Here is a 72,089-nt window from a genome sequence, read left to right on the forward strand (position 1 = left end):
CACAGCACTGCTCAAGGACACTGAGGCAGGGTGGATGTCGTCCAGCAGGATGTCCCAGTTCGACCACAAGGACACCCTGTGGCTCCACAGATCTTCACTGATAAGAGACCTTAAAGACCGCGTGAGCTTCTCCATCATCAGCGTTATCATCATCGATTATCATCATCATCAACACTCACGCTTGCCTCCCTCCAGCAGTGGCTGGCTGTCAAAACATCAAAGTTTGCTCCGGCACTACAGCCTGTAATTGCTCTGCTTCCTCGCTCCCCTCTTTGTTTCCTCTTCTTCCATCTCCTCAAACTGCTTTCTTCATCTCCTCATCCTTTTGTCCTCCCTTCCTCCTCCTCCTCCTCCTCCTCCTCCTCCTCCTCTCCCTCCAGAAAATTTCACTCGCATCATCTGCGAGGGAGGAGGGGAGTTTCATCATCATCATCATCAACATCAACACAGTAATCGCAGCCATCACGGTCGTAGTATTTACTTCTCTCCCTCCAGCAGAGACCCGTGCATCAAACACTCAGTTCATTACAGTAGCCACTCCATTATATCTCCAACAGTAAATCATGCAGTCGACCATACATAACGACGTTTGGCTGTACATCAAAGTTAATGGTGGCTGGTGGGATAGAACGTTACGGGCTGTACATCATGTCACATGTGCACACGTAATGCTCGTGCACTCACACATGCTCACGGTAGATCATGTTGTTTGGAACAGATCGCCGGTTTTCTGTAAAGGTCAGTGTTTCAGCAGCTGCCATAAAGCATTTTTACAACCCCTCTGTTTGACACACATAAACACATACAGCCTGAATAGATGAGGAATATCGCGTGGCAGCTTAAACATGCTGGAAATAGCTCTCCTGCATCGAGCATGTTCCACCAACGAGAACAGCCGAGAGCGCCTGTTGCATTGTTTTTTGATACAGTCGTGGGTTTGTGCTTATTGTTTTAGATGATGCCAAGAAAGGAGGTCATTACAGACCGGAGAGCGTTAACATTGTCAGTCAGCTGTGGTATCTCTGTTGTGGAAAGCCTGTCTCTGCAATTAGTTTTCACTTCCATTTGAATTCGCTGACAGTGTCGAGCCTGGACAATGTTTGTTGTGTTCGCAACACTTTTGAAGTTTGAATTCTAAAAACAAAAACATTCAGATGCGGGCCAATTAAATGTCAGATACACAGACACACAAACCAGCTTCATCCTGGCCCTGTCTGCTCAGATTACTGTCCTGAACTGCTGCTCAACTTTCGCGCCTGTTCACCTTATGTTGCCTAAAAATAACCACACCATATTTAATATTTTGGGAAACATGCTTATTAGCTTTCTTTTTGAGAGTTGAATGAGAGGAGGGGTATCATCCTCTGGTCTGTGCTGTAAAGGTCCAATGTGGAGGATTTAGGGCGATCTGTCGCCAGAAATTAAATGTAATATTCATAATTATGTTTCCATTAGTGTATTACAACCTGAAACAAAGAATCATTGTGTTTTTGTTTCCTTGAATGAAACAGAGGGAGCGGGTCCTCTTCCATGGAGTTGACGATGATGCACCTCCATGTTTCTACAGTAGCCCAGAGGTCAGTGGCTCGATATAAGTTTTATGCATTTTTAGCGGCCACCATTGGGCAACCCAATTGTTTGCCATGTACATTTTTGCGAACCATGGATATGTTGAGTTCAGGTTTAATTTTCTATCTTCTGCTGAGACAGCGCTGTGCTTATGGACTGGTTAGGTTTAGGATCAAAAAACACCTGATTGGGGTCAGGAAAACATTACGTGTTGACTTAAAAATAAAATGTTTTGGTCGCCACCAACACAGCAAGAGATGTCCCAACTTCTTGTCAAAAATATTAGTTTTTTGTTGGCCAGCAAAATCATCCAGGTCTCCTAGAAAATATCCAGTAGTGGCAAGCTTTCTTGTTGAAATGCAGCAGTCCCTGGTCGAAATTGATTCTGGTGACATTCGGTTCACCAGCTATCAGCTATCCGTTTACCACAAGTGGCTTCCTTTAACTTTCTACATAGGTAAGAAATTACACTCATAGCCAGAGTTTCACCGCTAACTAAAGAATAAAAATGTTGTGTATTTCACAGCTGATCAATAACTGAAATTACTCAAATGGTGAAATACCCCTTTAAACTTTCCTAACAAGCTCTCCTCTTCGAGAGCACGTCCTATGTGTATTTTAATCCCCAGCGGTGTCACCGTGAGAAGACGGGAGGAGATAATTGGAGACCTACAATCACTGTTTGTTGTCAGTGGAAGTGTGGGAAGAAAAGACACTGAAAATCTATTTATATTCATAAAAACGAGGGCAGAGTCTCTGTGGCCGCTCAGTGGCCATATTAGTGTTGTGTTGGGCTGAGGTTTTGTTGAAACCACAGCCGACCTCTGTGGTAAAGCCATCACGTACGATTACGATCTACAGTCCACCGTAGCGTGCACTGTTTGCCCTCTTGTGCCTTTTATTATTTCCTCAAAATTAAAGCTAACATTGTTTGCAGTGGCTTGAGGTGCCCGGGGCTACATGACCAGGGAACTAAACGAAATGTACACAGCTAAATGTTAAAAAGTTGAAACAGGTGGAAAGTTTCCACGGATGTAAGGTTTCTGCAGAAGTCCACTTCTTAATTCTCTAACTTTCCTAACCAACCAGTCCAAGAAAAAAGCTCTGTGAATCTATAAACCCAACTATCTGTTTCTCTTTCTGGCTCATCTATCTTCTGATCTCACCTGCAACGACAGATTGCTGTGGCGAAGCAGCAATTACACACACATTACAAGTCTATTACATTAGGAAGCACAGAAAATGTGTGTGATGGAGAGAGAGAGAGAGTCTGTGTCAGGTTTGTCAATGAATGAGGCTTTCAGAGAGCGGGGCCGGAGGTGTTTACGCTGCTGTTAGTGCCAAATGGATTCATGTGTGTGTGTGTATGTGCGTGCACTATATGTCTTACGTGTCTTACACAGTGCAGAGGAGTGAATGTATTTGCATGCGTGGCTTTATGCTTATTAATATCATAAATGTCAGCTCAGCAGAGGCAGATTTTGGTGTGTGTAGGTATTAGTGTGAGATTATACTGTATGTGTGTGCGTGTTTCCAGCAGCAATCGGCCAAATTGTTACCGTGTGAGATGGGCTCCAGGGGATGAAATGTTGTCGCTGGGGAACTTTCACTACACACACACACACACACACACACACACACACACACACACAGGCACACACACACACACGCAGTAACACTAAGTGCTTCTAAGCCGCTTTCAATCTCTGCATGTCTGTCCTTGTATCTAAATGTAGATGTCACTCTGATCCCTGAGACCGGCAGGTGAGTTGTGCTACACCAGACCATGTAGTGTTTTTTGTGTATTTGTGTCTTTAGTGTGGTACAGTTTCTGTGGTTTTAAGTACGTGTCGTGTTGTGTACCATATGGTGAAAATTACCCCACACAGGGGGCAGCACTTCAGGCAGGGAACAGGGCATGTACACATACACACATCGATATGCACAATGTGCACACATAATCTAAAACCACCAAGCTTAAAGCAGAAATAGACAACTTTTCTACTTTCGCCGTGGTGTTATTGTTAGCAATATGACTAACGCTAGCAGCCTGGCGACTGTCCAAAGAAAAAGACAACCATAAGAATCCTGATTTGACCTAGAAACCCTGATCTCAGTGCAATGAAAAGGCAAAATGAAACACTTGGTTATATTAATGAGTAGGCACGTTCTGTTATTTACTGATCTAGTAGGAAGATTGCCAGTTTTGTCCAGGGAAACACATATCAGTGGGGAAACAGAACAGACTTGACACAACACCTGCAGTCTCCACTTAGTGAATGCCTGTTCATTTTTGTTTGACCTCAATTTCTATCACTCTCCCTCTTCACCATCTTTCCAATGTTGCTGGATAGCAACCAGGCTTTTCACACCCCTCTTCCTGTTTCGGTTGCGCAATGGCACATTGCTTTCAGAGTGGAGGAGGAACCACTGCTCAGCCGCTTAGAGCTGAGTAAAGGGTCAGGTGCAGAGCCTGATTCTCTGGAGACTGAACACCTGGAGTCTGCTCTGATCCGGAACCATTTACCGACGGGAGGAGAGCTCGGAGATTATTTTAAACTTTTGGGATTAAAAATTGGATTTATCTTCACTCCCATTCATTAGCCTGACTGCAGCAGCGATCTGCAGAGGTGACGTCTGCTGTCGGGTGTTTATGTTTTGTAATGTGCTGACAGGAGCTGGAGGGGAAATGTACTTTGTGAGCGTAATGCTACAGAGAGGACAGGGGAGGGGAAAAGAAGAGAAAGAAGCACAGTCTCTGGTGAGTGCTGAATTGCGTAGTGTTGTTACTCGCTAACATTAGCTCAGGCTAGTAATCTGACTGCATGGGGTGGATAAACACTACGTGAGAATAAACACAAATGACACAACTCAACAAAACAACAACAACGGTCTAGTTTGCTTTGGACATTTTAATGCTGAATTCCTACATATTAAAGCAAAAAAGTTGTCAATTGCATGTTTGAACAACATGCACAAGCACACACACACACACACACCAAACACTTTCAGTCATTGCTACAGAGGTGCACACATACGAACACACTTGTGCACATTTACAGTCACAAACCTACACACTACCCCCCGCAAGCTTTAACATCCAGGCTCTCTTTGGTGGCAGGAAGTGTTTAGTGAGGTGTGGTTTGATGAACAACAGATAGCTGAATAACTAGGCTAATGGGACAATTGTAGCCTATCACAAACACACACACACACACACACACACACACACACACACACACACACACACACACACACACACAGGGACTATGCTTACCCTCTCCTCCTGTCCTGCTTCTTAAACTGACAGGATCTGGCTCCGACACTCTCATCTGTTTTTCAGTTTAGCACTCGAGAGGAACAGCCTTCGGGCTTTTCGTTGCCGAGGCGTGCTTTTGATTCAGGGGTGAAAAAGAAGAACACGTGCGGCAAAAGCTGAATTACTCCCGGTTAGTGGGACGTGTCAGGAGCGGTGCGTGTAATTTAGCAGAATTACAGGTTTTCAAAGAGAGACTCACTCCCGCATCTGACACCTCGACCTACATACACACACACACAAACACACTGCGGATGTCAGGTAACATGTAGATCTGGTTCACTGAAAACTACATGTATGGCCTGCATATGTTCACTCATCCGACTTAATGGTTGCAAAACCACTAAGTAGGACGCAAAAGTTCCCAGGGTTTGCATTTTATTCTTCTGTTTTGAGGTAAATAACTCACTTACTTCAGTCTGACATAGATTATGTCAAGAAATACCACATGGTTTGGTGGAACTCTCTCAGGATCACTGAGTGTGGTCATTTTCTGTTTTTTAGGTGCTTTAGGCACAAGTTTAAACACGAACGGCAAAATACCTGTTTTTTTTATACTAAGTAGCAATAACCAAAGCTGTAATTAGTTTAAATCCAGTTGTTTAAACTGGATTTAAACTAAATCCATATGGCTTTCCATGAAAATGTGGCAGAGCAAGAAAGAGAGAAGAAAAGAGGAATAATTCACTGGGCAGCTACGCCACCTTAGGAATTTCACCCCAGGAAATACTTACAGTAATGCTCGGAAATGTGTGACACTAATTATTATTAAGGAAACCCTGTTAACACTGACGGCACACAAGCTCACTTAAGGAGGATAGAATGGATTTTAATTATAGAAATTAAACAAAGAGGAGGAAGTGGAGGTAGCTGCAGGGGAGAAAAAAGGGAACTGATTACCATTTCAAAGAAATCTAATCTGAGAATCTATTGGTCTGTTCTAGTAGGAAGATAAACAAATTCGTTATCACAAAGAAACAAGCTTTTTAATATTACCTCAACAAAGAGAGTGTGCCTCCAAAGCAGGCCAACAAATTCAAATAAATCAACACAGCAGGAAATAAAACACTAACAAAAGAAAACATGGCAAAAACATCTAATTCCCGAGGAAATAAAAGAAAATTTTGTGCAAAAAATATGTAAATACAGCTGATCCATTTCAAAGCTTTTACAACTACAGGACCATATCCTCTATAACTCATCCTGACAGGGGTCTGGGCTGGTGAAGAGCAGAGGGACGGGACACGGAGCAGGAATGAATAATGGAAAAACCGCTGTGATGGTCAGCGAAGGAGGGAGGGGGGATGTGTTATGGAACGAATGATAGTGGGAATAGAGGACGGAGAGTGGAGGCATACTGATGGGAGAAGTGCTTGAGGTGTGACCAACATGATACAGACTGGCTGATGACAAATTGAACATTTTTTTTTCCTCATAGGAGAGAAAGCGAGAGAGCAAAAATATTCTTGGAGAAGGAGCCAAGCCTCTGTGATGCTCTTTCATGTATTGACAGCGAGATGAACAGGTGGTGGAACGGAGAAAAACACTCGTACTGTAATGATCGGGGTAGAAGATAGGAGGAGACGGGCTGAAGCACGGAGGAGAGAAAGAAAATAATTGCGAGACGCTGATCAAAACGTTAAGGGTCTCACTCTAGAGGTGGCGGATAAAAAGTCGAAACAAAAAAGTACCAAGGCAGCAGGAAGAAGAGATGCTTTTGAAGAGACTGACTGAAAAAAGTTTCTCACTCTGAAAGCAGAGGGAAGCTGTAGTGATCCTGTCCAACACGAAGAGAAACAGAGAGGAGAGAGGATCAGGAAGCAAGAGGCAGAGGCAGGTCATACAACTAAAATAAAAACAGGAGAAACAGGATAAACCACTGATTTGTTCACATTTGTACGTGTCATAGTTTATATACAGTATCATATCGACATTTCTACAAAACGTCACATCGCGTTCACGTCACATGTTTATAACCTGACTTTCATATGAGGACGATAAGCAGATGGTGGTGGAAGGCTGCCAAGTCAGTGACCGCAGTTCAAGACTGCGTTTCAACTTTTGTAAGTGTGAAACCACAGGATATTTTTATTCAGGGCAATTTAGTGCCGTGTTTGTGTTGACAAAAACAAGTATTTCAAGCCAAAACACGATCTTTTCTTAACCCTAACCAAGCGATTTTTGTGCCTAAACCTAACCAGAGCAGAAGCACAGTGTTATCCATCCATCCATCGTCCTCCGATTATCTGGGGTCGGGTCGCGGTGGCAGCAGGCCGAGCAGGGTAATCCAGACTTCCCTCTCCCCAGCGACGCTTTCCAGCTCCTCCTGGGAGATCCCAAGCTGTTTCCAGGCCAGATGAGATATACTGTATAATCTCTCCAGCGAGTTCTGGGTCTGGCCCGGGGTCTCCTCCCAGTTGGTCGTGCCTGGAAAACCTCCAAAGGGAGGCGCCTGGTAGGCAGCTTAGTCAGATGGCCGAACCACCTCAACTGGCTCCTTTCAACAAAACCACACAGTAGAATTAAAAAATGGAAGCTGAACAAACGTAAAGTAGCAACATTAAGACATTTTTGGTTTTAACGTTGCAGAAATACACATTGCCAACAATTATTCTGGCTTTTGGGTTAGAAAAATACACTATACATACACTAAACAAACACTTTATTCATGGTTTGGGCCAATTACTGTACTTTTAAAAATACTTTTGTGAAAGGTGTGTTTTACTTAAGTATTTAAATTTTGTGCTACTTTTTACGTGTACTTTGAAGGAAATATACTTTTTTACTCCACTACTTTTCTTTTTGATTAATTCAGTCACCTGTTACTTTGCAGATTCTGATTAATTAAGACAAAATATAATCAACAAATAGATTATGATGTTGTAAGGTAAGATTACTGACAGGTTTCTGTGGGTTGGGGTAGGGAAGTTGGAGAAATAAAATTTAAATCAGACTGCATGTTCTTTCATTCCCTCATTCTTTGGATGCCCTAATTTATGAACTACAGCTATAAAATATTTCTGTGAGAGCGAAACCCCTAAAATACTTCAACCATTCTTTTATCGATGCAGACTCAGAGGAGAACCATGATGGTCTCCTTGGCAGCAGTTAAACCTGAAAATGTAACTACAACTGGGACACTGTGTAAAACATAAATGAAGCAGAATGCGATAATTTGCTATTCCTTCGGGAGCAACAAAAGTTCAGGAAAGTTGTGTTATGCTCAGGAACATTTCGTAAAACTGTCAGTAAGCACAGTTTCGTTAAATGATTGCATTCTGGGTTTTTTTATACTTAAAACTACAAGTTTGGTGTATCAGGGTGTAGTTAAAGACAAGACATTCAGAAATGGGGCATAATAATAATTCTGCATAATAAATACTTCCTGCTTTTAGTAATGCTGTTGTATTTCTGCTTTTATGTTTCTACTTCTGATTAAATAAAAGATCTGAGGGCCGTCAGCCTTTTATTTCCAGGCAGAGGGAAATCTTAATGCTGCTGCATCAATAATATTGTAGACAATAGGGTCCGATGTTGCAACCCTGTGGCAATAGTTGAAGGTAGACTCTTTCAGTGTTACACTTCTGTGTGCACAGCGAGATCTATAAATAAGTGTTTTTGTCTATTTTGGTGGAGAGGACCTTGCCTGTCCCCACTCATGCCTTCCCAGAAGAGTTGAGGATGTAGTGTCTTGCCCACAGTTTCAGAATGGGATGGTCAAAAAGTGCATGCTGTATCGGTGTAATGTTTGGGTGCCCGTTTAATTTAGGTAATGTATCACAGACGTGTGGGTCACTCTGTTGAGGAAAAATAAAAGAAGGGAAGGAGAGAAGGGATAGACATTTCATCTTGAAGGAGAAAGAGAGATGACAGGAGAGACTGAAGGAGAGGTGGCGTTCTAGAGAGATGGCTGAAGACTGATAGAAGTATTTGTCATCACCGGGAGAGATGAGAAGAGGAGAGTAAGACGAACCCAGGGATGAGCGAGAGAGAGACAGAGCGAAGGAGAGAGGAGAAGGGACACGAAGAGAGATGGAGAGGGGTTCAGGGGGCATAATAATGACAAAATGACAAGAGGATGATCGAAGCATGGGTCATGTTTACCCACAGGAGAGGCAGAGTGAGAGAGATGGCGGAGAGTCTGGAGGCGGAGAGGCGACAGCAGACTGAAGGGTCACTCTGTTTACGGGGAGAAGGAGAGATTGAGGGATATTGATGTGAGGAGGGAGGAGAGAGATGAGGAGAGACAGCTTGGGATGGAGAGAGAGCCTCTGGCTCTGAAAAGAGAAAGGGATGACGAGGCCAAGGAGGGACAGAAATGATGAGAGCCTGAGAGGAGGGGGAAACAGTCACAGAGGGAAGAGATGAAGGGAAGAAAAGAGGAAAACAGAGAGAGAGAGAGAAGCTGAAATCCAGTGAGAATATAGACTCCACTGCACAGAGGCACTTCTTTGATGCCCTGGAAAAATGCAGGAGAGATGAGGGGTCCACTCTGCAGCAAATGTACTAGTTTTTATCCAGATGAGGGAGTCTACAGGGAGGGAAGGAAGAAGAGACCGAGAAGCATGAGTGATTTATCAGTGTGTTAGGTACAGACGGAGGGAGAGAGGTGGTTGTTAGAGAAGGCTCTGTCCGGAGATCAGAAAGAAAGAGATGACGGCATCTGTAAAAGATGGGCCTCGAATGTGAATGAAGAGAAGACCAAGATCAGGGTCGTCCAGAAAAAGCTTGGACCTGGTCCACATGCAGAAGTATACTTACTTACTTACTTACTTACAGGGCCGGATTGAATGGTCAGGTTAGCCAAGGCTTTTTGGGGGGCCCTATACCCACATTTCGATTTTTGGTAAACAAACAAAATTACTTAAATACCACCTAATCATTATAATACTCATTAATTTTGTTAAATATATATTTAATCTTATCTATTTATATTTCAGTATTCATTCGCAATTGGTTAACTTATGTTGTGCATATCCAAAAATGAATAAATAAATATTGAAATAAAGTTTTCAACTGGAGATTCTTTAAGATTTTCATACTTTTCATTATTTTAAAATGTACGTTTAACATTATGTAAAGTAAGCAGATAGTTTCTTCTCTGTCCGGGCCCCCTAGTTTTTGGTTTTGTTAGTTCCTGTTTTATTTTATAAGTTCTCTCCTCCTGTTTTACTTTTTACTTCTTGCCTTTGTCCTTTTCCTGCCTTTTTCCTAGTCGCCTGTGTTTCATTTGTTAATGAGTCCCTGTCTAAGCTATGTCAGGTCGTCTGTTTTGTTTTCCTCACGTCAGTCCTGCCTGTGTTTCCAGTGTTTCTTCGATTTGTACTTTATTTAGCTTTAATATTTTTGTAGTTATTTATTCTCAGATTTGCCCCTGCCTACTCCTTCTGTTTTTGCTGACGGCGTTTTGTGCTTGAATTTTGGTTTACAGCTTTGTTTTAATAAAGCTTGCTGTTTGTTCCTCACCCTGCCTGCCTCCTGAGTGTCTTGCGTTTTGGTCCGAACTATTTTTGTATACGTAAACATTTCCTCTCTCAGCTCTAAGTCGCATTTCCACATCTACAGTACAAGAAAAACTGAAGGTAAACCTACAGGGGATCTGTGGAACAACACTGTGTTGTGATGGACGCTGGTTGTTAGATTATGCCAGTGGACATTTTTAAGCTAACGTCAGCTATTGTTGCTCACTGAGACAAGGCACTTGAGAGTGTGCATAAAGTCACATCCTTTGGACTGTCCCTGCAAAGTCCTTCACAAACAAATCTACAAAATCATCCACAGGCTTGTATAGGCCACCAACAGAGACGAGGAGGGTCTCATGTTTTACGTCACGTTACAATCCGCTCACATACGGCCAATAAAAAAAAGTGATTTATACGTGTTGTTGATACAAATTGTTACGAAAGGCCCCTTTAAAAGTTATGTCGAACTGAACTGAAAACAGCAGGTGGCAGATGGGATGGGAACTATGACGAGATGTCAAAATCTGTCCATGAGAGTACAGAAAAACAATTCAGACGGACTGTCAGTTCTGCCAACAGTAAGACAGACGGGGAAACAAACCCAAATACCAGAGTCAAAATGAAACTAAATTCAACACTTGCTTACAATTACATTATATTGTTAAACCGGCTCACTTAACATAAATCTTCTTTTTGTTTGTTTCTTGCATTCTAAGTTACATTCATGCCGCAACCGCTGCCCAACATGCTTTAGCAATATTTTCTTTTTCATTTTGGTGTTGCAAGAAAAAGGCATATTTCAATTTGGAAAAGGAAATGAGCGAGGGAGATGAAGTGTCAGAGGGGTGACTCCTTGCCTGCAGAGAGAGAGTGATGGCTGAGCGAGAAACACATGAGTGAGGGAGACGACGGCAGAGAAAATGCTGAGTCACTCCGTTTGGGAGGAAAATGGTGGTAATGAGCGATGGTGGGGCAGCCAGGAGTGGGTGAGAATAGATAAAGGAGGCGAAGGGCGGAAAACGAGGGGAAAAGGGGGGAACGGAGAGATGCAGGGAGAGAGGAGTGAGGGAAGAGAGGAGAATAGTTAAGAGGGAGTGGTGGGACTGAGGTCATACTTTTGTTGGCATTAGACATATGTAGGTCATCCCTCTCTCTCTCCCCTCAGACGATTTCAAAGCACACCTGTTTCTGACTGGTAATGACAACATGTTGGAATGTGCCTCCAGTGTGTGTATGTGTGTGGCATGTTTAGTAGCGATACAACAATTCCTCCAAACTACAGTAAACAAAGAAATAGTTTGTCTTGTTTTCATCTCATGCCCCCATCGACTGGACACTGTTGTCAATTCCAAAACCTTTAAAATGAGATCACATTTTGGCGGTGTGTCTTGTTTCGGTGTTCAATTTCATCTCTCAATACTGACTCCTGACCTCTGACTTCTCTCAATTCTACTGAAGGCGTTAATCTTTTTTAAAGATGGTCATGAATATATACAGCCATTCTTTAAAAAAAATGGCTCAGCAGTTTCCTGAAACAGCTGGGCACTGTAGTTTTTTCGCAAATGTTACTCAAACAAGAGTGAATAGTGCATTTGTTGGGGACTACTTTTAGTTGCGGATTAATATACATTTGTGGAGCAACGTTTGACAGAAAAACTACAGTGCCCATGTTCATTATAATGAAGGAAGATGTCTCATAGTGCAATAGCGTGACTCAATGTGTATTAAATTTTGTGTTCTGTAATTATGTATTTAGTTTTATTGACAGCAATCGGTGGCACAGAAGAATAAGCTTTTTGCCTCTAATATAGACAATTCTTATTATCAATTCAACGACTAACGACAAATTCAGTGTCCTTAATGACTCTGTAAGGACACACCCACCCTCCCCTCCAGTTAGTTAGAACTGAAGAAACCTTTTGGTGAAACGTCTTCAAGAAACTGAAACAAGTCCAGTTGCCTACGATACAGCGCTAAGAATTAACATGACCTGGATGACTGAGAACCTTCATCAACATGATCAATTCAATGCTTTTGTTGGGCCAAATTATCCAAATGCTCAATCCACATAGAAATGTAGAGAGTCCATATTTAGAAACGGTGCCTTCAAACGAGCCGTCAGGACTTCCGTATGGTTCTGATGTCACAACTACACAGTCACCGCCCTCAGCAATGGCCCCAGCCCAGCTGTGGTAGTAAAACACTGACTGAGCTGATGTGGAAACCCAGTGGGTGGGTTCCTACATGTTAGTTTGTCAGCTTGTTTGTTTGTTGATTGTACCTTGCTGATGTGGTTTTATCTCAAAATGGTTTGCATGAACAGTATCACGAGAATCTAAGCGAAATATGGCATGACTATACACTTAAATGAATCGGCCTATTTGTTGTGTTAGCTGTGTTTGTATTGTTTGGTGAACCAGCCAAATGTGGTGGTTCGGGAAAGGTTATGGACAGATTATGGTCATGATTAAAAGAAGAAACACTTGGTTAAGAATAATGAAAACACAGTTTATAACATTTTATGTTTTACCCTGTCTGCTGCTGCACATACAGTATGAGCAGGAGAGGCAGCGCAGCAGTAAGTGCATGTGGGTGCGAGAGATATAATAAAAGACTGCAAATTAAAGAGTGTGTGCTTGTATGTGTGTGTTTGAAAGAATAACAACAACAGAGGGTGTGAAGCTGAACAAAGAGAAAAGAAGCCACTATGGTCTATAGTTTAGAGTGTCCTGCAAGTCAGCAGCTATATGCCGGCACTTCATTAAACATAACCCATGGAGGCATTCTCACTGTTCGCTGAATACTGACCGGGCCAAGAAACAATTCAACAATATCCATGACTTTTCTTGGGCTTGTGTTCCAGGTGTCTTTCATGCATTAGCTTTACGTAAGTGTGTCCCCCTGTTGGACCTCCCTCTCGTGCCAAAATGTGTGACTGACTTCCTCTTGGCCTGATTCAAATGGGCTCTTTGTTAAATGAACAGATAGTATTATCAGGGCAATGAGCCTAAATGACATAATCTTTTACAGTCTCGTAGTTATGATACCCTTCAGCTTGCTATATCTCTGACGCCGGCGTGGAGAAATTCAAACCCAATAGTCGGACACAGAAGGGTGGTGCCACAGTGATCTGTCACCCTCGTTTAAACTAGATAAACTTCATCAGGGTGGAGGGTGCCAGTAGTGTTCATTCATTTAGCTGTTAGTGACAACAGGAAAATTGATGCAGCGCATTGAACATTTTTCTTCCAAAACTTTGTGTCAAGGAGAAAACAATTAACCCTCAACATACTATAAAACTGTTTATATGCTATTTAGTCCTGTATGACACAAAGCCACTTGTAAAATATTCTCTCTACAGCCAATGCGATGTCAAGCATGTTTGATAGCTAAGCTAAATTACATGAAACAATATCAGAATAAGTACAAATAAATATTTTGCTGATGTTTTTAAAAATGCACACATACAGAAGGTGCTTAAATAATTGCAATCCATGACTCACAGTAAGCGGAAAGCTCCTGCTGCACTGCTTTCTGTGAGACACTCAGGCATGTTGCACCTCTGATCAGCTGATTGAAAACACCTGCCTCACTACATCACTGGAGAGTGGCTGGAAGAGTTTAGATTCTAAGTTGGACTGGCATTCAAAGTTGTGTAAGGCTAAATCTCTTTAGTCTACAGTAATGTGAAAAATGTAAACATAGAAAAAATGATGCCCTGTAGTGCTGTGCAGTGCGGTCTTATTGACATGATGTCAGATAACAGCATCTCTGGAAACAGGAAAAGTTTATTTCTCTTGGAGAAAAAAGTCAGAAATTCCTCTCTTACTTTTGTTTTTAGAGTCAACACATTAAAGTATACTTTCTAAAATAGCTAAAAACATGGACAAAGTTGAAAAGTTTCCATTCATTTCAATAATATGAACTGATTTTGTTTTCAACATCATTGCATAAATACCTTTTTAAGTGAGCTGTTTATTTGGAAAATATCAAGATGCTTTTCTTCAGGAAGCTGTAAGCAGAACTGGGTCTCTTTTTTCTGGCAAGAAATCTGGCAACTCTCACCAAGGTCAACATTTAACTTTAAAACACTGACACAGGCAGAGTGTCACTAACTGTGTGAGTCACTTAACTCATGGTGCAAAAATGTCTTTTACCACAGAGTAAACGTAATTAGAAACATTTGTAAAGAATAACACATCTAATGATCTAACGAGTGCATAACAGGTGGCACAGTTTGGCTTATGGCTACAATATATATTTCATATATGTTGAAAACTTATATATTTCTCTCAATTCAACATATAGACATTTTGTATGTTATAAAACCTATATCTCACTCTCATGTATGTCATATATTACATTTCTGGGGAGAATGTCCATGTATTTGATACAATGTTTTTAAAAAAACCTTTATATTGTAAGAAATTTAACAGGTTTGAGTTTTATCGAAGCACATGAATCTCTCCTCAGTGCAAGGATGGTGTTTACAGTATATGAGATATGGTGTATATGCATTAAGTAAATGTGTTTGCAAACCCCCTTTTCTGGTAAAAATAACCATGATGTTACATGTCATTTGACTGGTCCTGGGAGAGACCTGGCAGTTTGAGTTTCCTTTCCAGCTCTTTAATCTTTGTTTCTCACCTCTCACAAAGTCCCAGCATCACTCAATAAAGTTACTCAGAAGTTTGAGGTTTGAAGTTTTTTATATATATATCACCTGTGCAGACAATCCCACTCCCTTTATTGCCTCACTCAGACTATAAGGAAAATGCATGAATCAATCGCTTTTTTATTTCATGTTTCATTTTTTCACCTGAAAGGAAATGATGATCTTTGCAACGCAGACAACCACAAGACTGGAGGAGAGGGAAGGCCTTTTTGTGCCATTGTCACTTGTCACAACAACAGATTGCAGAAGCAGCCTGGGGAATATTTTGAACAACAGAGCTCTTTTCAGTTGTGTTGCAACTAAGAAGTGTGACATAACTCAGAAAAAAAAAAAAAAAATCCATCATGCTCTTTTTGTTTCTCACTGTAGGCATAATAGTATCTCATTATTACAATAGACGCATCATAATGACTTGTCCCACATACACTGCTGCGCTTCTTGTGGTTTAATTTCCAGTCTCAGATCTCCACTAACAAACAGAAGAAGCGAGTGTTGGTGTTGGTGGTCAGAGGTTAAAGGGTGCACTCTGGTCATCGTCCAGATGACAAGATAACTGTGTCACGGTGGATCCTAAGGCCAGAGTATACGTTTTGAATTTTCCCAACTTGAAATGTTTAGGAACGCTTGATCTGCCCAGCATATTGAAGTCGGCAGCAGCCAGTGAATCTGAATCACTTTGGTAAGTAGAGTTGGCAGGCTGACTCCTCTGTTTGTCTGTCTGTCTAAATATGAGCCGAGTGCTTCAGGGGATATTTCCACTCCTCTCTCCTCCTTTTCACTCTTTTTTGGGTCTTGCTGTCCTTATCCCCACTCTCATCCCCCTTCCTCTTTTTCACTTTCTTGTCCTTCTTCTGTTCAGTGATCCTTTCTTACGTCAATTCTTCCTTTTGTTCTCATCTGTCCTTAATCTCTGCGTGAGATGCCCTAGCTGAGGTTATTTTATTCTTCAAGAAGCGCGGCTATTTCTGAGGTGACCTGAAAAGGCATCATCAACATGACAGCAACATAATACACATTTCCTTTAGGTTAGTTTGAATTTGAGAAGAGGATTAGCTCATGGTTAAAGTTTGGCAGCGTCGTACTAATGAGTTGAACCCCTTTGATTACATATGGTTCACATCAGGCCTGTATATAATCCTCTGAATTGAAGTTGTATTTCTATAAGTCAGATGAAGGTAACGGTTTACGGTGTGTTTGGAGAGGGCAAGATGAGAAATTCTGACGGTCACTTAACACGTTCACTTGCACACCATGATCGTAAACATCATCCTTTGCCCTTTCCCCGTACTCACATGCTGAACACAAACATGTGGCTCTTTCACACATGACATCACACTGATTGCACACACACACACACACATAAACACCACACACACACACAGACACCACCCACCAGTCGTGAGTTGAGTCAGTACCCCTCAGGACTGCTGACTCAAAAGCCTCTCCTGTTAAATCTCTGATGGCACTGTTTGCACTCCCTTTACCCTGCCACACACACACACACACACACACACACACACACACACACATGCACACACACAGCAAATGTTAATGTGCCCAGATTAATCTCCCCATGCACACAATCACAGAGTGACATGCACACACGTACTAAAGCATGCTTGAATTCACCCTCACACTTACGTATTAAGCACACACTCAACACTTGCTCAAATTCACGCATGAGCAAACACACACACACACACACACACATCTGTGCACAAAGACACATTGATCTGATCATGTCTTCGACTTGCACAGCGCAGTGGGCAAGATTTTCGCATTAATGTGGTAAACAGTATTGTTTGCAGCTCTAGTACTGATCCAAAGTGTGTTTGTTTTTTTGTACTTCTTTTCAGGGTTTTCCAGCCCTGCTTCAGTGGTGGAGAGCCCAGACTGAGGATTTTCAGGGAATTTTATTCAGCTTCACTTGGTTTTATTTGATTGTCATTGGAATTTTACACACATTTCTGGTCCCTTGATGATCAATCCTACTGACTTTAATGATCCTTGACTTTTCCTCTAGTGCCAGCATGACCTTGACATTCATAGTATCGACAGCTGTTGGATAGACATTCATGTTTCCTTCAGGGTGAATTCTATTACCTTTTGGTGATCCCTGAAAGGGGCACTATGTGGTTTACGAGAGTTTGTAAAATACGACAGTTTGTTCATTTAGTTTGTTTAAACATGAAGCTCAATCAATTAAGATCAATCAATGTCTCGTCTGATTAAAATTTCTTCCCCAAAACTACACAGTGTAAAGCTGTTTTAAGCGTTGTAGTCATTGTAACTAACAGTCCCCTCCCTCGTCTCTATGTATGTCACACTTACACTACTCCTTTCTTTTTGTTCGAGGCAGCTCCCTTTGCCTCTTTCTTCAAGTGTTTTTCATCGCTTGGCCTGTTTGAAAGCATAAGCTGTCACGCGGAGCGCTGAAATATGTAGCATAAACAGGAGCAAATATAGAGTTATTTAACCACGCGGCCACCTTTGGATGTGTAAGTGCAGTTCTGTTGTGTCAGTGTGCAGGTGTAATTTCGCAAGCAATATGGCCAGAGCAGAGAGGATGGCCTCTGGCTCATTAGTTGCAAGTTCAAGATGACTGTTTGCTGTAGGAGCCTGTGTTTTCTTGTTTTAATAGAGGCAGCTGCTTAAGCTGTATGTCTCGGTTAAGTTAGCTGTCAACGTTAGCGGCCAAAAGTCTGGACAGCTGCTACCTGTCAGGTAATGTATCGTTGGTTTCTGTTTATGGTCAGATCATCAGGTCCCAACATGGCGCCAGGCCACTTAAAAGTTCACAAAGCAACGTTTGTGTACATGCGTTGCTGTTTAAATGCTGTTGTGTACGTGCATTTCTTGCATCTAATAGTTTGTGCTACACAAATCATTTTAATGGCTTCGTGCTGGTGTCATTTCTGCTTTCATGTTTCCTTCAGTTCTTATTGGCAAATGCATCTGAAATGAAAGTGTTTATCAAATGTAGCTGAAAACCTTTGAACATCTGAGTCTGAGAACGTCACATCACACAGGGGAACGCGCGGCTCTTCAGTGCGGCTCTGCGAACAAGAGAGTCAGAAACAACTTGGGGCGCACTAAAAGTGTCTGCAGTCATGAACTGAGCGTGAGTGTTTTCTGTTTTGATGGCATCAGTGTTTCTGTGTCGAGGATTAAAACTGTTCTTTTGCACGCAATGTGGAAAGGATCTCATATGCATCGCCAACAGCAGATTGTTTTGCTTTGGATTTATATGATAAAATAATATACACACAACACACTTGTGAAAATATACTTAAAGAAACACAGATAACCAAAACAAAGATCACAGATTCCATAGAGTGTGTGACATGGATGTGAGGACCCTGACCGCGCTCCTACACAAATTCACATGCAGAAACACACACAAACATAAACATTTAATCTGCGTTCTTGATCAAGTCCAGAAAGTTTACTCACACGAGGCCACTTTCTTTCTCTTTTCTGTAATCAACTTTTCATTGAACTTGTCACATGAAAACTGTCGTACACAAGGTCCCACAGACAAGAATTCTTATATATATAAACAGCATTTAACACAAGCTATTTACATACTATATACACATTATATCAATGCAAGAAAAAATGGGTTACAAACATAGTGGATGCCCCAATTTATGAACTACTGCTCAATATCCCTAAAATAATTCAACCATTATTTTATGGTTAAAAATGTGTGCGTTTCTCCGCCTCTCTCTACCTGCACCTCATCCCCTCGTTAGTTTAGTTTGTATTTAAGTCCAGTCTTTAGTTCTGTCTTTGTCAAGTAATCTGTGGTGTCCCTCGATCCTGCTGTTCAGTCAAACCTGTTCCCGTTTATTTTTAATTAAGGTTATGCAACTGATCTTCCAGCCTGTAGTCTCTTGCGTGAAAATATTACAACATGGGCACAAGAAAACCATTGTCAACACAGTTTGTTTATTATTATATTCTGCTTTTACTTACGGAGTCATCACTGAATAAAAATAAGGTGGGCTGCTTTGGAAATGGGAATTCCAGGATATTTTCAAGACACTTAGTCAGCTTAGACCAAAGATTAGATACAGAGGGGCATTCCCAGAAAACCTGGAGGTGCAGTATGCACCAACAGCATTCTGACTACATTTGGTACAGTTTAGACTATTTGTGAGCTTTATTTTTGTCACATTTATGCAAAAATGGGCCCAAACGCAAGACACGCACAAAAGTAGACAGGTAAATGGACTAAGAGCCAACTTTAATGCTGGTAACGTCCAAAATCCAACAAACAAAAGGGGTAGGCAACAAAAAGGCAAGCAAAGGAAAAGCGATACAAAAACCAGAAAACCACGAGGAACAAATCAGGAACACAGGGAACACAGGAGGACCAGGGAGCAGGCACAGGAGCACAGGAGACGGGGATAAAATAGACACAAAAGGATATAACAACAAAATAAAACAGGATATACTGACCGCGTCTGTATGGTGTGGCCTGTAAATGTATGCACAAACTCACAGTGAATGAGCTGACGTGCTGTTTTCTTTTCATGAGATAAATATCAATCCAAACTGTGTCCCAGACAAGTTCAAGGTCCTGTCCCTCAAAGTCATGTTTCCAAGATTCGGTAATCCCCAAAGTTTTAAGAAGCAACTTTCATTATTTTCACATTTCACGCTAATTAAAATTTTTGGCAAAGATAATCCTTCTTGTACTTCAGCATCCTTCCTCAGCATTAAACACGCTGTAGAAAAAGATGCGACACTGCAGATCACACTCTGGCTTCAGCTACAACCAGCTGCAGGCTTCCTTTAGGTTATTCTATGTGCCATAAGATCCATAAGTCACTGCTTTTCTGCAAGTCACTGCAGAAGAGACTGTCAGCTCAACGCCACTGGTGTTAAAGTATTGTAACATTTAAGCTAGAACAGACTCAAGGGGGTGAAGGTATATTTAGTATATCTGGTGCTCTCTCCATAAGTCATTGTGCAGTGAGGAGAACCGCTTCAGTGACTTTAATATAAATGTAGGCTGCGACAGAGACAAGGGAATAAGAAGACATCACCACTAACTGGGGATTGATATTATCCTGCCTTTATTGTGAGTCTGAAATGGCAGTCTTTCCATTTCCTCTTGTCGATGCTCTTTCTCTTAACTCCCTCCTTCTGTTTCTCTCCCTTTTATTCCATCTCCCACCCTGCCTCCCGCCCTCCGAAGAAGATAAAATTGAGATTACATTAGCAAGACCTCCTTTCGTGTCTCTCAGAGGAGGAGAGCATAATTACTGTGCCTGGGCCTTCGCCAGAGTCCCTCAGCTCTTCTTGTGTTTTAAGAAACCTAATTTTCACAGCTGCACCGACACGCTTGAGTTAAAAAAAATATATGAAAATGTTTTCAGGAAATCTTAGAAAATTAACTGATGTATAGACGGTATTATAAGTGTTTTACATGTTATAACAGCAGAGGTATATGAGGAGTCCCCTAATCTTTAGATACACTCATTCATTCCTCTGTTTAAGTGTTTTGAAGTGTAACTTTAACAAGACACTTTTTACCCCTTTTAATGCTAAATCTAGGTGGGAAAAATACAGTTAAAGGACTGGTGTGAAGGATTAAGGGGGGTCTTTTGGCAGAAATTAAATATAATATTTATAATTATGTTTTTATTAGTGTATAATCAACTGAAACTGAGATTCGCTGTGTTTTTGTTACCTAAGAATGAGTCTTTTATGTCTCCAAAGGGAGCACGTCTTCTTCCAAAGAGATGTTTCTACAGCAGCCAAAAATGGACAAACCAAACTTGTCAAAACAACAAGCCTGAGGTGGCACTGGTGGTGCATCTTTATTTATTTGGACTGATACATCAGTGGCCTTCAAACTCTTCACATCGAGCTGTCAAATTATGATAATTAATCAATTGATCTAATCTGTAAAAGTATAACAATTAATTTAATTTGTTTATTGACCTTCAGTGACTGGGACAAGTGTGTTGCCACATACCACAGCATATACAGCCTTAGCTTATTTCCAATGCCCATCTGTAGAGGAGGATTTACTTAAAGGCACCTTACAATTCCCCTTGTTACTGAGTCAAGAGGAGACTGATTATGTAGGTATTTATAGATCTGGGCTATACACGGCGACAGAGGTGGCAAAGGTACACACATTCTTTCCTCCTGTTGAAGAACAGATACTTGTGTAAAAAGAAGACTGGCAAAAGTAGAAGTACTGGTTCAACTTCTTTACTCAAGTAAAAGTCAGAAAGTACAGTCTCTGAAATGTACTCAAAGCATAAAAGTAAAAAGTATAAAGCATCCCTCAGAAAGACATTTCTACCGCCTATTTCTGTGCAAAGCTAACTATACTTCACATCATATTTGTCATGGTTTGAGTTTTTGGTTTAGTTATTTCCTGTTTTATTTTGTAGTTCTCTCCTAATGTGTCATTTTTCACTTTCCAGTTCCTCCCTTTGTCTGTTTTCCCACCATTGTTCTGTGTACACCTGTATCTCATTAGTAAATCACCTCCTGTGTATTTAAGCCAGTATTTTCCCCTCACTCTTCATCGGTTCGTCTGTTTTGCTCCTGTGTTTTGACTGTCTGCCTTTGCTTCAATGGACTTTACTCTGCTTGCTTTTGTTACTTGCCTTTTGTATTTTGGTTTTTGGACCATCAACTCTCATTAAAGCTCACTTTTGCCTGTCTCCGTATCTGCATTTCAGTCTTCACCACTTTGCAACCGTGACGGTACGAACCAACCAACAAACATGGACCCAGCAGACACAGGTGTACACTTAAAAAGGACAGGAAAACAGACAAAGGGAGGAAGGGGGAAGTGAAAGATTACACATGATGAGAGAACCACAAAGTAAAACAGAAACCATGACACTATTGATATAATTCAAAGACTATCAAACTTAAAAGCAGAATCAGTAGGATTTGTTCGAGCTATTCGTAAACACACCAGAAAGATAGCTATTGTTGAGTCTCAGTCTCTTCTGATGTTGGTAAAATAATTGATAATTCCCCTCAAATGCACTATTTAAAGAAAGGAGCCTAAAGTAAGGAGCCTATTTTAAAAATGTAAGGAGTAGGAAGTATACAATAACTCAAATCAGAGTGTATGAAACTCTGGTCAAGACTTTTTGAGAAAATCCCTTTGATTTCATGACACTTGGATGTGCTTTATTTGGACTGTAAACTCTGTGATACAAGCCTCGTGCCTCCCTCAGACTGTGTATTATTATGGCTTCCTGATACTAACCAGCTCTCTCTCTCTCTCTCTCTGTGTCGTGGCGTCTTTTATTGCTCCCTCACTGAGCTTTTCACTTTCATCTTTTATTATGGTTTCGTCTCCTCGTAGATATTCATTTCTCTTACTCTCTCTCTTATCTCTGTATCTTTGACTCTCTCTCTCACACACACGTGCACATAAAACACACAGACATTGGGTGTAGGGATATATCCTCCCTAATGAGATACAACAATATCTTGAACCAGCTCACACACATAAAAACACACACACACATAGAGAGAGAGAGAGAGAGAGAGAGAGGGAGTATGAGACATGCCCTCAGAGCTCTGCAGCTTGTGATAATGTCTGTCTCTTCCAATTAGGCACTTCTATCTCTGTAATGTTTTCCACACTCCTTGCCCTCTTTTTCCTCTTCAGTCTGTCCCTTTTCCCCCTCCTCTCTTTCTCATTTATTCTCTCTCTCTAAGCCCCCGCTATCAGCCTGTAACCTGTCTCTGACACAAAACAGATGTCTCTCCATCCCCTCCGTCCTCCTCTCTATCTCTTCCTGCTCCTTCGCCTGTCTTTCCTTTTACCTCTCCTTCACCTGCCTTCGGTTCTCAGCGCTATATTTCCTTTCTCTCTGCCCTTTTTCTCACTGCCTTCTGTCTGATTTCGTCTCACATTTTTCTGTGTCTCCGGGATAGCATCAGCAGCGTAATGATTTCCAGAGGACAAAGCGCTCAGACGAACTTCTGCATGACACACTTTGACAGAAAAGTCATTCGTGAACAAACAAACTCTCAATGCTGCTAGTCTGCCACTTGACTGTAACTCCGTGTTCCACTTTTTGATCGCCTTCTTTCATTCCTTCTCTCTCTGCGTTTGTTTTTCATTCATTCAAACGCTGATTGATCAGACATCTAACTCAATTAAAGAATAATTTACCCCTCCTGTCTGTGTCTTCGCTCCAGAGAGATGAGCACATACATCCCTTTATCCATCTACCCCGCAGCCATCTGTCCCTGTCCACAATTCTCCGCTCAGATCGTTCCAACGTTATTGTTTTCTGCTCAAGAATCCTCAAACCAGACTCTTGAGCATCTTAAAAATCAGCCCTGTTTGCTTCACATGTAGCAAACTTACATCTGCCTATTTATTGCTTTGTTAATCCTCTCTGAGCTCGCGTGTTTATTCACACACTCCAATAATCTTTTCCATCCCGGATCACCTGAGGCGAGATCACCTGCTTCAAAACCCTGAGAACCTCATTATCTCTACCACCTGATGAGTTTGTGTCAGTGTGTGTCTGTTTGTTGTAGAGTTTGTGTTTGTGTGTCTGTGTGTGTGTTCCGTCATCACAAAAAGAGCGGTCATCCCCCAGCTGCTCCACAATTTATGTCTATAATTACAGGGTACATGTTGAGGAAAGTGTTCCACTAAACCAAGAGTGTTTGTGCCTGTATGTGTTTGCATCCCGGGGTGTTCTGCACAATTTCAAACGATATGACACTTTCAATTACTAAAATCAGCAGTTCTTCAGCCATGAATCAACCCGAAACTGTGTTGCAGGCTTGTTTCTCAGTGCTCTCACTCAACACAAGAGCATGAGTTTGTTTTAATGGGCCCGGCTCCCAGTGTGACACTGAATTTATTCAATCTGGTGAAAGTTGAAGGGTTTCTCTTCGAAATCGCTGACTTATAGCGGCAATAGGAACACTCCCCTCTGCAATATTCCCATGCACTCTCCCCTCCATAAATCCAGGAATTCCTGTCTGACTCATTCAGTTAAGTTTATTGCAGAGGCACATTGTTGAGGTCTTTCACAGGGCTGGGATTTCCCAGATGCACCTCACCATGTTTCCTCATTGTCACTCAAAAGGAGAATAGGCGGACTTTGTGTGACACTTGATAAATGGCCAAAAAATACTCCTACAGCTGAGCCTTTTGTGGTAAATAACATAGCAAACATGCCACGGATCAAACTCACATGTAAGGCTATAACAATGTAATAGATAACCAACGACAATAGGAACCAGCTGAACACCTATCATTTCAATGTCTCATACAGTGGCCACTAATAATGTAAGAAACACGAAAGGCCCCCTCTAGAGCCAGCGTTTGATTTGTCCGCTCTCCATGGAAGTTGACCCTCTCCCTTGATATAAAAGTCTCATTCTCAGATAGCAAAAACACAACGATTCTTATTTTCAGCTGATTATAAACTTATGACAACATAATTATACAAATTAGATTAGATTTATGTTCCTAATTACTTACTTATGATCTTCCACACTGGATGTTTTAAATATCCAGAAATAAAATTCAATGGAGCTACTGTAAACCCACTGCTCCTTAGTAGTGGATGTTGAGCGTTTAGAGATAATTTGTTCGAAGCCATTATTTCCTACCAGTAACAACGTTAACTCCATGCATCTCCTGTGCTCTTTTGCCTGTTCCCCAAGGTATTGATTTGTTCCTTGTGGTTTTCTGGTTTGCGCATCATTTAGTTTTTGTTTGTTTTCCCTTGGACTTCCTGTTGCCTGCCTTTGTGTTGCTTGGACTTTGTATTTTGTATTTTGTATTTTGCACCGTGATTTCAGTTTACATCATTAACGCTTGCTTTTTGTTTTTTCATCCTGCCTGCCTGTTTGTCCACCTTTGGGTCTCATTTTGCAAACTGTGACAGCATGCTGGGAAAACATACTGTATGTTTGATGTATTATAATGCATTTTAAATAATACATCTTGAATAGTGCAACTTTAGGACTTTAGCTCAACCACACTTTTAACAGGTAATGGTATCCATGTTGTTATGTGTTGTACAATATTCGATTAAAAGACACTGCAAGTGAGGGTGTGACGTCCCACAATATGTATGTCTTGTTTTCTTTGGAGAAAACTATTTTGCATGTTTACTTGTTGTTTATTTTTGTTCCAGTTTCATTAACGTAGGCACTTCTGAGTTGCTCTTTGGGGCCAAAACATCAACCGATGTTCATGTTCCAGAATTAGTTTGGAGGGCTGAAAACAGTCTGTAGCTCTCTGTTGAGCAGATGCATCATTATCTGTTGGCCCTCTGAGGTTTTTTGTCAGGTTTGTATTTTTCCATGAGCCTTTTGGGAGTCTCCATTGAGGTGCATTAAAAAAAAGGAGTAAAGCAGTAATTAATTAAAGGAATAAATAAAGCAAAGCACTCCAAGTTTGGTGATTGAGTGAAGCTAAGCTGCCACCTTGGGATGTCCTAGTCAAAAATATACACAGAGATCAAAGATGAAAACAGCAGAAAGACTCTGTATTTTGCAATAAATTCAAACACGGTATATCCTCTAACACGGATGCTGCATTTGTACAAACAGCTCTTCCCAAAGAATATTCATCTGTCATCCATGGTTTAACTGTGACTTTTGTTCTCTGCACCTGGGCAACACTTGCAGGTCTGAACGCAAAGTGGTGCACAGTAACTGGGCCCCTGCATGTGTGCATGAGTGTGTGTGCATGAGTGTGTGTGTGTGTGTGTGTGTGTGTGTGTGTGTGAGCATCCTGCAGTGATCCAGTTTCCCGTCCCAGTAAAGTAGGCCAGCCAGTTAGCCCATGAGTCAGCCTTTTCTCCTGAGAAAGGCGACTCCCTCACATGACAGCATCAATAACAGCTGACCAACACACCCTACCAGGCAGACACACACACACACACACACACACACACACACACACACACACACACACACACACACACAAATACAGTAGATGGACGCACGGACACACACACCCACAGCTGACCAGCAGTATTTTGTGATGGATACCGTAACCGTTTGTCTCCCCTGGTGTAAAAACGTTATGCTGAGGTCATTCGCTCTCAGATGAATTTGTATTAATGCTGACATGAACCGTGTTGAACTCAGTGATACAGAACCGAGCTTTGTTCTGGTTGTGATTGGATTAACGGCCGATTTGGTAACATCTGCAAGACCTAACTGGATGAAATATTGACACATTACTCCTAAAGACTAAACACAATTAAACCACTATTAGAGAAAACTGGGATGCTGAATCAATATAGATACAAGGCCCCAGTTTCATAAAAGCAGAATTAAAAGCTCATTAAAGATTTAACATTCCTGAGTGTGTATTTAAAATGTATTCAAAGAGTATTTTGCCTTTTTGTGGATTAAATGGGATCGAGCTGAGTAACTCTGAGGATAAGTGGCCTCAGTTCTTGCTAAGCTGTTGTTGAAGACTGATTATGGGGGTGGGCTGGATGAGTTATTCCTCAGCTGGATACAGATAAATCCTGAACATGTCAGTGCTTAACAGCTTTCATCTTTGTAATTTTTGCCAGTGCTAATAAAAATAACAGATTTTTCCAAAGTTTTCTGCTCTGTAATGGTGTTTTTTTTCCAACTCAACATTAAACTCATTGAAAAATCAATTAAGATAGATCAACTATGCGATGAAGACACAGCAGGCTGGTCAGTCTTCCTGAGGATTTTATTTTGACCCAACAGAAACACATGCCAAATAAAACTGGACTTGAATTTGAAGTAATTTTTACGCTAGCATGAGCTGCTAATGGGTTTAAGCACTGGTGTAAACACCAGTGAAGTATGTGCAATGAGATGTGTTTTGATTGTATGTTGCTGATGGAGATGGTTTGCATTGAGTCTTTCTTCATTCTACTTCTTTCAAAACATCTTCGAACAGCTGGTGAAAAAGCACAACTGTAAGCCCTGAATGATGATGGTGTGTGCGTGAATGTCTGTATATTACTTTTCTTGGGGAGGCACATGTTTATCGGTCTGGGTACTTAATGTGCACATGCACATGTGGTTAATGTTGCATCTTAAACATCTGTGTTTCCATTAAGTCAGGTCTATGAAATCTATACGGCAACAGCTGAGTGAAGCCTTGGTTACGATATACTGTAGAAGTGCAGATACATATAATTGCAGACTGAAACTGCCAAAGTCAAAAATGAATAAAGAAATACATAACTGGCTTAATAAATTAATTAATATGCAATTAAATGCACCAAAACATAATATCAATAAGTTTGAGACTAGAAACAGTATGATATTGGGTTGTCCTTTAAGGTCTGTTTGTTTATTCACTCTGGAAAACAAAGACAGGTTGTTTATTTAGTTTAAAGTACACCTTTATTTAATGTATTTTATGTTTCCCTCTTTACAATGTTTAAACACCTTTTTATTTCCACAAACTTATTTATTTCTGTATTTTCTTTTAACATTACTTTATCAATTTCTGTTTCATTACTAAGAAATTATTAAATAAAATGGAAGATTTAATGGCAAAGTGAACAAATAGGTGAACTAATACAAAGGTAAACAATTGCAAAAGCAAATTCAAACAGAAAACTTGATGTTGTCAAATCATTTAAGGTTTTTAACTTTTGGGATTAAAAAGTGGATTTTTCTTCACTCCTGTTTATCAACCTGACTGCAGCAGCAACAGGCTGAAGTGTCGGGTGATGTTCTGTGCTATGTTCAGTTATGTTGACTGCTGACTGGAGCTGGAGGGGAAATGCAATTTAATTCATGAAAGTAACGTTACAAAGAGGATAGGGGGAAAGAGGAGAAAGACAGGGAGTCTGGTGAGCGTTAAATTGGTGTGTCTACTAACGTTCTTATGGCTGATGTAAAGTGAAGTGATCTGGCTGTTTGGGATGGATAAACACTGTGTGAGTAACCAAAATAAACCCCTAATGATCACTTCGCTTATTGTGACTACACCATTAAACAACCACTACTGCTGATGAAAATCTATCTGATGTGGCTCAGGCACAAATGTTCCCAGACAAGGTAATGTTTTAAAGTTTTATTCACCTTAACTTTAGTCTCATTCGCCAGCTTCCCTATTCCAGAATAGTGACAGGCAACCAAATAAAACGCTCTGTTACTTTGAGTAAACTTGTGGATTTCTCTGGTTTGAACATTGCTGTGTCAGTTTTTGACAATTTTGTACAGAATCCCAACACATTATTTCTTTATTGCCTAATTTTTTTTAACTTTCATTTTTGTGCATTTAATAGCTTATTAATTGAGCCATTTATTTGTTGTTCTATTTGTTTTGGGGATTTTGGCAGTTTCAGTCCTCCATAACAGTATACCTCCCCCCACACACTCCAGCTTAATGTGTCTACTTCCATCAGCTCATTACTGCACAGTTTGATCTTCACTAATATACATTTTGATGAGAGCAGTCATCCTGCTTTGTTGATAAATGCAAGAAAAGTGAGTCATACCTACACGGGCGAATATAGATTTAAATATTTTTATTGTATGTAGACAGACACGAGTGAAAAAACAGATAAACTGAGTACATTAAACTCAGAACTGATGTAGTCGATGTAATGTAAAAAAAAATAAACCCTTCATGAAACCATAGGGGGAAGACGTCATGTGCAAAGCGTTTCCATAGCGCTCGTTCATGCAGAAATAATTTTCCAATCATTTCCAGTTATATAATCATTATTACTGTGAAATGAAAAACTTCAGACCTTTTTAATATTTTCATATCGTTAGTATTTCCGTTAGAGCTGCAAAATAGAAAAAATACATTGGGAAACACACTCATGATGGGCGAATCTAATGAGGCGTCAAGGCGTCAAAATGTCTTTCTCACTCTAAAGTGTATTGTTGTTCTAAAGCAACATTAAAGACGTGAAAGTAATGAAGCTGTCTGAGGCCTCTCAGTGGGAGGCGGAAAATACTTTCACAGTATAAATTACATCAGTGAACTTAGGTAAGACAATGATTACGTTACTCATTACAATTTCAGCAGATAATCAGCTGCAGAGTACATTTCGAAATGAATCTTCCACCTGAGTGCATGTGGTTCACAGGAGAATATAAATGAGTTCCTTTCCTGTCTCCAGTAAACTCTCAGTAAAATACACAAGGTTGCGTCGGCTGTTTTCTATTTAAACACACATAGAAAATCAGCGGACACTAAACCAGATGACTAGCTGTTGTCTTTCTTTTCTCTGTGATACAAACATGAAAGCTGGGTGGACCGTGACATGTGTCTTGTTGATATGCCAGATTTATCTGCCGTGACTAATCTGTAGTGACACAATTGATGTGAATATGTAAAATGTGAGCAGATGTCGCTGCAATGTGTGTTTTGTATTACAAAGTGTTCAGGTAGAGCAGGTTTGATTTTTCAATCCTACAATGTATTCTAATATTATTCAACATACCTGTACTAATCCTGACAGTGACAGGGCTGATGCATTAATGCTGGATCAATTTTTGATGACTTGTGATCATTAAAGTTTATTGTAGGTGAGATTAATGGCACAGAAGGAATCATTTATGTGCACAAGACAGCTTTGGCAATGTTGATATTGTTTGAGGAGATGATGCATATATGACATCAGAACTGGTTTCAGTTGAGAACCGGTTCCAAACTGTCTGATCCATCTGATTGTGTGATCGTATGCCTCCGAGCTTTTCATTTCCTTTCATTGATGCCTGAATGTTTCTCTGACAGTTGCGCATTGCAAAGCAATGATATCAAACTTATGTATCTACACTGCTGGAAACTTGCTACAAGAAGTCATGGCAGAGAGGAGGAAGCTTCTAAAGCCTCAAAGCTTCGAAGGCAATAAAACAACATTCATGCTTAAAGGTGTCATTTTTCTAAGGAAAGGATTCAATTCAAAGGTAGCTCCAAAACTATAGGGGGCAGCATAAACCCTATCTGCTGGACTCTACTTTCTTTGACTGTAGCTACTAGCTGCCATGTTAGCTGCCGTTAGCAGGTTGCTGAGTAAGCCTTGGAGCTAAGTGCTGACGGGAGTCTGCCCACACTGCAACCTTAGATGACGGGGGTGTCACTGCAGGCAATGGGGCTCTGTCAACCAGCCTCCTAGTGAACACGGTTCGACACCAGACTGGGACTGACACGGCCTCTAAGACCAAATTATGCCAGTTTGAAGACAGGCGATACAGTACAGAGGTGATTTACAGCAGCTCTGATCAGGACTATAACTCTGGGCAGGGGTGCCCCCAGAATTTTTTTATAATGGGGCCAGAAGGGGCCACCGAAAATCTTGGGGTGGCCATTGGGCATTGACAGACGGTCAAAATTTGCTGGGAGAGAGGATTTATTTCCACCAAACCAGAAGTGATTGTGGAAACACAAACCAAGACTTTATCTTACAAATTGCTTATTTAAAACCTGTGCAAGCCTACTTTTTTTCACCACTCCGAAATTTCTTGAAAATTAATCAAGAATCAATTAGGAGAGCGATAAAGATTTGTGCCAGTAAGCACAAGAAAATCTTATCAATTCCCACCAACAGACTTGCTTAAATTACAATATTTGTTGTCCCTGTAGTTGTGGCTATTGCTGCTAGTCCAATCTAGCCATTTTTACCTATTCTGCAATCTTTTAATGTCTAGGGCTGAAGTGAAAAACGTCCATGTGATGCTCTTTAATAGTCAGTTCCTTGCTTTTAAGTTTTACTGCTCAAAAATGAAGCATTAGCAATAATTCATTGTCCTAAAAGGCATCACCAGCATGGAGCTGTAAAATCGGTGTGCCACAATGGATGGGAATGCTCCAACATTATTAAAGAGATAATTCAAAACATGAAAAGCCTTCACATAAAACAACTGGCCTCGTGAAGAGTCGAGCACAAGACAGAGCTCTGATGTTGCTCCTCTGCACTACATTTCCCACTGGATATTCAAACCAAGCAAAACTGCCAAAATGAATGGGTGGTGCATGGGAATGATTTTAATTAGCACTGCCTTTCATCTGTGAACTTCACATCAATAAGCTCCAGCTTTGCAATGTATGATATTTTTTTTTGTTTGTTTGTTTGTTTTTTAAACATTTCAGTAACTTGGCAACTGTTCGCTAACTGACTGGTCTTAGCCTCAAGGGCTGACGATAGTCCCGGGCTGTGTCCTACTTACATGTTTGCACTTTATTTCCAACTGAGTGTGCAGTGCTGTATGTTCACATCACAAAATAATGAAATATATCTATACGAAAAAGAAACAACCTCCCATGCAGGCTTAAATTTCTCTGGCTTTGAGTTGACACTATTGCCTAACAGTGCAATGCAACACAGTATTGTAGATGTAGAGGAGTTTCACAACTGGGGAGAACATGACATCTCTGCTGACAGCTCAGAAGACAAAAACAATCAGCAATTAATGCTTTTTTAAATTAAAGAATACATTCAATATGAAAATCATTAACTTCTCATCTTCATTTCAATGGAAAGTTGGGTGACGTTTGGTTGGCCACAGAACATTTCTGGAGCTTCACAGCAAAACAGCGTTTCAGCATCCTCCTAAACCAGCCATTCTCACTTTAAGAATGACACGGCCCATTTTGAAATTTGCAAAACTTCTGGGGCTCACCTAACTTTTATTCACAACTCTGATCAACACACAAGACCTTTTATTTCATAAACAGAACAATTCTGTGAACGTGAACCTAAGGCAATGGCAAATTAATAACCCATCCACATACACGTAACACGTAACTTGCATATCTTACAACACATGCAGTTAATTCCCCGTCACTGACGTTAAATAAGTTACGTTCCCATGATGTGTTGAAGTCTGTTCCCCAGTCAAATAATGTTTCCCCTCTGTTAGTATTGTGTTTCCTGCAATGCCACCTAATGGTGCAAGTTTAGGTCGGTAGATGACACATATTACTGAGAAATACAATAATGGATATAAAAATAGGTCAGATAAGTGAAGAATAACAGGTATTTTAACTCCTCTGTTTTATCAGTTCTGATTATCTTTTAATATATACATTATCATACACATTTATTTTGACTCTCTTCGGACAGTCAGCTGTAAGTCAGCGGTCTGGAGCTGTTCATGGAGGAGCTGCTGGTTATCAGTATTTTTGTTAGCGGTTACTTTAGTAGCAAGTAAAGCCATCTGTCCAGAGTTGCTCCAGGCAGAGCAGCCCGAGGGCAGCAGAGGGAAACCAGCAAGTATTTTCTCTTTAAATCGTGACCCAGTTTCACCCGAACCACTGAATTAAGTTTTAGAGGTGGGTTTTTCATACAAGTTATACATTTTAATTTTTTGGACAGTAATCTGCGAGGTCCGGTCACGAGTAACACACTCTGGAGATATTCTTCCTTTTAATCACCCATGGCAGCGTCATTAAATAAAGAAAGTGTTGTAAAATTAATATACTCCCCTGAGTGCAGGATGAGTCATCAGCAATTTTATGTCTCCAGGAAAGCACAAAACAGCTGTTTTTGCCATTGTTGGGCCTGATACCGGCAATAGGTGAGATATGGAGCAAGACATTTATGAAATAATACTTCAACAGCAATTTTGACTTCAGACTTTAAACCCTTTATAAAGCCAAGGCTTTACTGTAGCTGCTAAACCAAAAGCATCAGCTGAAGTGGGTCCCACAGCTCAACCATGTGTCAAGGGTGTAAATATTGTCTTGAGATCAATTTGGGATCTCAGGGCTGGCGGAAACTTGCATTACGCCAGATGACTATGGAGCCGTTTTCTGCTTATCTTTCCCCATCTGCTTCTGTTGCTTAGGAGAGTGCTGTAACGCTGTTTTACTGTGAAGCTCCAGAAATGATTCGTGGAAACTTCACCTGAACTTCCATCGGCATGGGGTTGAGTAGATAATGACTCAATTTTCATTTTTGGGTGAACTGTTCCTTTAAGCATTTTTAAAAGCTATATCTGATGCTTTGTGATTTACATCTCCACAGTGGCAGTTTTGCTTGATGTCCATGGTTGCTGACATTTCTTTGTTCCATACTTACGGCCAAAACAGATTGTTTTTACATGGCACTTCTGATTAAGTTTAAAGTATTTAGTGGACTAACTGAGTACATAATGTAAACAGCACTAGGCAGGTGTGATCGCAGGGCGGTGCGCAGAGTTTCTCTGCAGGCTGCTGTGAGTTTTATTGCATTTCCCAGAGAGAGGAATATGATGTCATCAACATGTGTCTCATCTACAGTTAAGACCCCATTTCCTGGTTTGACAGCTGAGCCATGGATAAAGAGTTTCTGTTCTCATAATAAACTCAAGGAAAAGTGTCCTTCCTCACCCTCCCACTCCCACTAGGTGTTTTCTTTTCACACTCTGACTCTAAAAACACTCACACAAGCACTCACACTGTGTCTGTGACACAGCTGTTGACATTTCAGAAAGTAAACACACTTTTAATTATTTTCGAATCTTTTATTTATAAAATGAAGCAGTTGAAAATATTGCAAGCATTCATTATGAATAGAGAGACACCAAACATACATAATAATATTTAATAATTTCTCCTTTTATGACAAAAGAGTCTTTACAAGACAAATAATTTAAGGATAAAAGGAAAACATCGAAGAGGAGAGGAAACATGGTAAGTATGACGTGCTGGCTTTGTGCACAAGCTTAGGGCAGGCTCTCGAACCACACGCACGTTTATACAGTCTTTAATATCAAAACAATCACAGAGATTTGTACCAGATCTCATTCCGCCCCAGTAATGCTGTGAGAATGTGAGATCCAGTCAATGGTGGTCGAACAACACTTGTCATGGGTTTGAAATAAGTCACGAGGAGAGAAAACAGGATTAAACAGTCCTGGAGGAGCTGGTGTTAAGTTGAATCATACTGCTGAAGCCCTTCATCATCATCTCTGCAGATTTAATGTAACATGTAGGCAGTATTATGCAAACAAGGCAGCTAAATTACATTACTATTTGCTACATATGTACCACAACAACAAAATCCAACCTTTCTGTAAAACTTAAAAATTAAGTTAAGCAAATCAAAAATTAAATATAGCATTTCAACAGTTAATAAGATAAATATCAAGCTGATATTTTGTATTTTGGAAAGTCCCAATTTGCAACATTTGAAAATGAATGTGCTTGTAGACATCTGTGAAGCTGTGATGCTATGATGTATCTAAAATATTCAGTGACCCAGTCAGTAAAACACTGCATGTTAATTTGTATTGTATTGTGTTGTATTGTTCAGTGTTAGTGGATGAATACATAAAGTACTGGAGTAAAGCAGTTAGACCAAGTAAAACGTGCTTGTCAACATGAAATTCTTCAATTTTATGTGCACAGTGATAGAAGAAGGATCATACAATCCCGAAGGCTGCTTGTTTTTTTCCACATCTTTTTTTATGGAGTGTGAAATTATCTTTTTCTATATTGCCCATACCTACATTTTAAGTGACATCCCAAAATCAAAAATTGATATTTTTCCAGTGTCATGGTTTGAGTTTTTAGTTTAGTTATTTCCTGTTTTATTTTGTAGTTCTCTCCTCATGTGTCAAGTTTTGCTTTTCACTTCCTCCCTTTGTCCTTTCCCTGCCTTTTTTTCCTGTTCAACTGTGTTTCATTTGTTAATTATTCCCTGTCTGTTTTACTCTTCGTCAGTCGGCTGTTTTCTCCTCATGTTCCTTGCATTACTTGTGTTCCTGCCTGTGTTCCCAGCACTTCTTTGGTTTGTACTTTAATTAGTTTATGTATTTTTGTTCTTCTTTAATTATTCAATTTGATGCTTGTTTCTTCTGTTTTTGTTGCCAGCTTTTTATTTGACTGCTTTTTGTATTTTGTATTTTGAAACTTCTCACAATGAGGTCTGTGAGAGGAAGGTAATAGGAAAAATATATTATTTTAAATCTGGGGGTGAACTGTCACTTTAACACTTGGCAGGGAAACAAAACCAGTGTTGCAAAAACATTTTGTAGTTTGCTTCATTTTTTTCCCCTGAAACTTAAACCATAAATATGCTGTGCATTTCATTCGACCTCCTTGGTCATCATTTCATTATGGGTTTTGGGCGCTGAGACAGACAGCAAGGCACAACTTTTTAAGATGACACCACCAGCTACATAAAACAAGCCTCCTTTAACAGAAAAAATGGGCTGCAGCAAATCTTGCCCCTCCTGATACAAAAATCATTTCAGTATTGAAAGTCACAAATTACAAATATGAAACATATATCTGTATATAAGAAGAGTCTTTTCTGAGATTCAACAGTTCTCGTGCACGTAGCCTTGCAGTTCCTTTGGGCATGTGGGACACACAGTGTGACCAGCAGAGGAGTTCATTCACCAGTTTCAGAAGACTGGTGGAGTCTCCATCTTCCTGCTGCATGTGTGTGTGTGTTTGTGTGTGTGTGGGTGTGTGTGTGTGCGTGTGTGTGTGTGTGTTTGTGTGCTTGTGTATTTCTTTCACCCGTTATATAACATGCAGGTAGGTCGCCTTGGTGTCCACTCCTATTACGTTTTTGGCGGTGCATCTGTAAAATCCTGTGTCCCTACTTGTCGGGTTCTGTATCACCAAGGAACCCTGAGGACTAAGGTAGCGGTTGCCATAGATACGAGCCTGACCCATCACCCTCAGCTGTGTCAGGTCTGGTGTTTCCCAGGTAACTGTCGCCTTGGGTGTTGCTATGGTCAGGCACGGCAGCTCCACAGCAACCCCAGGTCGTGTGTAGGTCACCGGGGAGGGGCCCTTTGTGATGCGAGGGGGGTAGGCGATGACGATGACGGGAACCGTGACCACTGAAACTGAAGAGGACTCGTAGCTGGTGGATCTGCAGGTGTAGGTGCCGCGGTCGAACACGGAGGCCTGTTGCACTGTTAGCGTTCCATCCTCTTGGACAAAGCATCGGCCCGAGTCGCCACTCTCACCCCTGGATAGTGACTTGCCACTGGGCATGGTCCATGAGAGAGAGCCCTGGGTTTGAGAACCGGGGCAAGACAGGCGAAGGGTCTCTCCGTTAATGATGCTCACCAGGGGAGCTGTTCTGGTGCTCACTACTGGCTCTGAGACAGGACCAGTTGAGCGAGGTGGAGGGCCAACTGGAAGCAGAGGTGCAGCAGGTAAAGACGGGCCTCTGTGTGGAGGCTTTGGAGTAACTGGGAGTCTTGGCAACCCCAGCCTTGAGCTCAAGGATTGAGCTGGACCCAGTGAGGCTCCTGAGCGAGGCGTCACAATCAAACCAGCACTTTCCTGCACAGGCTTCTCCACCCTGTTTGGAGTTCTGGCCTCCACCTTCTGTTGCTCAGTGATCTCCAGCTCCACCTGTATCCTCGTCTCTCCTCTCTCACCTCTAGCCACACATACCAGGGTCCCGCTATCACTCATCCGCACGCCTCGCAGCTCTAAAGAGCCGTTTCGGTGCACAGTTAGTCGGCTGCCGTAATAAGGAGCTGGCAGCACACCATTACCAGGCAGGAGCCAGGCCAGGCGAGGGGGAGGGGAGCCTTGGGAGGGGCACGGCAAAAGAACAGTTTGGCCTTTCAGTGCTTGCTGCTTCACTGTAGTTACCAAAGCCACAACTGTGTTAGAAGAGTTTTTAGTACCTGTGTTCCCAGCAGCTATACCCGCACTACCACTGTTCCTGCTGTTAACACTGGTCACTCCTATACTGAACCCATTCCCTCCATTATTAGACACACTGCTGTTAAATACTCCAACATTTCTAGAAATAGCACTAATCCTGCCACTATCTCGAGCATCAGCTTTTCCTGTAATCACTTCATTATTATTAGTCCCAGGATTCCTGTCTGCACTATCTCCTCTGTGACTGTTACCCACACTGTTATGGCTACTCAAAATGCCAGGTCCATTTCTATTAATCCCAGTGTTATCTGCTGTAATGCCTATATTCCTACTCAACCCAGTGCTGATTCCACTGCTACCAAATTGAGTTGTAACTCCACTGACAGGCCTGTTGAATCCATTATGACTATCACTCCTCAGGGCGGGATTAAAGCCACCGGTTGCTATGCTAACGCCAGTGTTTGGTACAAAGTTTCTTATCCTGCCATTATTATCACTATAGCCGTTAATGCTGCTATTATTGCTCTTGCTTGTGATTCCATTGGTAAATCCATTCTGGATTATCCCTGCATTATTAATGTTGTCCCCAGATCTACTGCTTTGAACACTGCCAGGCCCAGTGTCGGTACTCCAACTTCTTCCTCCCTCCACCTCCAGGCCCACCACAATGCTCCTCCCCCCGGCTAAGTTGCTCGCTCGGCACGTATACTTTCCTGTGTCGATCTTTTGAGCCATGCGCACCTCCAGGGTTCCGCCCGAGACCACCACAACCCTCTCTGAGTAAAATCCAGATCCCAAACTTCGTGGGATGACACGGTTTGTCGGGGAGAACCATGTCACCATCGGGGCGGGATCTCCCGTGGCCTGACAGCGGATTGTGGCAGTCATCCCCTGGCGCACTTTGACGACGTGGTAGCTTCTGTCATCACTGAACGTTGGCGGAGATGTCGTCATGACCTTTACTTTAACCTTAAAGGATTGAATTTGAATAGAGGAATCAATTAATGACTGAATTCATTTGTATTTTTCGTTATTTTATGTGTAATGATCGAATAAGTCTTACCTTCATGGTGTCTTGACCTCCTTGATTCTCAGCGTAACACGTATACTCTCCCTCTTCTCCCATACCCACTGCTGGAACCAGTAGCGTCCCATTGTCAAACACAGTCAGCCTTCGTGCTCGCCCTCCTCTTTCTTCCCCCTGCAACACGCTGTTCACCATGGTTCCATCTGGCAGGCTCCAACGGACAGCTGGGTCAGGCAGTCCTGATGCCTGGCAGTCCACCTGCAGGGAAAAGGATCGTTATTGCTATCATTTTGAAGTTTTTGTGGCTTGTATTTTTATGAAAACAACTCTTCTCTGTGGCAGGAGGAGCGATCGCACTGACCTGTATATTTAGACTTTTTTAAGGATATCCTTAAAAAGAAACTCACAGCATAAAACACTGCAAAGATTTAGATGCAGCCAAAAAAATACCATTTAAAGCTCATAAATGTTTAAATCAAATTTAAAATGAAGGGCAACAAATTCCCTCAGTAATATTATGTCCTCTTTCTTGCATTTCACCCTGCTTGACATTATTTTTCATTGAGCTGTTAAATATTCATGTGTGAAGTCGCCTGAAGGCCGCTGTTGATGATTCATAACAGATCTGACAGGTATTTCTTTTCTTTTTGAGTCAAAAAATATCAAGCACTTTCTGACCAAAAAAACAACCAGACACAGCTTGAAGCTGTTGCAATTTCTGGCACAACACCCAGCGATGGAAGACACCCATTCCCTCAACGAAAAAATAAGGCTCTTAAAACTCAACTGTGGAGATGAAGAGAGATGGACTGTTTTAAGATTTTTGTCGGGGTTCATGGAGAATAATGCCTGCACATAAGATGTATGAGATTGGTATCTTAATTACGGTACTAAATTAACTCAATAATTGCTGTTATCTGTTTCTAGAGCTTTTCTTTTAGTTTTAAATGAGACATATTATGCTTTTACATTTACATTTACAAGTCCACACCAACAGAAGCTCCTCTCTCCCACAGTAAACACTGTGCCTGAAACGCCTCATCAGCAGTCCTGCCTTTAATTCTGTGACTTTGTGACATCACACTACATCACAGTGTCACACATTGGCATAATTTATGACTTGCAGCTAGTTTGGCACGTAAGACTTGATTTAGCACAGCTGCTCTGTTGTTGTTGTTGTTCGTGGTGCTGGCTCAGGTGTGTGTGAGCTGACCAATACAATCAGACTGGGTATTCAGGAGGGGCCTTAAAGAGACAGGAGCTAAAACAGAGCGTTTCAGACAGAAGGGGAATACAGTGCTGCTGGACAGGACAATATGAGAAAACAGATGTGTTTTTAAAACATTAAAGTATGTAAATCTATTCTAGTAGTAACCCAAAATAAAGTTATGAACCTGATAATGAGCAGAATATGTCTCCTTTACATACTTTTTCAAGCAAAGGTGTCAAACATTTGACTTTTGCTGCTTTTCTTTGTTATCTCTTGTCTGACAACGTCACTTTTAGACTGTGGGAAATGTGTTTTGACATTTATAGACTAATAAATAATGAATCAGATAATTGTGAAAATAGTCAAAAGATTAAACTGTAATGAAAATGATCGTTTGTCCTATGTTCTATGTGTGTCTTAAATAAACATCATTGGACAATAGGCCAAGACATGAAGGGACAAAATGATTCCTCATAACTCACCTTCAGTGGTTTGCCAAACATCACCATCTGATTGATTGGCTGCTTGGGTTCGATCTTTGCAGGTTTAGTAGCCACAGAGACGCGCAGGAGGCGGTAATCATCTGCCACCTTGTTGCGTGCGATGCAGAGGTAGTCTCCTGCATCCTTCTCTGTTACTGCCTGAACTGACAGGCTGCCGTTAGGATGCACCTTCAGACGTTGGTCAAAACTTAAAAAGGGAAGACAAACATGCCAATCACCTTCGATAGACAAATACAATAAGAGGTATAAATATGCAACCAACAAAATTTAAGTGATCTCATTTTCCTGTACCTGAAGTTCATGTCAACCAGTTTCCTGTTGGGGGTTCTCCAAATGATGATGGGTGCTGGGTTGCCAGTTACAGAGCACTGGAGCTGCAAAACCCCCCCGTAATGGACAGTGGTAATGGAGGGTGAAGTAGAGACAATACGGGCTTTACTAAAGGGGGATATGGGCAAGGGATGCAAAACAGCTGAGGCTCTACTTTTGTCAGAGGGGGAAGAAGAAATAACTCTTGTGTTGTTTATGATGCTGGGTGAGACTTTGGTGTTGTTTGTCAGCACTTTGTTGATGTTGGTCAAGTGTGTGGGGGAGGCGGTGACTGTTTCATTGATTTTAGGAGGTGAGTTAGTGGGATTGGGTTGGTGAGCGTAAGAAGACGAATGAGAAGAGCTGGGGGTGAGCGGCAAAGTCTTGGATCTATCAAAAGGTGATGGAGGATGAATGAATGGTTTTGAGGGGTTGCTGGGAATGGACAAAGTTCTGTCTTTAGAGGATGAAGATGGTTTTTCAGTAGCGACTGCTTTTGCCCCTTCATTTCTTCCTCCTCCCTGCCCTCTTTCTGCTTCAATTTCTACCCTCACTATTCTCTTGTGGGCTCCAACAGCATTACTTGCTATGCACTCGTAATTCCCTGAGTCTTTAGGCCCAACTTTTCGAATATGCAGCGTCCCATTGGGCAGGACGAAAAGGTTTCCATGGAGAAACTGGGATGGGCGGACGAGAGTCCCATCTGGGATTCGCCATCGGAGAACTGGTGGTGGGGCACCTCGGGCGGAGCAATGAGCATAGACAGGCCTCCCCGGAGACAAGAGCAGGTGTTCCTCTCTGGGTTGCTGTATCACCGGGGGCAGCGAGGACACGTGTACACGCACCGAGGCACTAGCAGCACCTGCTGAGTTTGAGGCCACGCAGCGATACACCCCTCTGTCGCTCGGTAAAGTTACCGAGATATGGAGGGTCCCATTTGTGTCCATAGTGATGCGACTGGTGGAGGGGGCAGTGGAGGTCAGGACAGAACGATCAGGTAGAACCCAAGAGAGCAGAGGGCTGGGAACGCCATCCGCCTGGCACTCCAAGTGCACCTCTCCACCCTGATGAATGGTTACTTCTCTGTAGCTGGCCAGCTTCATTCGAGGGGGGCGTGTCCACACCTCCAGGGTGGTTAGTAATCTAGCATGGAAAAAGAAAAGCACACACATACTCAATATAGAAACACATAAACACATACATTTAGAATAAAAACAAGCAATAAATGTCAGATGACACATTAGGAAACACCCATACACAATTCAAACATGAATCCTGGAAGAAACATGGACTCAAATAAACAGATTACATATTGCAGAGATTTACATATGACTTTAGGCTCCTTATAATGTTAAATCAAGTCGACATGTAATTATGTTTGCACATGAAAAAACAACATACATAAAACTAATTAAATTGCAGTTTGCCTTAGGCCTGTGAAATTAATACTGGGAATATTGTGTTCCATGGTCATTATAAGTGATTATACACTGAATTATATTCATAACTGGTATCAGTAGTCTCACCTGTCTCGACCCAGAAAGCTGTGTGCACTGCAGATGTATGTGCCCCTGTCCTGCAGCTGAACATTCTGGATAACAAGGGTGCCATTTGGCAAGACCTCAAAACGCTGAGCCCTAGAGTGGATTGACATCACTGCTCCTGAAAGAGAGAGAGAGACAGAAACAGTCAGACAGAGAGCAGAAGTGAGGAGGCAGAGTGGGGAAAACAGAGACAAATTGGGAAAGAAAGTTACAGAGTGGGTAAGAGACAGAGGAAAGGAGGATCGAGGAGATGTCGAGTGGCACAGCGTGAAGTAAAGTCAGTGATGCAGTGTGCAAAATGTTCCATTACTTTCTTGCAATATGTCTTTCCCACATGGCAACGAGAGAAAAGCCCATTGTGTGCATGCCAGTGCGTAATAGTGGGTGTTAATAGGTTATGTCATCAGTGTAAAATGTGTTCATATTCACTCGGTTATAGGACATACTGAAACTGAGACTGTAACTACTAGCCTTTGCTTATTCTTTAAATGTACAGTCTGGAGTTTTTAACCATATAAATGACAGGTAAATGGATGAAAAATAAGCATTTCTATGTTTCGCAGCTAAATTAAAAATAACAAAGCCCTGGAGTCGATTCCAGCAAGCAGGTTTACTGAGTAAAACTTGACTGAGTTTTCACGTCAGCCCATGAACGAGATTTAACTGGCTTCCAGATGGATATTTAACTAAACTGAATAAACTGAATCCTGATTTGTACATCCATGCATTTGTGAATACTGTTTCTGCTGCACTGTGTGTACCTGTGGCAACCTTGGTCCATGTGATGGAGGGCTTCGGCTCCCCTTGAGCTTCACAACCCAGCCTGGCAGTGCTCTCTGCTGGGAAAGACACCGTCCTGATGTGTGGATCTGCAATCCTCGGCCTGGATCTCACAACTGGGGGCTGTGAAAAAGATTTAGAAAGCAAATTTAAGTTGTGAATAAAGCAATGAATGTTAGAATTAATGAAATAGTTATAACAAGAGGACATCTGAGAGCTCTGCTAATGAACATTCTTTAACTTGCAAAGCTGCAGGATTGTGTTGGTTGAGGAGTTTTAATTTTTCAACTAAATATCATATGATTGGAGGACATGATTGAAAATACCAAATCTAGATTATCACCACAATGTAATCAACATATTATTTGGCCAAATGTTTTCTAGAAAAATACAAAAAAGTTTGGAATTAATTGTATTTTTTAAACAATTTTTTCAAGTATTGATGTGGAATATGATCAATTGCAGTGTACTGTATGTAGCATTACTGTGATCCAAGATTTAGATTCAGACTCAGGGGTTTGATCCACAGAGGCTCCCAAGCAGAGCTCTAGAAATTAATTAACAATTGATTAATTCAAATCCCTCTGGATTACACTCTTAAAAAACATAATGCTGTTGATTATAAAACATATGTTTTCCTCTTCCTTGTAACTGGAAAACAATGACATTGAAGAATTGTCTTAAACATCCCTTAGGTTTAATAGCGGGTCATGTGGACACAGATTACAGACTATTTTCAGATCTATAGTGCATTTCTGCTAAACTTTGCCCAAGGGTTTGCGCCACAGTGGAATGTAGTGTGTGTGTGTGTGTGTGTGTGTGTGTGTGTGTGTGTGTGTGTGTGTGTGTGTGTGTGCGTGCTCGCTTGCATGCGTGCGTGCCGCGTGTTTGTGTGTGTGTTGTTATTTTCTATTTTCTGGGCGAGCACTCACTTAGAAAAGAAATGTTAATTTGAGTTCCACTTAGCTGACAACAAAGAGAAATAGCTTTATATATGAACTGCAAAGTACATTTAAGACTGCATTTAAAGAAAAAGACTAATAGAATGAATGACTGGAAGCAGAAAAATAGGGACTCATTAAATAAATTAGCAATTAAACTAACAAATAAAGAACAAATTATTGCCTAGGCTTGGCTCTTACTCTTGCCATAATGTATGTGCTTCCTTTAAGACCCATATTGGGTGAAAGCATCCAGAAAATAGCAACACTTTATTATTTAAATCAATTTGAACTCACCCCAGGGGCGGCAGGAAGCGGAGGGGAGGGCGGCCAGTTTGGCCTGCTGCTGTGTGAGTCGGGGATAGAATTAGCTCCAGGGTTCTTCCAGTCAGTTTGGGGTCGACTCTGGGTTGGAGCCCCAGAAACGGGCCTCCCTCTGGGGTCAACTTGGCCAACACTCGGCCTCTCTCTGGATGATGCTGCGGTGCTTGTTGATGTCGCTGTGGTAGTAGTAGTAGGTGTACTGGGTGTAGCTGACCTTGTAGTGGTAGTCTTGGCTGAGATGGTAATTCTTGTACTAGTAGTAGGAATAGTAGTTGTATTTGTAGCAGAAGTAGTAGTAGTAGTAGTAGTAGCGGGTTTAGTAGTTGTGGGAATAGCTTTGAATGAAACTGTAGTACTAGTAGCAGTGGTGCTAGCAGGAAAAGTAGTAGAAGGGCTAGTTGAAAGAGTAGTAGTAGTAGTAGTGGGAGTCTTAGATGTAAGAATGGGAGCTGTGGTAGTAGTCGTAGTAGTAGTCGTAGTAGAAGGGCTTGTTGAAGTAGTAGTAGTAGTAGTCGTAGTAGCAGGAGTAGTAGTAGTAGTGGAAATAGTAGTAGTAGTGGGAATAGAAGATGTATGAGGAGGAGTTGTGGTAGTACTAGTGGTAGAGGCAAGAGTAGTTGTAGTACTTCTGGTAGTGCTAGATGTTGGAATAATCATGGTAGTTGTAGTAGACGTGGTGGGACTTGTAGTCATAGGAGTAGTTGTTGTAGTAGGAAGTATAGTAGTAGTAGTAGATGTAGTAGGAGAGCTAGTATACTGAGTGCTCTTGGGAGTAGTTGAAGGAGTTGTTGTGATTTTTGCAGTAGTCGAGGAGGCAGTGGAGGAGAGAGTGGGCGAGACAGAAACGGAAGAGTGGGACACATATGGTACACCCAACAAATTCCTCTCCAGCTCTTCGCTATGTTTGCTCGGGGGTCTATCAACATGTTTGCCTAAGGCTGTGTGTGTTTCTGTGTGTGTCTGTGTGCCATGTGTATTCGTCCTGCCGTCTGTGTCTGCCACATCTGTGTGTGCAACTACAGTATCAGACTGAGTGGGTGATGGTGTCGGTGTGTTGGAGAGAGTGGACTCTGCAGCGTCTGGGATGTTGGCCGAGTGACTCATCATGTGTGTCTTTGTGCGAGAGGTGGATAATGAGGTGAAGGAGGAAGAAGAGGGAGTCTGTGAGGGGGAGGCTGATTTTAAAGTGGAGATACCAAGAGTGTTAGAAGCAGGGGGAGTCAGCGACACTCCATTCCTAATATGGTCACTCTGAGTCAATAAAATAGCTGGAGATGTGCTTGTTGATGCCAGTGATGATATATCAATTTGAGCTGTGGTCGTATCAGGCGTTGTAGCTTGTGACCTCGGGTTCGTAGGGTCAGGGAGAGGTCTCGGTGGATTCAAAGGTCGCCCCCTGGGTCTGTTGATTCGTCTTCGCTGTCCGATCCTCCTGCGAGAGTTCCAAGGGCTTTGAGGCCGTGAGTTTGGACCCACATTAGGGAAGAGTCCCTGACGGGGATTCTGAGGCCTGATTGTTGATGGGTTTGGGGTTGCTTCTCGCTCATCTCCTTCACCTGGTTTTGAGGCAATTTTGTTTGTTCCTGAGATTGGCTTAGATGTGACTGGTTCTTTCCGTGTCTCTAGGTTTGTCACTGTCTGTGTCTGTGGACCTGCTTTCTCTGTCTGTATGGGTGTTTCTGCCTCGTTCTCTATATCTGTTGGTGTTTCTGTTGACTTCCCCATCTCTTTCGTTATCTCTGTGTCTGTTTCAGTGTCTGGTATTGTCTCTTGAACGGGGTGAATGGGCTGCAGGTCTTCCTCTCGGAGCTCAGAGTCATCAACAGATGATCCTTCGGTTTCTGCTTCCACCCCTGCTCCCACAGCTCTACCTCTCTCCATATCATCATCTCCGTCATGTCTTCCAGTGTCTTCTTCTTTGCCTAATCCCACCGGTTCAGCTGTGGGCTTTCCTGCTGCAATGGGCTGGCTGTTATTATTTTGAGCAGTCTTTTGTCGGATCTTAGCCAGGAGGTCAGCCCATTTCTGAGGGTCTAGCCTTTGTTTGTTTGTGGTCACTCTGTGTCTGTTCTCAAAGCGGTTTCTTCTCTGGTCAGTGGGTGATACAGGAGCGCCTCCTCTTCTCAGGGGTCCTTCTCTCACAGGCCCACGTCTTCTGGGGTTTCCGACTGGATAACGTCTGTTTGGGGAAGGTTGGAGAGGTCTTGGACGCCTCCTGTTGCCAATAATAGTTCTCTCTTCTTCTTCCCCTTCATCCCCCGATCCTTCCTCCAACTGATGGAGTAACGGAGCTCGTATCTTGGTTGACCGGCCAGCGGCTGACTGCGGTCCTCTGGGAAAAGAGGTCCTAAGTGGAGGGGGATGTCGTGAGTATAGTTCCAGCTGCATTGACAGAGAGTCACTACCATACTGGTTGACAGCAATGCAGCGGTAATGACCAGCATCCCTCCGAGAAGGGTTAGGTAGAAATAGACTTCCATTTGATTGTATAGTGAGCCCACCTGATACAGCTAATCCTCGCCGTACTATGTTTCCATCAGGCAACACCCAACTCATATGAGGCACTGGTGAACCAGAGGCCACGCAGGACAGACTGACAGGCGCTCCAACTGTCCCAGTGACAGGAGGTCCCACTTGCTCTCCTGAAGGCGGAACGGAGGACTCCTCCACAGCCAGGCGTAGGGGGAGAACATCTACATCCCTGCCAGCCCGGGCTATACAGTAGTAGACCCCAGAATCTGAGAGCTGCACTTTGTTTAGAAGTAAGCCAGAGGTTGTGGCTAGTAGCCGACCATCTAGGCTGTTGGAGGGGGACATGTGCTTGGATCCATCTGGGAGAATCCACTCAACTCTGGGGTTCGCAGAGCTAAGAAGAGGGCATGGTAGCTCCACCTTACTGCCTGCTGCTGCTGCCAATGCTGGGGTTGCTTGATTAGTCGAAATCAGCACCCATGGGTGAGAGGTTGGGGAGGATGTTGAGGGTTGAGAGGTAGGGTCAGGATGAACTGAAACTCTTGTTGAGTATATTAGTTGAACTTTGTGTCCATTAGACTGCGCTCTGTTTAGCTGAATGCTAATGGCTGGCTGTAGCAACCACTGAGGTCTGACTTTAACAGAAGCTTTGACTCCAGTGTGATAATATCCGTCTGTCTCTGCTGTCTGCCTGTAGCGGTAGGCCAATGCCGGGGCTTTACTCAGCATGATCTCCCTCCCCAGTTGAACTGCAGTCTCACTGTAGTAAGCCAGGATCCTCCAAAGTTTCTCATAGCTGTGTCTCTCCACAGGGCACTCCAGGGAGAGTGACAGAGCAAGGGGTAGAGGAGACGAGGAGGACATGGAGAGATCTGGAGGGGGAGCAATATCCTTAGAGTCAGAAGAGTGAGTGATGTTGCAAATCAGATCAACATTGTTCCCCTGTTGGTCAGACAGACCCAGAGAGGCCAACCCCAAAGGCTTTCTGAAGTATTCAGTTGATTGGATTTCACTGATCTCTGTCTCCAAAGGTGTGTCTCTTCCAGGGGAAGGGATGACAGGCGAGGTGCACGATAGGTCAGTCTGCTCAAGCAAACCCTGCCCTTGGAGGGAATCAGGCGAGCCACAGATTGGACACTGAGGGCCACCGGGACATTTCATTAAGCCTAATTGAAAAAGAGAGACAGAGAAAATGGTTTCATAAACGGCAGCTGTTTCCGTCTCTTGCATATCAACTGTGATAGATCATAGTAACCATACAAACATATTAGTGCACATTTCAGCTATCTGCACATATTAGCGGTGTCATATATTAGTCATGCCAGCTCTTCTTAAGCATTCATTACCCTTTATATCTCTTACTAATTAGGTATGGTTACTTCATCTGCTCGTAAATCAGAAATATGCGTCACTTCATTATTACGCAGCAATCAGCCTATATTTCAACTGCCGGCACACATCAATGCTGTCATCATGGATTAGTCATGGCAGGTTAAGTCTGGCATATCAATGAGACACATTTCACGGTCCAGCCTTCTTTCACATCTCAATAACAGCCACAAGGGAGGCTGGAGGAGATATAGAAAATGTGGGGGAATGGAGAGGAGTGTGTCATAAGAAGCAGGTCAGAGGTATCAAGATAACAAAACCAGATGTAATAGACATTTAGCCCATCTTTGTATCTTCTGGCTGGAGATAACATACTTTATTGGAGTTCTTAGACTGCTTATAGACTAGAATCAACAAATGAGTCCTCTGTATTAAAATCTATTCCCAGTGTTCCTTCTCACCGTATCTCCTTGTCTATTTCTTTTCCTTTAGCAACCACATTTCTGCACCTCTGCCTGATTTAAACTGGCTCAAAGTCACAACAAATGACTGCAATGAAATGTGTGTGGAAGCAGGAGACAAAACAACAAGTGAAAACAAATAATACTTCAGATGTTTCAGTCACCTGGATGAGCCAGAGTCCAAGTGAAAAACCAGCTCATCCTGCAGTCACAGCTCCATGGATTAGCCTGCAGCACTAGAGTCTCCAGCAGAGGTGCTGTCGCTAAGGTCTCTCTGGGCAGAGTGGTTAGACTGTTGTTGGATAGGTCAACGTGCCTACAGGAGGAGAAACAGAATAACATAAAGATTGAGATGAAGAGGGGGAGGGAGAGCACAGAGGTTGAATCAAAGTCAGAGGAAGGGAGGTTAGGATGAAAGAGTGGGAGTGGGCAGTGAGAGGTGACAGGTTAGGGGTAAGAAAATCATCCATCATTTTTATCATTTCAATCATCACCTTCATTTTCAGACAATCCTCTGCAGTGGTAATACAAGTGGATCGGAAAAAGGGGTAAAGAGACAAAGGTTCAGCATTTGTTATTTATTTCTCTAATTACCAATATGAGAAAAATATTTTTTTTCATCAGCCTGTTGGGGTTTTTCAAAGAAGAATGCCGGCATTTTAAAACCTGGGCTCTATATTAGGATGCTTTGGTGTGTTAATGATTCATATTTACCGAAGGTTTTGGAATCGGTCCAGTAGATCACTTTGACACTTAGAGTTACAACCTCAGCCTGTCAGTGGCACTTTTGGTGAATGTGACTTTGACGTACAGAGTTGCCACAAAGGATTACATTGCAGTCTTTGCAGCAGATACAGCCGTTTTAAGCCTGCCAGCTGAGGCGATCTACTGGACTGATTCTAAAACTTTTGGTAAGAATTAATCATTTACACACCAAAACATACAATATGGGGCCCAATGGGTTTAAAAGGAGTCAATTAAGTATCACATTACCAGTTGTGGCAGATAATTTCACCAGTTAAAAGGTGCAATATGTAAGAATTGGCTACCTGTTGAATTCATACTCCAGACAAATAGGGGGCAGCATATCAACAAAGGAACCACTAACTGCTGCCAACTGTGACATTAGCAAATCAGCTCAGTTAGCCATGCAGCTAGGGTCCTTTTATAGATACTATTAATACTATCTATAATAGTACTGGGAGCACTGGGGAAGTGTTGCCATATACACCACAGTCACAGGACCTTTGGGCCGCTGGGGGGAGAGGGTTTTCAGGCTCTGTATGACCACTGACGTCTTTAACATAACAACAAACATATTGCACTTTAATCATATTTTGCTATTACTTGGTCATAGCAAACTCAGTTCAATATGTTTTTCATGTTTTTGATTGTCAGTATAGCGCAGATGAGTAATGTCCCCTCTTTTCTGGAGGACAAAATACAATTTAAGTTGATTGTCTTTGGATGTGTGTCCAGCCTTTACAGACAATAGAAAGTTAACATTCCTTACTGTCCTCACTTAAATACACGCTGGCAGGGCTGCAGTACATATGCTTACTGTTAAAACTAAACTTTCACAATGTCGAAACTTCCCCAACTGTGGTTACTACATTCTGTGCTTTTAGTGTTAAAGCTTACCTGAGCGTAGAGAAGTAATATGTATTCAGGAGGGACAGTGTGCACAGAGTGTGCGGGTGCAGCTGATGCAGCCTGTTCCCTTGCAGACGTAGCAGCCTGAGGCTAGGCAGCTGGAGCAGGGCCCGGGGGTGGATGTGCTGGAGGAGGTTGTGATCCAAGTAGAGACGCAGCAGTGAGGTCAGGCCGGAGAAGGTCAGAGATGAAGAGATCTCTCTCAGCTTGTTGTAGCTCAGCTTTAATATCTGTGGGGGTGGAGGAAATGGGAGTGAGGGGAAGAAAAGAAAGATTAGATGAGCAATTAAATTACAGACTTCAAAGCTGATGGAGAAAGTCTACGCTAGGTTCATAAGTCTATCACTGGACACCAGATGCTTGTAAACTGAATTTATGACAAATGATATAAGTGGAACTGGAATGAGGATGAAGAGTTGGGAGCAAAACTTTGTAAGCAAAACTGACTGGATGCACTCTGAGGAAATACTCAGCAGCAAGCCATCTCACGCGTAAAAAAAGAGAGAATAGCCAACAGCATATAACCAAAGTGTATATTCATGCTGTGACTGTATTGGGTCAAAGCAGGGAAAACTAAAAGGATATTCTAACACTGGGGGTCTTCAATTTTGAAATTTAGCCCTTGATCCTAAGTAGAGGCCTCCAGGGGATCTGATGCTATACTACTTATGTGTGGAGAAACCGCCAAATTTTAAGAGGGTGCACCGTGAAAACCAGGTTGTGAAATTGTGTTTCTGTGAGGCTTATGATAAATCTGCTCTCCAGGGAGGCTACTTAGCTGGAAGAGTTCCAGCTGCTGACAGATCTGGCACGTGAAGATGTCAGCACATGGAAATATGGATCCCATTATCACACAATGGCAAATATATCAGCATCAGCCTGGGAGATGAAGGGAACAATTGCTTGTTGAGTAATATCACTTCCCCACGGACTGCTAACTCTGCCCTTAGGTTGCTGCTAAAATGTCCAGTGTGTTTCCTGTCACTGAGCAGCGAAAGGACTGATGGCACATAAATTATGCATTTAGTCGTGCAGAAATTAGAAAACTGTGCGGAAAGATGAGAACAGAATGATTTAAACCTAACAGCATCACCACACGATTTAAACATATTTATCAATGCAGCATCTAAACTCTTTGGACAAATATATCTTGATAATCTCTGCGTTTCACATGTTGTTATTAAAAGCTGAAATCTGTTCTGTCAAACAGTTTAGGGTTATCCATCTCTCATAGTTTGAGAGCTATGCAGACTGTAATCTACAAGTACTACAGATGTAAAACTTTCAAGAGCAGCGCTTTCTGCGACAAAGCAGGTTCTCTGCTGGAGGCTGGAGAGGGATTAAATTAAAGTTTGTGGAGTCTCGCTCCTGGTTTGATTTACACATCTGCGTCCCCTCCAAGGAGTCGAAGGTTAAATATGTGAGGAAACACTGTTTTATCATCCCTATTAACAGCTACATGATTAATAATCCGGCATTGACAGTTTGTTATGGCAGAGATCTCCACTGCCTTTTAATGTTGTCTATGCATCATTTTGTCTATTGCATGTCTGTCCGTCCTGGGAGAGGGATCCCTCCTCTGTGGCTCTTCCTGAGGTTTCTTCCATCTTCTCCTCCACCACCCCCAATCCCCCCCATACACACTGTTCAGTTTTTTCCCAAGGATCACACCAACAATCGCGCTCCAAATACGGCACTATCAAAAACGTTGTTTTCCTTTGGTACGGAGCACCTGCTGGGCTCCTTTCTTGCAGCTTCTTAAGTGCAACTTTTCAGCTCAAGACGCGGAGTCGGAGCATGCTGTTTTGTCCAAAACAGGCATTTCTAAAGCATTTCTGAAGCGGCCGCACCTGCAGTGACAAGTCTCTGTGTGATCGAGGCTGAAGGCGCACAAGTTCAGCGGTTATTTTTGGGGTCCTTGATAAAGACAATTTTACTTTTTTGATTAAAAAAAATATGGCATTCACTTGATTTTGGACCATTTTTGTTACCATTTCTGTGTAACAATGTTGGAAAAGCTGGACCAGTTAATAATTAGACTAAATCCAAAAATCGTAGTGATAGTTATATGAATGACAGTCCAGTGGGGACCAGCTACAACCACTGGATTTTGGAAAAGTCATGTAGTTAACTTTACATTCCTTTGGCTTAGGTGCTGCCAACAATAGCTTGAGTGCTGTGTCTAAGCCATAAATGATAGGGAAACCCTGCTGTTGTTGCTCTTCTTCCTTTTTACCTGTAGTGATTTCATGTCTCTGAATACTCCATCTGGAAGATTATGGAGATCATTGCTGTGGAGCATCAGGAGCTCCACCTTCTTTAGTCCGGCCAGAGAACTGTCATGGATTCTGCTGATGCTGTTGAACCTGAAGAAGCCAAGAACAGTCAAAATGTGTTTTTCTTCTTGTTCTGACAGTTGAAATTTTGAGCTTTGTAGTGTAGATGATCTCTGTGCTCATTGAAAATCCGATTTTAAAGGTAACTTCACCAATTTTCCACATTAAAGTGTGTTTACAGGTCTTGGGGAGAGCTACTGCATATGTGAAAAAAAAAAGAAAAGTAGTATCAAGTCTTGTTGCTCCAGAGGAACTAGCGTGTAGTCTGAGAAATTGCCTCAAGTGGTGTCACGCAGTAGCTCAGTTGCATTGTGGGTAACATAGGCACCAGGTTTCGAAAAGGACGAACAATGAGTGGAACAATAAAAGTGATACCTCGGGTTCTGCTGTAACAATTTTGATCATTTGTTTTAAAACTGTCCATAATGTGCCTACATTACCCACAATGCAACTTAGCCACAGAGTGACATCACTGGAGGCAATTTATCAGATTACATGCAGCTTCCTCTGGAGCCACAAATGGCTTTATACTACTTATTTTCACATATGCAGCAGTACTCCCAAAGACCTGTAAACACACTGTAATGTGGAAAATTGATGGAATTGCCCTTTAATATGCCTTATGTATGTTTACATGCATTCTCTTACCCTAGGTTTATGCGGCGTGTGTGTGCAGGCAGGCCAGGCGGTATGGTGAACAGGGAACGAAAGGTACAGTGGACTTCGTTGGCCTGGTAGCAGTTACAGCTCCTGGGACAGGCCTGGCTCATGTGCGACACAAGTGAGAGCACCAGGAGCGTCGACAGCGCCACCGACACACACACACTGCGAAACATCTTCACTCCACGGAGGGAGAAGCTGCTGCACTGGGATTAACACTGCCGGAGAGAGAAGGGAAGTGAGGAGTGAGGGAGAGAAGCAAAGTGCAGCGGAGTGGCATGTCCTGAAATCCAGATGGGAGTCTCTCTCACACTCACACACACACACACACACACACACAGACACACACACACACTCAAACACACACACAGAAGTCAAGTCAGTTTTATTCATGCAGCCTAAAAACACAGATTTAACTCCCGGGGATTTGCAGTCTGTACAGCACATGACACTCTCTATCATTAGAGCCACACTGACACATTGCACCTGTCTCAAACAAAGCAGACCTTTTGGGCTGTCTTCACTGACCCATGGGTTAATTGAATGACGGATATATCACCATATAAATCCATATAAATGTCGGAAAGAGAGGAGAATTCAACAGTAAAGCAGAGACGTCTCTTTCTCTTTCTGATCTGATCTCAGACAGGCGCGCAGACGCACTCAACCCACTCAGATTCATCAAACCAACTGTGGCTGCGAGAGGCTTTTCAACTTGGAGTTTATATTAAAGTCTGAATTACGCACTGCGGCGAGAAGCTTCCGAGATAAATAGATTACTGAAATGCAAGTCGTGCTTGATAAGAAACCTACCTTGAAATCCTTTGGTCCGGAGGAGTGAGGAGTTATTTCACGGAATTATTCATGTCGCCCATCAAATGCTGATATTAATCCAACTGCACGGTTCGGAGATCTGATGCGATGAGAAAAAGAAGATCCCTCCAAAAGAAAAAGAAAAAAAAAAAAAAGTTGTCACATCAGATGTCACTGAAGAGAGCGAGGGAAAACATGAGAAGTAGTCACACTTGTGTCAAATCGGTCCGAGTAACATCCAACAGGTCTCCTTCTTCTTCTTCTTCTTCTTGTGCGTCTCCTGAAGAGAAAAGTAGCGCTGGAAGCGGCAGGCGGGCTGTTTGCAAACGCGTCTGGCGCTGCGTGAATGTGCGTGCGTGTGCGTGCGTGCGTGTGTGTGTGTGTGTGTGTTTGAGCTGAAAGGGGACTGGAGTGAACTTTGAGTGACGCTCAGGCAGAGGGGTTTGTCCGAGGAGGGGCTTTCTGGAACAAGTTCCTGCGCTGCATGCTGCTCAAATCAAAACTTTACGCACAGCACGCAGCTCATTTTACACCGTCTGTTTGCCAAAACTCATTTTATAACGTATCTGCCCACTGTCTCCATCTCCTTTGTGAATTCATTAAGGGGAGGCACTCAGTGTGCTTCAATAAATAGTTGGCACTTTTACTATTCTGATATATTTTTTGAACGTTTTCTTGCCTTTAGTGGATGTGGCAGCAGGGTTTTTGAGGTGAAAGTTGAGTTTAATTCACCAGCCTTTCCCTTCACCCATCCAGGATTATTATGACCAGCAACAAAAAGAAAGAAAAATGAACCTTTTAAAGTTTTTCATTCATTTACCTGTTTTATTTTACACTGTCTGCAAACTTTATGTCCCTATGTTAAATGTGCATTATGTAGTTTCAGAAGATGAAGATCTTAACTGACTGATTCAACTAAAAAATAAACTTTGTTTTCATGACTGAATAAACTGAATGAACAAACTGACCTAATAACACAATTTCATACTGTTGTACTTTGTTTGTATGTGGCGGACCCTGCCACCTTCCTAGCTCCATACAGTGTTCTGGGGACCTTGTTTTCCTGAGAACAGCTTGTTTATTCAGTTATGGAAAAAATAAACATTTCAGCGTCCTTATTATTACCTCGTTAATATTATAAATATTAAAAGTCTGAGTTTGAATTTCTTCTCCAAAAGCCACAGAGTGCCTCTTTAACACGCAAAAGCTGTTTCAGTGGATAAAATTCTGTTGGAGAAATACTAAATCCTATTCTTGGATTCAAAGGGGCATTATGCAGTTTTGGAAAAGAAATTCAAACCCAGAAAGTTAATATTTACAATATCAATACGATAATAAGACAGAATCAGACATAGTATTGCCACAATTGGACAAAAAAAGCTGTCCTCAGATATTTTGTTTTTTTACAGTGTTGACTGGCCGTGTTATTTGTTTGTGTTTATCTGTTGTCTGGGTTGATGGGATTGTGATGAAAAGTAGAAAAAATGAAAGATTTTCAGTGTAAAAAAAAAGAAAACGTCAAATTTAGCCTCATTTCACCCTCCTCAGGTCGTTAAATGCCCCAAATTCCAGAAATAGCACAGAGGTCGTGACCTCTGAGTCACCATACTGTATGGTTCTGTAGGTTGCAGCATTATTTGCACAAACAAAGAGTTCTGTTTACAAGTTTTGGATCAAGTTTAGTGTTGTTGTACAGGAGCGTGGTGTTAGGAGCTCCAGTGAACAACAAATACTTCACTTTGTGTTTTGCGTTGATTCATCCAGTGTTTATTTCCACACTGAAATGTGGGTTAGGGCAACTACACAAGGGACTGTCCTCTCTCCTGCGAACTCTCAGGCACCCCACAGTGATCGCACCTCCTTCTGAGACAGTCAAATGAAAGAAGAAACAAAAATAGACTGATGCTCCTCAGCTGTTGTCTCCTGTAAGCACAGTAACCCCCCACGCACCATCCTTGAAGAGCCTGCCTCTGTGTGTTTGCATTGAAGCCTTTAACATTCCCATAAGGTCTCCGTTTAAATCTGTTCAGCATGAGCTGATTGTCCCAGTAAAGTACAAAGTGTGTTTTTCTTCTCACCGCGGGAGGCAGCAGTGTTCGAGAACAGCAGATGTGAGAACAGGGTCACCGCCGCTCTGATTTCTCACATCAGCTCCCTGAATAATGGATCGTAAAATTAATCTTGAATGACTGTTTATCCCCCCAGCTTGACAGCTGACAAGTGAACATCTGTAAATATCTTTGAAGATGTCCTTTGATGCTTCACAATCATCAGAAAATGTCTCTCTGATGATTTTCGAAACATGACCCAGTCCCCACCACCCTGTAACCCTTGTTTCTGCAGGCGACGTCGGTCTGTGAGGGTCTAATAGTTCTCATGCTGAACTGATTCCCTGTAGCTGTGATATGGCTGTGAAACGCATTAGGCCCAATCCCAGCTCACTTCATCACAATACTCATCACTGTGTTGGAATGTATTGGAGCATGATGAATGAATCATTGTCTGTCTGACTGGGAGGAAGGACCCAATAAAGACATAATGTAATATCAATGGCTTTTTTGGGGGAGGTGGATGGCTGACTAAACGAACAGATATTGAAGAAGAACAGAAATCTTTTTCTTGAGTAAAAGTACTAATACGACATTGTGAAAATACTTCACTACAAGTAAGAGTCCTGCATTCAAGAGCGTACTTACAGGAGACCTACTGTGTCCAAGGGCGTGTTTAAAAGGTCAACGTTTGCACCGACAGAAGTTCCTCTCTTCCACAGAAAACACAGCTCCTGAAACGCCGCGTCAGTAGTCCCGCCTTTAATTCTGTGACTTTGTGACATCACACTACGTCACCATGTCACACATTTGCATAATCTGTACCTAGTGGCTAGTTTTACACGTAAGAATTGATTTAGCACAGCTGCTCTGTTGTTGTTGTTGCTGGCTCTGGCATGTATGAGCTGACCAATCAGAGCAGACTGGGTATTTGGGAGGGGGGCTCTTAAAGAGACAGGAACTAAAACAGAGCATTTCAGAAAGAAGCACTGAGCAGAATGAGCAAACTGATGTGTTTTTTAAGCATTAAAGAATGTAAACCTATTTTCGTAGTCACCCCAAATAAAATTGATTAATTGAAAATGAATCTCATGCCTCTGAGATGTGGTGGATTAGAGGTATAAAGTAACAGAAAACACATAATGTTCTTGAGTAAATGTACTTGTACAAGTTGCATTGCAAAACTGTGAATGGATAAATTACCTTATGGACGTAGACCAGCTAAATTAATAACTGAATGATCGATCAATGCACAAAAGAGTGAATAGCGTACTTTCCTAACTTACCACCACCACACTTAGTCTCACTTACGTTTACACAAGTAAAGCTTCCTCCAGGCTCTCCCCCCGGGGTTTTAAAAAGCACACTGTTCATCACTGCTCTCTATCTTTTTGTCCCCACGGTTTGGTGCTATGTAGGTCAACTAATGGAGCGCTGAGTCATGGATTCAGGAAGTAAACAACTTAGGGCCGAGATGAGACCAGCTTGCTGATACATAATTTCAAATCATGTGCATTATGTATTCTTTTTGATCCGGCTTTGATGTGTGAATAAACTCTTTGCAAGTCTCGGCTAAAAAATCATTGCATTCCATTAACTTCGGTTTGTCTACCAGCTGTGGTCTTTGCTGTATTGAACTTGACTGCAATGTGTTTCTTTCTGTAGAGTTTTGACTCTTTTCTCTAAGTACGGTGCATTTTGTCTATTTATCACATCGTTTAAAGCTGAGAGTGATACAAAATAGTCGAGGGATTGTACAAAAGAATGCGTTCAAGGGATCAAGCATCAAGTTCACATGGTGCACCTTTGCAAAATTTTAAAATACGAAGACAAAAAGAAAGATAATCATTGCAAGTGTCTTCATGTAAGGTCCCCCCTTTGTCAAGGTCACTCCAAAAAGTGAAAACAGGAATAGAGGGATCAGACAGGGCATGAAGCCAAGAGCTATCCTTAGAAAAACTGAGACCTTCAATTACGTTCTTCATGACCTCATAAAGTGCTGGTTAAAGGCAAGAACAGGTTGTTTAGCGCTGACCAGGCACTCTCATTAAAATCAGCATTCTTGAATGGTCAGTTTCCCACCAGAGTACATGCTGCAAAGATGGATACATCAAATGTGATTATTGTCATTGCATTCTTTCATTTTTTTTTTTAATCAAGTAGCTCATTACATTGGAATAAATGTAGCAAACACATTGAGAAACATATTTTTACCTTTATCAACCATACCTGCAAAGTTAACTGACAAACATATGCAATTAGTTTTCTCGACACTCTTGCTACACAATATCTCATCTTGGTAACTTAAGCATGTGTAAAGTTATATTTTGACACTCAAGTAAGTTCAGGAATGATCACAGCATTTCATATTGAAAAAGTCAACAGTGACGTAACCTGAATTCTCCATCCCTCTTTAAAAATTGTATTAAATTGCATAAATTAACTCTGACTAACACCTTTGAAGAAAAGCTGTCCTCTCAGAGGCCTGAGGGCACACTGGGGCACCAGGACCAGGACCTTGAGGTCTATTATTGATTCGAGGCTCCAGCCCTCCATGGGGTCAAGGCTTGTCTGGTCAACTGAGAGCCCGGAGCTTATAGCAGCCGAGGAGGCGGCCGTGGCAGGGATCCACAGGGCTGATGGTCGGATGATCACAAGGACTTGTTTACGACGTGCTAGCTTTATTTGAGATGGCTAGCTGGAGAAGTGGTCATGGCCTTATTGTAGCAATTATGCGAAGCAAACAGAACCTGCCTTACTTCTGCCCTGCTCTGTGATATCAAGTAAGTTCAAAAATGTGTCTAGACACTGTCAGTGACAGAGTGCAGTCTTCATACTACTGCAGCCATACATGGAGTTGGATCTGTGGTTGGTGGTCACAGTCTGGAGCTCACCATGGACTCTGTCGTGAGATGGACAGACAGTCTGTGGAGAACAATTCATGCGAAAACACAACATTAAGATTTTGATAAATAATGTGTTCTATGTGACGACCTGCTGTGTTATATTGTGTTGCATACAGGCTGCTGGCCCTGTATTTGATGGTTTAAGTCATTTTGTAATCTGCCAGCAGTCAGAGGTTTCATTCCCACTGTGCTGTAAAGTAATGCAACATAGAGACTGTCAAGCCTCCATACCAAACATGCCTGACATGGGTGCTTGAGCTCAACCGCACATCGAGGATTTAAATAATGTCTTTTCAATTCAATGTGGGATCTTGGCAGGAGCGGACTCAAGACATTTTTAGGGCAGGGGCGGGAAAAAAAAGGGCACCAGCTGTATGTGTTGTGATACATTTATATTGAACTGGAAAAATATCTTAGCAAGGCATTTTATATTTTTTTATCTACCATAGGGGCGTCCAAGAGGGCACTTTAACAACCCCCTGAGTTTACCAATGAATCTCGGGGCATCCTGAGACTTGGATTACGCTGGACGAGCTTTATGGAGCCATTTTTATGTATATTTGGTTGTTTTTTCACTTCTTAAAGGAAGTCCCAGCTTCATCAGTTTTTTTGGAGAATGCTGCAACACTGTTTTACTGTGAAGCTCCAGAAATGTTTTGTGGACTATGAAACTTCACCTGACTTTCCATCCGCATGAGGTGGAGTAATTACTGGATTTCAATTTCTTTGAACTTATCCCTTAAGATAATCCATTTTAGCTGTAATGTGTCCGATGCAAATAAGCGTATTATTATGAGAATTCGCTGAATCGGATGGCACTGTGCGGATTGTAGTGGAATTCAATAGTATTCAATATCCCAGAACTTACAATTAACATATTGGCTTGCAGTGCTGACTCCAGTAGCAGATGAGAGTGAAGTGGGTAGAAACAGATATCAGCTACATGTCAATTTTAATACATTACGCCCCAAAGAAAAAAAAACCCACATTAAACAGCCCAGTAAGAGGTGGTGTAGTGTTATTACCCATCGCACAGGAACTAATGCAATGAGCCATGCTCTGCTGTAAGTCTACATGCGAGCGTGCAGGGTGGCTTAGAGAACATTTTACAACTTGAAGATTAAAGAGTGCAAAAACACATACTACAGAAGCTCCATTTAGCATGTTTCTGGATCTCCACCAGGGATTTAGTGGCTGTAAGACTCATAACAAGACATCAGTAATGGTGTGTGGCAGTTATTTAGGTCATCACTTAAAGATTAAGGAAGTTGCAACAGTTAAAATTTGGTCTGAAAGCCTGAAAGAGAGTTCACTCATGAGATCCACAAAGATAAGTAACAAGTCCCACCGGTGCTTTTCCTTGAAAATATATAGAGCTTTTTTTGAGTAAATCTCACATAGACAGCTGAGAAATAGTCATATTTCGGAGCCCCTGAGCTTTTGACCCTCGGGCCAGAGGACAGAGACGAGCGAGAAGACTGAGCGGTTTAAGAAAATGGAGGAGGAGAAGGTTAAAAGGGGTCCATCAGTGAGCTGGAGGTCTATTATCTGCAGATGGAGCCATTATATTATCACCAGAAGGCAACAGTAAATTGCTGCCACAGTACCGCTCCCGGGAAGAAGTATTCAAAAGATTTGAATTTTGCAAAAACAACAGAAAACATAAAGGAAATATCTGGCAACCAGTTGTTTTCAGGCTTCTGTTACAATTGTCCCATTCAGTTGGAACATTGGAGCAATTATAAATAAAAAGGGTAAAGACTTGCGTTCCCTCAGGGACCGCCCATACTGAAAACACAGTTGCAGCGCTGTTGTGGTGGATGCCAAAGAATGTCCTTCAAATGTTATAAATTAGACCTCAGACTCATAACAGTCTTTGGCCGTTGCTTTATGTCCTCGGAGCTGAATTAAGGGAGCATTGTATGGAAGACTGAAACTGCCAACGCAAATAGAGAAATAAATAAATGATCCAATAAATTAATTACTACACCATTAAATGCACAGAAAGTAATATAAAAAATAAATGTAGGCATCAATTCATTTCTACAATATGACATAAATTAATATTGCATGTTTCAATTTGCTTTTGCATTTATTCACCTATTTATTTTCGTTCGCATCACACTTTCCATTTTATTTTATTATTTATGCATGATGTAGCAGAAATGCATAAAGATGTGTAACAAGAACATTAATAGGGGCAGATTTATGCATACATAAATTCACAAATAAATACGTAAATGAATATATTACAAAAAATGACTAAATTATTCAAGGTGCAGTGTGTAAGAATTGGCCACCAGTCGAATTTATACTTGAAGCAAATAAGGGGCAGAATATATATCACCTGAGTAACCGCTAACTGCTGGTAACTGTGTCTTCCATTAGCTAGTTAGCTCAGCTAGCAGTGCAGCTAGTGCTCCCATTAGCTAACTCTGCCTGGGAGCTTGAACATGCACGGACATCTTTCACATCAACACTGCTGTTCTTCATACTGTCGATTTTGTCAGTTCATTTAATAAATAATGTGAAGAAATAAATGGGGAAGTAAAAAACAGATTAAAAACAGAAGTATCAATTAATGCTATATTTTTATATAGAGGAGAGGAAATACGGTCAAGAGGAAGTGAAGAGAGAGATGTGGAGTAGAAACTTGGGTATAAAATGAAGTTTAAAATGAGGCATGATGCGAGGAGATAAAGATACATTCATGAAGACTAGGCCCTGTAGGAGTAAAGGAAGGAGAGTGCTGATGAAGAGCAGAGACCGAGGGAGGTCAGAGGGGGTTGAGGAAGTCAATAAGTAGAGAGTGTGGTCAAGAGAGTCGGGGGCTGCTGTGTAATGATCCTGGAGGCATGACGTCTGGTGGCCTGTGGTCCTTTACATATGCGCCCAATAACAGGGCCTTAAATCAACATGAAAGACCAACACACACACACACACACACACACACACACACACACACACACACACACAAAATATCAATGACAAAAGCTCAGGTGGGACATTCCTTTGCTTTTCTCCATCACAGCTCTCTCTCTCTCTCTCTCTCTCTCTCTCCCTCTCTCTCGGCCCGTTCCTCTGGTTTCTGTCGCCCTCCTCTTCTTTCTCCGTGGCCGTTTCCGCGACGACAGCTCATTAGCAGGGTTACACATGATTTCATTAGACTCTGACAGACACAAACAACATAAATAACTTAATACCGTGTTAACTTGCTCTAATTAGACCCATGAATTACTCAGGGCCACTTCGTGAAAGATGATTTAATTCCAGGCTGTGTTTTCTAGTCTCCAACCTAAAGAGAGTAGATTTTATTACTCTATATTTATTTTATTTTATTTTGAAGCAAAACCAGTTAGATTTGTATATTTATTGTTATGTAATGTATCAAACAAGCATGAAATCATCTGTTATATGATGAGGATTTCTCCATTTTTCCAGCAGTCTAGTAAATGTATAATCATGATTTTATGAACTTACAGTGTATCATGGTATCTGTCAGCATCAGCAGAAGTAAATCCTACCGTATCATTGACAGATTTGGGAAAATAAGTTCATTTGTTTTCTGTCTGAGAGTCAGATAAGAAGATACTCCTCTCACTTTTTGTTACAACATGACAACATGAAAAAAAGGCTGGCTCATTTCAAAGAAAAAATAGTTTTTTAAATAAATTGAGTAATCAAGGTGCAATATGTAAGAGCGGGATGGGTCGGGGGTAGCTGGTTAGCATGCTAGCTATCTTTGCAACACGATACACGGACGTCATAACGTCAGAACTGTTATTCACATGCGGTAGATAATCTGGGTTTTAATGTTTTCGCCCAAAATTCTTACATATTGCACCTTTAATTTGTGAGCTGCGATGGTGGGCTTATTGTTTCACCTTGATTGTAGTCTTCATGCTAAGCTAAGATATGAGGTTGGTATTGATCCTTTAATCCAACTCAAGACAGTAAATAAGCGTATTTCTCAAAATGTTGAAATATTTCTTCAACACTCTTTGGCTGAGGTGGCAGGAATGTGTCTTCAGTGGCCCGTTTCACCCTGACAAATATAAGTTTTTTAGGAAATCTTGTCTCCTGTCTCAGCTGAACCCTACAATATAGGACTCATACCAATGTGTCTCTTCATGTGAGACCCACATTTCCTCAGGGGCCTGTCTCTCCTTTTCCTGCTGTGACTTCTTTATTCAATCTGGATCCTCGGGGGAGACAACATATTTACCCAATTTTCCTACAAACAGTTGAGGATCCCCCGGTCTAAACAAACAAAGACTAAAGTGAGTATTTTTAATGATCTTTTATTTTGTAGTGACTCTATCTCAGCGGCAGCAATTACTCCAATTGGTGCACTTCAGCGTTCAGGTCCATAAAGTCCATTCACATGGAGGTGTGAGTAAGCTGTCGTGCTAACTAGCTCAAACACTTGAGGCTTTTAAGAGGTTTTGTCGGCTCCCTCGAGTCCCTGGGGTCTCGTTTCCCATAGAGCTCATATAGCCAGGGGCTAAACTCAAAATGCAAGATTCCTTGAACTAATTTAGCTGGAAAGCTGACATTCAAGACATCTGAGAAAAATAACATTACACAGAAATGTCACTCTGACTATAATTGGCACTGGCATGACATAATTGGATCTAATCTGGTTAAAATTAATCATAGATGTGCAGATTTGTGTTGTTTATCCAACATGGAATTACTTTTGCTCCATAAAAGTAAAATATCTCATTTTTAATTGGTAAAAAAATAAGAAATGTGGAACTTTATTGATGCTCCAAAGAAAATCCTGCTTTCTGCAGCCAGCCAGTTTTCAGTTTTACGTTTTCAGCGCTGAGTTTGAGGGGGGTGTTTGCAGACATGGGGCATAAATTCAGATCATCTGGTCTGAGGGGAGTTTTTTTTCTGAACAGTACTTTATCCTGACTCTAAATTCTAGACATATGTTTGTAAGAATCTGTAAGAAATGTTGAACTAACTAAACTAAAGCCTGAAGTTTCATTTCAGTATCATTGAAAAGGGCAAAATTAAGTAAGGGATAATGCGCATCGGACGGTTCTGGCCTCCATTATCCTGCTTATGTGATGGTCACTTGCCAAAGAAAAAACATTAAGACCATTAACATATATTTTTAGGTGATTTAAGTTTTTCACCAGCAGTTACTCTGCTTCCCTGGCAACACCTGAGAGTCTGACTGATAGCTGAAACAGTCATTACAATCCCATCAGGTTCTTATGTAATGGAAAAGTTGGTCACTGCTCCAGTAAATAGGACAGACGTCAGATTCGACTTAGCAGTCGGAGATAAACTAGTCTGCTCAGCTCATTGAATCCTTTGTCTCAGCTGTTAGCCAGTGTGCTAATGTCATGCTAGCAAGATTCAAAGTAAATAACATTGCGTGAGATCGACAAACAGTGAGTATAATTTCGCAGCATGTTAAACAACAAGACAAGCTAGCTACTTTAACCAGCCGTGTCACTGTCCCCAAATCAGTCAAAACTTTAACAAACAAATGAAAGGCCATTTTGAACTAGGTCTTAAAGGTCAAAGGTCATCGCCTGTCCAATAAACAGATTCTGCCTTGAAGCACAAATGTCAGTTAAGTCTGTGTGGCAAACACCTTTCTTAAATAGGAAAGAAATGACATTTCACAGCTTGCCACAGTAATTTAGCTGGCTAAAAGTGGCCGCCAGCTGACCGGCCCAGAGAATGTATTTGGATAGGCTCAGCTTGGTTATATATGAACACAGTGTTTCAGAGCTGTTCCACTGTGTTTTGTGACAGACACAGACGGCTGGGATACAACGAAAACAACATAAATTACACAACAATTGAAGATAAATCAAACACACGAAGGACATTATAGAGTCCGGCTTTGGACTTGTAAAGGAGTGGTTGCTCTGTGTCACAAGTGGCTTCACAGAAATAACTGGTCTTACCACCGTTTCACATATACACACAACCAGCAGTGAGAGCTGCTGGAGCACTGGCACACACTGAAAGGCTTTTCCTGTTGGGCTTTTGTCTCTTTCTCTTCTTCTTTCTCACACATTGACTATCCACATCAGCACTTGCGGACATGCACAGAAGGCAGCAGAGCAGACACATTTTCAGCCCTGCAGGTCAAACAGACAGAATCTGTAATTATCTCACTGGAATACTCTGACTTTTGCATTGAACCCTCACACAAGAATCTAGGCCCTCTTATGTAATGGTTAGTCTCGCTCGGGAAACGTGTTGAAAACGCTAATTAAACTCATTTCTGAGTGTCACACAGATGTAGCTGCACCTATTAGTCTCTTGACGAGCTTTATTGCAAAATACAAGGCTGGCATTGCCGTCATTACGCTATAGTATTTATCCTGCACTTGTAAAGAGGCAAATGAGATGCCACGCTGAGTAACACCATGTATTCTGCTCCGTGGTTTGGTCCTCATTAAGCCTCATCATTACATTATGATCCAACTGACGCATACGCACCATGTTGTGCTCATATTCTTTCAAACATCCTGCTAATTATGTTGCTGTAATAGTCATGTATGTCACATATTAAAGGGACCTGCTGGATTTAGATAATAACTTGTGTAATCCGTACGTGCACTTGTAGCCAGAATAAGCAGGATTTAAGCAGGATTAAGGCACAAAATTGGGAACAGGTTGATTCACAGACTTTGTGCGGCAACAAGACTATCGCTGCATTCACACATACAAATACAAAGCAGCAGGTCATCCCTGGCCTCTCATGCAGCTGTAACTCTGTGGGTGTGTTGCGCTGGGCATGTAATTTACAATTAAATCGGTATTTTCCTTTTGCACAGTTTGTTCCCAGAGTACAGGAGAGCTTTGTTTGCTGTCTTGTTGTTTCATGGCATATGTTGTTGAAACTGTTTTAATACAGCTGTGACACCAGAGCAGGAAACACTGATCTGATCACTGTTGTGGGCCTGTATTTGCATTTGAAGCGATCCCCTCTCTACTACTGCTGTGGAGTAGTGAACAACTCTGCTCTTGCCTTGCTGTAGGAATCAAAATGGGCAAACTGACAACCAGCAAGAGAAGCGGCTTCTCTAGAGGCTAGCATAGGCGATGTTATTGCATCTTGCCGAACAGGAGAGTGTATTTCATTGAAAGGACAGCACTGAAAGCTTTTCTTGACGGAAAAGATGTTTTAGATCTGCTTTCTTTACCAACGAGCTTCACTGCTGGTAGCACTTTCCTACTGTTGCTCTGACTGGTTGAAGTAAGTCCACGATCAATGGCGATAGACAGATGGTTCGTCCGTGCACCTGCCAATTGTGTTTTGAAAGCGCCTGCCCTTTCCATGGACAATTCGCCCCATGGTACTGTGTAACAAAACATCTGGCATATCAGATTAACATCAACCTTGGACAAATTGATGTTTTGACCTGATGATATTGCTTGATAAAAAGGAATCATCAAAGTTGTCCCATGTGTGCATGCATAGCACTGAAAGGCTTTAATCTATGTCCACCTGCTGTGTGGGCCTCACCTTGGTCTCACCTTGTGTATACCAGACATCAAGGAACCAGCGAGGCCCATTACTAAGAGGGCAGCCATACTCATTGAATCTGGAGTTACGATACGTGAGTATCATTCTATTTCATATTGGCTTCACCATCTATGGCTATCGCTAGAGGGATAACGGCGACGCAGTATAGTTAAGACATTTCACTGAAAACTATGAATGTCAACCTCATGGTGGTGCTAAAGGAACAGATCTAACCGGTGCATCTAAAGTAGTGGCGCGACCAGCATTGCCATCCCTAGGCTGAAAACATCATGTTTTTCATAAACTGATTTCAGAAATTTAATGAAGTCTGCAGGAGACACATCAAGGTGGTTCGACTTTGTTCCTCTAGTGCATGTTGAGGGTTAGTAAACAATTCATTTGTTTGAATCGCTGCTCGGACGTTTCTGCCATTAGGGAGCCAACTTAATTCTGTTCTGGTAGAAATATGATCCTTCATCTCCTACAAGAGCTTGTCCCTTGAATTAGCTCTAAGTGTGACTGAGATGAAGGAAGCTGATTAAACTCACTCTGGTGGAAATACTATCCTTCATACACTTCAAGAGCTTGTATTCCTAATTAGTTCAGACGCTAAGTTGGTCGTCTATCATCATGGCGGGCGCTGCACTTGGGCTAAGTTCAAAGCAGAAAGTGACTCACCCTGTGAGGAAGTTACTGACTTTGTTAGCATAATTTAAGCTTGTGAGACGTGTCACACATGACTGTTTCTACACTTAAACGATTGGTTTGTTCACACATAATGGTCTTGACTTCTTACAATTCTTGCTATTTAACTGAGATCCAATTGTGGGAAAACAATGTGTTGAGACTCAAACTGAGCTCTGAAGTGAACTCAGTCTCCCACAATCCTCCAGGTTTTCCACACCTTGGTGTGAACCTTGCCCAGAGACCAAGCTTCGATAGATCAGTAGGACAGACACCTCTGACCAGGTAAACAAAACTCCAGCTCCTTCTTTGTTTTTGCTCTCTTTCTTCTTCACAGCTAACTTCAGTACTCCTCAGCTCAACAGAGCATTTTAGATTTTTTTCAGCTCATTGTTTTGGTTTTATGGCCTTAATCTTTAATTTTTGGTTCAGTCTAACCACTCTCTAAAACATCCATTGTACGTTATGTGCTGCAAGTAAGGATGCTGTTTAAGACTGTGGAGTATTTCGCAGATTAAAGCCAAATATTCCCCTCCTCAGTTGGTGGAGACCAAAAAAGGAGCTAAAAGGAGAGTAAATAGTTGGCTAACGTTCAACAGATTGCCAGGAATGCATCTACAGACGAATGGTAAATGTTCTGTTGAAACTGTTATAAGGTGGTTATATGTCAGTGTTGTGTTCACAGCTTGTTTACGCTGCCCCCAAGTGGACAAACATTCAGTCAATGCAGATATAAGTTTTACAGATCAATAGATTCTTCATCTGGTGATGGTTTACTGCATGTAAGGTAGAAAATGCTTTCCAGAGTCTCTGTTTTCCAAAACAAGAACTTAATCATCGCACAGCTTGATAGACATGGTAATACAGTCAGGATCAGAGGCAATGAGTTCAGCTTGGTAATTTTATTGTCCCTGATTAAATCAAATGATCTGCACGTTCCTCAAATACAAAACAGACTATTTGAGCTGGTATATGTCAGACACTGGTAACCCTTAACATAAATTCAGTCCATAGGTGTCCACAAGGGACTTTTGAGATTAAAGAAAAGACCTCAACATAGGGTTGATGCTTTTTCGAGCCAAGTACAGCGTTAGAAAGCATCATATGCACCCTTAAAGCTGATGATAATAAGGTTTTAAAAATTGATAAGTGATGATCCCAGCGGTAAAATTAATTAACGCAGCAGCAGATAAGGGGATTCATCTGAGAGTATGGGATGCAATTTAGCTTCAGAACAAAGTATTCATCTGAGAATTTCTAAATAGATTCCTAAAAGAGTCAAACCTCCTTTATGTGATTGCTCTGGATGCTCATATCTCAGTACAATAACCATTTTAATTTTAGATTCTCTGTTAGGTTGACTGTCTAACATCTGTCCAGGGACGACAGATGAAAAATAGGCCTTTGCCACATTTGCAGCAATGTTAATTACTCTGCTCTCTGCTGTGTCCTGTTTAATAAGCCAATATATAAATAAATAAGCAGAGAATATTGAAGGTACAAGACATAATTATTGAAAACAAATGAATAATTAATAGCTCAGCCTTTTTGACAGATGTACAGGTAGTTCTGCGAGTCAGATCCTGAGGTAACGACCTGAGGTAGACTCCTCATTAAAACAGCTCCCTGCCTTAATAACTCAGGTTCTTCTCTGTCCTGAGGAGAATAAAATGTATGACAGTCCAACAGTAGCATGATGTGTTACTGCCATTAGACTTCGCTTAAATCCCTGTGCCCTCTTTCTTTCCTTCTACTCCACCCTATACCTCATTCCTTGTCTCTTCCCCTTTCTTCTGCAAAGCTTTCACTACAGTAAAGCCAGTGTGTGTCTGAGTGCGTGTCTCTGTGTGTGCACACTCTTGTTGTTGTGTCTCAGCCCGTCTCCAGATGTCAGGGGGCAGGAGGGCTGCAGATGGTCGTCATTCCCCTCTGACAGCGACAGGAAGAGAGAGATTGAGAGAGCGAAGCAGTGAAAAGAGAGAGAGAGAGAAAAGATAAATGGAGCATGTGAGGAACAGAAGGACAGAGAAGAGAGGGAAAGAGAGAGAGCGATAAAAGACAGTTAAGAGGCTCCTCTCGTCCCAACAGTGGCAATATTGCTAACACTCAACTCTGCTTGAGGGGACGTTCTGTACAGGGAAACTGATGGAGTGAAAACACATCAGAAATTTGTTCCTTACACTTGTGACAATGCTTTCGAGAGTTAACGCCGCTGTGCTCAGAGGCACAATTTACGTTGTATTTTATAGTCACTCAAAATATTTCACGCAAGGTCAGTTTAATGAAGTCACAGCTTGATTATTTAAAAAAAAGTTACACTTGTTTTTGCTTTGTTTCAAGATGATGTTGTTGCTTTCCACCACATGTTTTATAAAGAGGTCAATTTTTATGGAACGACGCGGACGTTTCTCGAGTCGATGACAATTTGTGTTTTTGGATAGATCCGTTGCACCGGTTTTCTTTTAGGAAAGCAAAAGATTGTAGCCGAGGGTTATAAATGCAATATAATAACACAAAATGTCCGTCGTCTGAAGCAGGCGACCAACTTACTGCAGTGCATTAAACAGATTCCTTACGCTTTTACCTTTTGCAGTAACTGACCTTGAAGGACAACACAATTTGATACTGTTTTACTTTGTTTATATGTGGCAGACCCTGCTACCTGTCTAGCTTCAAACAGTGTTCTGGGGAACTTATTTTCCTCTGAGAACAGCTTGTTATTCACTAATGGAAAAAATAAATATTTCTGAGTTTGAATTATTACCTAGTTTGAATTCCTTCTCCAAAACTACATAGTGCCTCTGTCAATGCACTTAGACCATTTTGCTTACAGCCCACTGAATAAAAGAGCTTAAAACATGTTAGATAAAGTGGGATATATTGCAATCAATCCTCAGTTTGATGTTATCTGTACAAAAAAAAACTCTGTCCATGTACAGACCACTTTATTTTAGGATTTGTTGAGGTGAAAGTGAAAGATGGTCCTGTAATGTAAGAGTTAGGCCAATTTGATTGTCTTTTTTTTTTTTTTATGAACATGCAAATGTTTGTGTATGTTGTCAATTATGGTTCTGAGAGAGAAAATCAGAATCGGTGAAGAAATTTGCAATTAGTGTCTCCCTAAAAAAACACAATAATTTCACTGAACAAAGAATCGGTTAGTCTGGATGCAAAGTAAAACTATTCCACAGATTAGGATGTAGTTCGCACTACAGTAAATATGTGGTATTTGGCGTCTAATCATAAATATGGCAGGCCATCAAAAATGAAATCTTAAGCTGGATTCAGAGACAGAAAATCAGATTTTTGACCTTATATGGCCTTCCAGTATGTAATCTTTGCTCAATGACAAGATAAGATGAGATCAGGGTCACGTAGCAATCAATTTTGTTCAGCAATCCAGGATTAGAGACGCCTTTTTTTCCCCAAAGATAATGATATTTGCACAGAAAGTCTATCTATCTATCTATCTATCTATCTATCTATCTGGTGCTTGTGCATCTACAGGTAGGAAAACCTGATGATCCTGTATTTATGCATATGAGTCTTTTTAAATGGGAGAAATGTCCTTGAGCACAGATGAAGATTGGCAAATTTGAAAAGAAAAAAAAAAAAAAACTCTACATAACAGAGCGAGAGAGATTTAATGAATGAGCAAATTACCGAACGGGATATTCTTTGATGTGAATGTTGGCGTACGGAGAGGAGGAGGGACTGAGGTATGTCGAATTGGGCAGAAAGAGGAAAGAGAGGAACGGAAAAGACGAAGAGAAGGTTAATGAGAAGTCTGACGCCTCGGGGAACCTTTCCTTGGCTCCAGACGCACGTACAAATGCACACATACACACGCACGAACACACCTAAACACGGTGGTAAAACCAAAGTAAAAGCTGTTAACCTATAGCTTAGCTTATCAACAGGCCAACAACACAGGAAGGCTGCCTCATTAACACACTTAAATATACTCACGGCGCAGTCACAGGACAACAGGCACTTTTGTGAAATGAGAGCAAGCCTCCAAGCAAAACATGACAATGTAATGGCGCCTCGATGACATAGAAAGCAATCACATACATAAAAAACAGCTCCAAAGACCCAGTGATGAAACTTTATGAATTAGGAAGAGGAGAACGCTGCTGGTTTGGCTTACAGGAGTTATTTAACACACTTGGACCCACTGGAGACCAATTAGTCTCTACTACAGAAAAGTGAAGTTTTTGACTGTTTCTTTTTGTCTGGACTAAAATATCTCAATAAGTATTTGGTGGATAGCCATGAAATTTTGTACGAACATTCATGGCCCCAAGAGGATAAATCGTAATGACTTTGATGATCCTTCTAATGTTTCCTCTTGCATTTGTCCAATGTTCACCCAATACCTGCAAATAGAGTGACCAGGTGTCCCACTTTATGTGGGACTGCACAGCATATTTATCCCTTGCCCTTATGTCCCACATATTGAGATAATGTCCCACAGTCAGACATAGATTGCAAGACTGATGCTTTCCTAAAAGCAGGAAATGCTGTTAATTTGTTAGGATCCCCATTAGCCAGTAACATTAGCAAGTCTTCCTGAGATTCGGTGTCAATCAAACTGTGCACACGTGGGTAAAGTGCAAGTTAGCAAGTCAACGTTTACTACCTACGCTACGCCCAACAGGATTTAGGCAGAATATAATGGAAATTACCACAAAAAAAGGAAAGGCAGCCACAACGAAGGCCAGTAACAGCAACTAACTACAGGCAACAGCAGCTGAAATAAGTAGTATTTACTGCACTGTGCACCACTCCCAATTACACAGGTCAGCGGACTGTGGTATAAGCTAGTTCCGGTCAAGAAAAATATAATGTGGTTGTACAAAAGCAGCATGCTACTGAATCAACAAGGTGGCTACAGACATGTCACACAAATGTACTCTTTGTCCCACAACTGGTTTGTTGGGATCTGGTCACCAAAACCAATACTAACCTTCTCTTCAGCCTCTTTGTGTTGCCTGCCTTTGTAATTTGGATTTCAGCTTGGTTATTAACCAAGTACCACCCACAACTTTTTAAAAAAACACTCTAATGTTTAATGAACTGCTTGGTGGAAACGACACTTACCTGGATCAATATGCTTCAACAGAAGCAGGCTACATTTAACTTTCTGAAACCAACAATCCAAAACTCACACTCACTCCATGCCACCATTGGCCAGCTATGCAGACATGAGAACATAAGCAGGGTTTGTGCTTCTCTCTCAAGCCCTCTTTTATATTCTTTATTCAACTAGTTATTTCACTAAACCTGGATACCTGTCTATAAAGGTATGCCATCATTCCCATAATCAAACGATTATTGTGTCTCGTCCCACTGCTCCACCTTCAAGTATGGCCTTATGTCCGCAGGCCCTTTAATCTGTTTTCTTAGGAAATTGCAGTCCCCTGAAGTGTCTGTAATTACTGCATATCAGTATGGGTGGCAAACATTTAGAGAAAGATTTGGAGAAAAATTATATGAATCTTTCCTACACATAAACAGCACTTTATCCATATTTCTGTGGGCTTGGTTTTATTCAGTCGTGCCCCGCAGCCTCGCCTAAATGACCTCATTTTTCTACCTGACAGTGTTTTTGTCAGACATCTCACAGCAGTAATATAACAAAGAGCATATCTAAAGAAGTCGAGGCGGAGAATCAGTGCTTTGTAGTTCAACCTTGCAAGTTTAATTTTTCATTGGCTCAGTTTAAACATCCCGCCTGCGGCTTCCAGGACACTTTGATCATCACTGATTGTCTGTACCTCTCTGTCCTCAGCTTCCCTGCAAGCTAAATCATAAAGACTCCACGCCGCGAGCTGCATTCGAAGGCAGAGTGTGAAGTGTGTGTGCTTCAAATGTCAGCGGGCACAGTGGGTGTGTGTGTGTGTGTGTGTGTGTGTGTGTGTGTGTGTGTGTGTGTGTGTGTTGGTGGAGGGCACGGTCTGTAATCTTTGACCAGCTGGAGCGAAGAGAGGAGTGTTGTAGC

The 72,089-nt window shown here is 41.7% G+C and overlaps 1 protein-coding gene across 1 annotated transcript; it reads right to left on the reverse strand.

The window, feature by feature from the left end:
- Positions 1 to 33,458: 33,458 nt before the first annotated feature.
- Positions 33,459 to 53,180, reverse strand: LOC311263109 (matrix-remodeling-associated protein 5-like). Its single transcript, XM_084363003.1, has 12 exons — positions 52,944 to 53,180; positions 52,119 to 52,348; positions 51,371 to 51,500; positions 49,123 to 49,364; positions 47,646 to 47,797; positions 43,193 to 46,857; positions 41,936 to 42,077; positions 41,157 to 41,292; positions 39,613 to 40,773; positions 39,301 to 39,508; positions 37,645 to 37,866; positions 33,459 to 37,550 (listed from the first exon to the last, which is right to left on the reverse strand). The coding sequence occupies exons 2-12, from the start codon at positions 52,304 to 52,306 to the stop codon at positions 35,472 to 35,474; spliced, it is 8,325 nt and encodes a 2,774-aa protein (XP_084219129.1). The 5' UTR covers positions 52,307 to 52,348; positions 52,944 to 53,180; the 3' UTR covers positions 33,459 to 35,471.
- Positions 53,181 to 72,089: the final 18,909 nt, after the last annotated feature.

Source organism: Pagrus pagrus (assembly GCF_965226575.1).
Source record: "Pagrus pagrus genome assembly, chromosome: 9".
Taxonomy (NCBI): Eukaryota; Metazoa; Chordata; class Actinopteri; order Spariformes; family Sparidae; genus Pagrus; species Pagrus pagrus.

What these genes read in the sequence shown, in the direction of transcription:
- LOC311263109 (XM_084363003.1), bottom strand. Translation starts at nt 52,306, where the DNA reads ATGTTTCGCAGTGTGTGTGTGTCGGTGGCGCTGTCGACGCTCCTGGTG. An exon ending in CTGGTTGACATGAACTTCAG is followed by an intron (nt 39,509 to 39,612) that starts GTACAGGAAAAT and finishes TCCCTTTTTAAG; the next exon opens with TTTTGACCAACGTCTGAAGG. An exon ending in GAGGTCAAGACACCATGAAG is followed by an intron (nt 37,551 to 37,644) that starts GTAAGACTTATT and finishes CAATCCTTTAAG; the next exon opens with GTTAAAGTAAAGGTCATGAC.